We start from the raw sequence: 72,089 nt of genomic DNA, 5'->3' as shown, positions 1-72,089 counted from the left end.
TGAGATAGGCGTGTGTGGCCCAAAAATTGAAACCAAACCCAAACAAATAAAGGTTTCTATTTTGAATCAGAGGGAATACACAGAGCTAAGGGTTTGTCTTGCTTGTAGCTGATTTCCCAACACAGCCAATGGTCCCACAAATATGCTGGAAGTGAACCCTGAGGACAAACACAGAAAAACATCCTGAGTATTTCAGCTCTAGCTCTAAATTTCCCTCCAAAATAAGTATTTCAGCTTTATTTAAAAAAAATAAAATACCTTCATTAAAATAATTTTTAAATTGCTATACTCAATTTTATATACTCTATTAAGCACAGAATCAGATCTATAGAAAACAGAAAAGACCTCATATTATGCAATCTCTTGTTTCGTTTTTGTTATTTTGGCGATGCTACATGTTACTGTGCTTAGGGATCAATCATGGCTCTAAGCTTAAATTTGAAGTCCAGTAATGACCAAGATCCACCTTGCAGGGTAGTTGCCAGTGAGGAAGTTCCATGAATGGATGCACAGGCCTTGGAAACAACTTTCCTAGAGTGACATGGCTCCAGTATATATGGGTCCTACTGAGCTGGAGATAACAGCCAGGGTGTATATTGCACAAGCATTCATTTCAGGCTGCCCCTTGAGAAAGGATCCATATACATATTTTTCTTCTTAAAGCAGGCAAACCTGTGTTTTCATTCCTATTCCTCTGTGGCCTTCATAATTAATTTTCATTTGGCCTCATGATTAATTCTCTTTGATTAATAATAGAATTATAATGTAGATTAGGCCAGTAGAATATAAAAGTCCAAAGCTAGCCTCCTTAATAAAACTGCTATTGACCATCAGTCAATAATCAGTCTCAGTCTTTGTACACTAGGTATCCTGTATATCTATGGACAGCATATTCAGGGACTACTCATGATAGTGGTTGGGGACATATGTACTGCCAAGAATCAAACCAAGGTCCTTCACAGGGAAGGCAAGTGTCTTTCCCTTGTACTATCATTCTAGCCTCCAGTCTATCTTTTTCCATCAAAAAATTATGCTATTTTGACAAAAGTATTTTTATTCATATATTTAAATTTTATATGTGTAAGAAAAATTTCCACTGCTATTAGAAGAAACCAATGTTGTATTTAATTATTAATTTGTTATAATTCTTATTCTCTTTTTAAAGTAATTTATTCTTTCTATAACATAATTTATTATATTTAATAAGAATAACCTTACTTACATATTTAAATTAAATTATGTCTCACCATAATTGTTTTGACTGCATCAGTTGCATCAATATGGTAATTCTGACCCAGATCCTTACATAAACAAATACTTTGATGACATTGTTTCTATAATAATTTGTATTGAGATGATTTGCCAGTCTTACCTAATTATTACCTAATTTTATATTATGTCTTTAATTATATATGTTGATTGATGTATTTAATGGGTTAATTTCCATTTACTAAAGCACTCTTGCACCCCTAATATAAAATTCCACTTAACTTACGATATGATCATTTTAATATATTTTTAATTGATTCACTGGTATTTTCCTGAGTATCTTTTCATCAATAATTATCAGGAATATGCCTGTGATTGTTTTTTTAGTAATATCTATTCTTTTAGTAATAGTGTGATGATGGCTTCATAAAGCTGTGACAAATTATTCCTTTCCCTTCAATATTTCCGAAGAGCTTGACGAGTGTAGGTGGTAAGTTTTCTTTGCTCATGATTGACTTCTTGGAGTTATTCCTACTTCTTTCTGATATTAATTCTAAACTGCATCTATTTCACCTGGTGTAGTGGCATAATATTCTTTCTAGCAAACTCTTACTAGCTAATCTATTATAATTTCTCCTCTTCCATTTTTGATTAGGTTTGGGCTTTCTTTTTTCATCATGAGTCTGCTAAATAATTTTCAATCTTGTTTATTTTTTTAAATGGAAAATAATGAAGTCAAATCCTGGCTTCATTACACTTTGAATCACTTTTTTTTTTCTTTTGTTTGGAGTCCACACATGACAAAACTAATTCTGATTGGTGCTTGGGGAACTACATGTGGTCAAGAAATAAGAACTGAAATCAGTGACAAGTAAAACAAGTTCCCTGGCTCCTTTACTATTTATCTGGTCTCCTGCTAACTTACTTATATAGTATTGATTTTTTTATTAATAATTTTTATTTTGACCAAAATGGATTACAAATCTTTCACAGTAGTATTTTAGGTACATAGTGACATTGAATCAAGGGCACTCCCACCACCAATGTTGTCCTCCCTCCACCCCTGTTCCCAGCATGCATCCATATCTCCCCTCTTTGCCCCTCGGGCTGTCTCTTCTGAATCTAGTTTATTGTAGATTGGGAATCGATTCTGTTGTAGTTGGCTTTGGATTTGGTGTTTAAGTCTGATCATTTTTTATTGCTACTCAATGTTCATACGCCTGTTTGGTCTTGGTGCCCTCCATTATTTCCCTCTCAATTTACTCTTATTTTAATTACTTCTTAGTATTCACTTTGAGATTAATTTTTTGTTCTTTTACTAATCTCTCAAATTGTAAAAATTGGTCATAGGTTTTAATTTTTTTCTTTCCTTGCATAAGCCTGTATTGATGTGAGCTTCCCCTTTAATTCTGCCTTTGTCGCATAGATTTTGATAGTGCTGTTTTCATACTCATCATAATGAGGAATCTTTTTATTTTATTTTTGATCTGTTGGTGTTTAACAGTTATTTCCTCATTTTCCAAATATTAGAGTTTTCCATTTTTCTTTGTGAGTGGGATTGGACCACACTCACACATAACTGCACACATGAGCTACTTTCCAACGACTCAGGAAACAGTATGGGATGCAGGGTACTGTACTTGGGTCACCTGCATGCATGACAAGTGTCTTACTTGCTGTGTTATCTCTCTGACACCCCCCATAAATTTCTTTATATAGTAAATATCTACCTGTATAACAAACATAGTGATAGTTTATAGTAAATATATACCTTCATAATATTGTAAATATCTACTTTCATGACATTTCATGTGGAGATATAAAAGTTACTCATTTTTATTAGCACATACTTCATAAATTTTGACTGTTTGGTGCATGTATCGAAAAGAATTGGATATCTTGTTCTAGCAATCATTTAACAAGATGTTATATTAATTACTTTCATTATTTTAATAGAACTAGTACTATTTAGTTTAATACAGGGGTCTTCAAACTACGGCCCGTGGGCCACATGCTGCCCGCAGAAGAGTCTGATCCGGCCGGCCAGCAGTGAGCGCTGTTTGCTTGCCAAGATACCTGCCAGCATATACACTCAGTGTATATCCAAATATCAGGAACCATGCACTCAAAATGGTAACCATCTTTGGTAGCACTTATGCCTGTGAACAGACTTTTTCAAGAATGAAACATCTGAAATCTCCAACCAGATCAAGATTAACTGATGCCCATTTGCATCACTTATTACGGCTGGCAGTGACAAATATGGAACCGGACATTGACCATCTCATTAGCCAAAAGCAGGCCCACAGTTCCCATTGAAATACTGGTGCGTGATCTGTTTATTTATAAATGGTTTTCATTTTATTTATATAAGATATGTGCAGTGTGAGTAGGAATTAGTAGCTCATATAGTCCGGCCTTCTAGCTCTCTAAGGGATCGTAATCCGGCCCCCACTTTAAAAAGTTTGAAGACCCCTGGTTTAATATGTTAGCCTTTCTTTGCTTTATCATTTTTTTTCTTTTTAAAAAATATATTATGTTTGTATGGCTGTTTTCCAAACTTTTAATCTGAATCTGTGTTTATTTTGGAAGTTTGAGCATATAAGCAGCATAGGTAAATTTTTTCCTAATAAATCCTTTGTTTTTCTGTATCAATGTAACACTATTCCTTTTGGTTGGAGAGTTTATTAACTGGAAATATAACTCTTATGAAAAAATTCTTTGCACTTTTCTAGAGGAATTATCTTGGTTTAGCATCTGACCATAATGTTTTATATTGTCATTCTTTTCATCCAGAAGTAAAAATAGATGTACCCAGTGGTGCTCAGTGGTCATTGAAGTTACAGTCTCACACATGCTAGATATATGTGTGGTCGCTTGGCCTTGTTCAAGTTCTTGGAGTCCCATTTGTTTACAGAATCTGATAAAAGCAAAATACAACGTGCTTTTCAGGAATTGGTAGGTAGAATATATGGCACAACATTTCAGTGTTATCACATAAATGATGAACATTTAGCATACAGCATTGTGATTAAAACTAATAGCATATATTTTATATTTTTAGTTCCTAGAAATAGAGTTTATTTTATTGGTTTGATTGTTTTGGGCCACATCAAGAATGATCAGAATGCTGTCTCTGCATTCAAGAATCACTTTTGTTGGGGCTGAAGTGATTGCACAAGTGGTAAGGTGTCTGCCTTGCTTGCACTAGCCTAGGAAGGATCACAGTTTGATCCCCCGGCGTCCCATATGATCCCCCATGCCAGAAGCGATTTCTGAGTGCATAGCCAGGTGTAACCCCTGAACGTCACTGGGTATGGCCCAAAAGCCAAAAAGCAAAAATCACTATTGTTTTAACTTAGTATATTGGGAATCAAACCATGATTGGCCACATCTAAGGTAAGCACCTTACCTGCTGTATTATCTCTTCAGTCATAAATTAGAGTTACTAAAAGTCTGTAGCATACTTGTGAAAGAAGACCAATTATTAAGTTGACTGTGATGATCATTTTAAATGAACACATAGTTGGACAAAGTTACTAATATTATGAGGAAAAGAGAGAGTCTTTATAGCAATTCTTATTAAATTAAAATTGGTTTGCAATACAAAATTAATTGTACATAATAAAAATATATAATACATGTACATACTAAAAAAAGCTATAACTCTGCTTAAGGAATTATTAGTCTACAAATTAGAGTGAAGTTCCAATGTCTATAATGTCTCATTTTTTCTATCCAGTAAAATATATTCCATTTGTTTACTTTTATAATTTAATTATAATTGTAATGTGCATAAATTGTATATAACATATTTTTGTACTTGTAAGGAAGACTATATTATAACTTTTAATAACCAATGTTTAATGAAAATGAAGTTCATAAATGTATATAAATATATTTGTTCCACAGTGTATAATTAACACTGTTATCATAGAATACCCTTTGCTACACTGAGTTTTTTTATAGTCAAATAATTTAATAGTAGCAAAATAATTAGTTTATTATAACTATTCAGAATATTAGTAAAATTCCTAGTAGAATTTATACTCTCAAATGTCATCTATGAATCTGTTTTAATAAAATAAATATATTTTTCGAGATTGCAAATTTTTGTCAGATTCATTCATATTCAAAACAAACCAATATTTTTCAAATTCCAAAGTAGTTCTTCCAGTAATTTTATATTTTCATATTTTAATAAAATTATATCATATAAATGATATCATGATAATAAATAAATAAATCATGATAATATAGCATGGTAGTATTCAATTTTCTTTGATGTGAATATGTTTGAAGAGTTCATGCTGAATTAATATAGTCAACAAGAATAAAAGACCCAGAATAATTTTTCATATGTGCAACGTAAAAAAAATTGCAAGGAAATGACAAATGTTCAAAAGCAAAGGAAACTTAGAATTTATCTTTAATAGGAATCAGAGTGCATAGCCAGGGCAGCCATTAAAGTATGGAGAGGGTTTATGCTGGGACAATTGGTTCAGGATGGAGTATTCCTGGTTGAAGGTATGCTGTTTAAATGTATTTTTGCATGAAACCTAACAATAATAATATTGTATACAACAGTGTTTAAAGTAAAGTAAAAATTTAGTTTTCTTTCTTTCTTTAAAGTTCTTAGATCATTTTTAGAAAATTAATTGTTCCTATATATAAAATTAATTTTTATTTATACATTTTTCTATAATTTTTAAAATATTTTTTATGTAAGCACTACAGTTACAAACATGTTTATAGTTGGGTTTCAGTCATAAACAATACACCCCTCTTCAATTTCTAGGTTCTTGGTTCTATCTATTCCATGTGTTGAAAAATCTGATTTTATTCTGATACTGTTTTGATTACTATATATAATATATATAATATACTATATATAGTTAGTTAAAATCAAAGTGTTAAACATTCATAGCTATAACAAAAGATGGGATTCTAATGTCTCCCCATCTTTTTTTTCAGTAGTTTTGTGAGCATTTGACATGTTTTTGTAATTTTATACAAAATTAAGAGGCATCTGTTCTGTGTCCTTCAATAATACTACTGGAAATATTTTTTTTATTTTTTATTTAAACACCATCTTTACAAGGTTGTTCCTAATAAGTTTCTTTTACAGTCATACAAATGTACAATAACCTTCACCAGTGCATTCCTGCCACCAATATTTCTAGTCTGCCTCATCCTCCCTGATGATCTCCTCCACCCATTCATGCTTTCCTGCCTGCTCTAGATCTGGGGCAGGCACTTTACTTCGCGTTCTCTCTCTCTCTCTCTCTCTCTCTCTCTCTCTCTCTCTCTCTCTCTCTCTCTCTCCCTCTCTCTCTCACTCCCTCTCTTTCTCTCTCTCACTCCCTCTCTCTCTTCTCTCTCTCTCTCTCTCTCTCTCTCTCTCTCTCTCTCTCTCTCTCTCTCTGACACTGTGTTGTGCACTTCTGTTAATGAAGGGGCACATATGTCACTTTAGCCCCTTTCAACACCCAGTTCTTTTTAGAGTGGTCAGTTCCAAATATTGTTTTCATTGTACTAAAAATAAACCTTCATTTTATTTACTTATAGGTAAAATATATTTATTTTAATAGATATATATTGATCCTGTAAAATTATTTGAGTAAGATGGTCAGGTTATTAAATAATCTTAATTTTTTCTGAACAATGGAATGGAAGTTTCTTTCATTTCCCTTTATCGTTTATTTATTTTATTAGTCACTTATTAGTTTTGCGAATATATTTTTCATCGCCTTTCTTAAGTTTACACACAATTTTTATTTTCAATTGTAAATAGGATTATTTTATGGATTTTTTTCTAGTTGTTTCCATATAGAGATGAAGCAGCATTTTGTACATCTACTTGTAGTTTTTTATTGTATTTGTTTATAATTTACAAGAAGTTTTCTAGAGCCTCTCGTACATTGTTATGCCTTCTTGAAATAGTGACAGATTTAATTCTTCATTTACAATTTGTGTCCCTTTTATTTCCTTGATTTGCCTAATTGCTTTGACTAGGACTTCCTATAATATGATGAATTATAGCGGTGAGTAATCTCAGAACAAAAAAAATATTTTCTCTTGTCAATAAATACGAAGTTAACTGTTAGTTTACTGTATGCAGGATTTTCAGTGTGGAGTTCTGTCCTCTGTCCCCCATTTTTACCTTAAATAAATTAGAATTTGGGGGGAGTTATGGCCACATCTGGTGACGCTCAGGGCTTACTCCTGGCTATGTGCTCAGAAATCACTCCTAGCTTGGGGAACCACATGGGACACGGAAACCAAGATCCATCCTGGGTCAGCAGAGTGCAAGGCAAACGAGCTACCGCTGCACTATTGCTATGGCCCCAAATTTGAATTTTATCAAAAATTTTCTCTGCATCTCATAAATCTTATATTTAATTTTATTTATATGATGTACAGAATTCAGAGGTACATCTACTCACCATGCTTGTGCCTCTGAAATAAATCTCATTTTACTGACGTATAGTCTTCTTTTGATAAGATCTTTCATCAAAACAAATTAGCAACTTGATATGTCTTACTCTGGAAGAAACTATTTTAAATACCAGAAAAATTTATATCAACAATATAAGCAAGACTTAAATTTTAAAGTAGATCATTAATGTTAAAATGAACAAAAAACTAAACAGTAATTTAAAAGAAAAGATTATCAAATTATTCATCTACATATAAAAGAAATTTATATTCTATGAGATCTGAGTAATAGTGAATTAGAAACTTCCTCTAATTTTCCTGAGTTTTGTCAAAGATCCAATATGGCTTAGTTGTTTTTTAAAACAAAAATAACAAGAATTAAAGATAATATAGAACATTATTGTACTTAAATGGTGCTGATAGAAATGTACATTGATATAATCGCATATACACTATGCCTAAGAATTCTACTTTTGTGTTTTAGCCCCCCAGATAAATGAATTAAACATTAATCAAAATCTTATGTATATGTATTTAAGTTAGCAGTATATTTCCAATAAGAAGTTCAAACTAGAAACTACTCAATTGAATTTAAATATATTCATGATAATATATTTGTCTAGTGCTTTTTAAATTTTTTCCATTCATGACATCTAAGATATTTTCAAAGTATGCAAATTGAACATTTTCTTATAATAAATCACAAACTTATTTTAAAGCACAGAAATTCAGCCCCACATTCAGTTTTACAACTTTACAGTTCAAGAAGATAGTATTTATTATACCAAAAATTATCATTACCCACAATTTAAAAAGTTTGGATTTATTACAGGAAAATTAAACTAGAACAAAAATATAAACATGCTAGAGCAGTCTGAGAAATAGAATATTTATCAAAAGAAGGTGGGTGAAAGTAAGAATAAATGCCTTGAATAAATTCCTTATTCAAAATCCTTACATACTTTACCACCTCTTCAGCTGCCAAATGAAACAATTTAAATTGTAATGTTCAATAACATATTGTAAAATAATTTTGTTATTGTTACAAGTCATTTTTTAACTTCCCCATAATATCTTCACCACCCCCATGCCTCAAGTATCTTAGACTCCTTGAGGAGTCCTTAAGACCCCCTTCAACTTTTCCTCTACCAACAACCATGTTTACTTACTCCATGGATTTATCAAGACTGTGGTTATCTAATATATAAATCGATGTTTGGCTTTTTCAGTACCATCAAGTTTTCTGAGCTCATTCATAGCGAAACATATTTGATTCCACCATTATGACTAAAGAACATATGTGTTATAATGTGTTGACCCATTGTTTGATATTTTACTATGGTGCTATATTAATATTATTTCTACAACATGTTTCTAGAAAATTTTGATTCTGTACATTTTTAATGACTATTGTACCGGAGTACAGATAACATTGATGAGCTATATAATTATTTTGTTTGCTTTTGTTTTGTTTTGTTTTGGGGTCATACCCGGCAGTACTCAGGGGTTACTCCTGGCTCTACACATAGAAATCACCCTGGGAAGACTCGGGGGACCAAATGGAATGCCAGGATTCAAGCCACTGTCCTTCTGCATGCAAAGCAAATGCCCTACCTCCATGCTATCTCTCCAGCCTCCTTATCTTTTTTTTTTTTTTATAAAAATAACTAAATTGTTTTTTATGCTGATCTACCTTTTCTATTAGTTTTGTTTGTTTGATTGCTTGGTTGGTTTGGGGCCTGACCTGGTACTACTCAATGATTATTCCTGGCACTCAGGAATCACTCCTGGAAGGTTTGGAGAATCTTATGGGGTGTTGGGAATTAAAGACATATCTTGTGCAAGGTATGTGCCCTATCCACTGTACTGTTTATATGGATTTCTACCTTTTGCTTTACATCAGCAATGTTAAAGGATTTACATTTTTCCATCATCACCAATTCTTATTAATTTATTTTGTAACTATAGTCATACTAGTATATAGGATATAATATATATTATTGTTTTGATTTGCAGGCAATGGGCATCTTTTTTGTGTATTTGTCAACTATATTTTTTTAATTTTTAATATTTTTGTTGAGGTCATACACACTCTTGATTTATGTGCTTGTAATAGAAAACTTATCATTTAAAACAATAATATTCTTGATTTGGGGCCACCAAAATACAGAAATGAAAAATTACTTCAAATACTTTATGAAAGATAACTGTATATTAATTATATTTTTTTCCTTTGGAAATAAATTTCTGAAGTCTTGAAAACCTAGCCAATGTTTTTTAAACTTTAATTTTTACTAATGGAATCAATCAATATTCTTTTGTTAAAATTTTTCTTAGATGTCATAACTAAGTTCACAGTAACATGTGAAAGCTGTTAAATGAAATAAAAATAGAGTGGATAATTATATGCTGGTTCTTTTTTTTTTCTTTTTTTCTTTTTTTTTTTTGGCTTTTTGGGCCACACCCGTTTGATGCTCAGGGGTTACTACTGGCTACGCGCTCAGAAATCGGCCCTGGCTTGGGGGACCATATGGGATGCCAGGGGATCAAACCACGGTCCTTCCTTGGCTAGTGCTTGCAAGGCAGACACCTTACTTCTAGAGCCACCTATCCGGCCCCATATGCTGTTTCTTGTTAAATTTTTTTGTTTTAGACACTGGCCTACAGATTTAATAATAATACACTCTTTCTGGCTTTCAATTATCCAACACTGCTGGTTATTTTTGACATACGTTTTTCCCAATGCATTTCTATTAATCCCTATTTCAAATATATACAAACCACTACTTCTAAGGAAGGATACTACTTTTAATTTTAAATTTTTCACATTCAGGTATATTTTCATGAATTTGAAACCTACAAAAACCTATAGAGCTATATTCTCATGATTATAATATGTTTTACTGTTGCCAACATGAAGTTCTTCATAATATTCTAACAAGAGGTGACATATTTTTATGAAGTAGATCCAGCAGTTTACTTATCCAGAATACTGATAATATACAAAGATTATATTTCAAATTCAAGTAGAAATATTTAAAATAAAACAGTATTATATTCTTTATAAAAATAGATAAAAATGATTTTTCCACAAACTAATATAATATACTTTTGACATTAATATCTAAAGTTTTCCTCCAATTAAGTTCAGTGTTTGATACTCAGATGAGATTTTGTTTTAATATCCATTTTTACATTTAATTTTATAACACTTTCATTTAAAAACAATAATTTAAGATTAAAGAAATAAGTTTTCCTCTAAGATAAAATAGTATACTTTTTTCCTAAGTAATTTTGGTAATATTAAATAATGAAAGCAGTTTTCATTGAGTGTATTACAGCATTTTTCTATTTTAGAATCACTGTAATAAAAATGTCATAAAATTATAATTTGAGAGACTACTCATACAAAATTCATATTGAATTATTAAAGACTTAAAATATTACTTGATAGGTTTATATATAAATACTTTCTAGACATTGATACATTTTATTAGTCTGATTTAGATTATGATCTTTCAAAATACAATATGCCAATATTATATGCAATGAAATTATGGGTTAAAATTTACACATTTTTGCTATTCCTTATGTGACTTACCTTATTACAGTTTCTATATATTTTAAAATTATTGATATTCTTTAGATAGTGGAATTGATTTTCTTCAGGCAATCTTTTTTTCTTACATTATTTATTAGCTCACAAATTTATTTGAGATGAGAGTAAGTTTTTTCACTTGATTTGCACATAAACTAACCTCATTTCATGACACTGTACAGTACAATTTTGCTATTTATTCAGATGACTAAATATTGAGTGTGAAGATTACTTATAATGAAAAGGATGAATAAATGAAAACCTTATTTGATAGTACATAATATTGGAATTCTTGTTGCATCTAATTAGCAAGAATGAAATATATCAATAGTCCACACATAAATTTTGGTCTGTTTTCTGAATAAAATATGAATATAATTACTGCCAGCACAAAATTTGTGAATAAATGTCTCAAAAACCTTTTATAATAAAAAAGTTTTTCTTTCAACAACAAACTTAGAAATAATGGATGAAAACGAAGTTTAATAATAAGAATAAAAGAATTTCACTTTTTTCCCAACTAAATATTTTTGTAATATTTCCCAGAAATTAATGGTAATTTTTAGTTTCACATGTACTTTGATGTCCATCTGATATTTTATATGGAAAACGTGCATTTGTTTCCCTTTCTGTCGGAGTTGCATAAGATTGTGTAGTATTTCGGGGCCAAAGCAGTGGCACAAGCCATAGGGCATTTGGCTAGCATGTGCTGACCAAGGACGGACTACAGGTTCCATCCCCCAGCATCCCAGATGGTCCCCCAAGCAAGAAACGATTTCTGAACACATAGCCAGGAGTAACCCCTGAGCATCACTGGATGTGTCCCATCCCCCAGTCGATTGTGTAGTATTTTGACTAATCAATATATTAGTAGTTTTAGTTTTAATAGTTTTTTTGTTTTGTTTTGTTTTGGGGCCACGCCCAGTGACGCTCAGGGCTTACTTCTGGCTATGCGCTCAGAAATTGCTCCTGGCTTGAGAGGCCATATGAGATGCTGGGGGATAGAAACGTGGTCTGTTCTAGGTCAGTGCGTGTGAAGGAAAACACCCTACCACTTGCGTCACCATTTCAGCCACTAATAGTTATATTTTATAAACTTTCCATTATTGTTTTATTGCTGTTGTGAAATAATTATTTATACTTTTTGTGTGGGTAGTATTAAACCTAGTAAAAAAATTACTTATATGTTACTCCAATCTTATTGCTGGAGATTTACTCCCTAAAATTACCAGTTCTGGTAATCTAATCAGGGATTCCACATATAGAACAGATACTCCATCCATTTCATATAGAATGCCCCAACCTTATTCACTCTACATAGATTTTGCATGTAAATTATCTACTATTTCCAACACTCATGTATTAAAAATATTTTATTTTCATTTTATGTTCTTGACCCCACTCTCATAACTTAGCTGTCATAGATGAGAATTTATCTCTGGAACCTCTGTTCCATTGAATTTTTTATGCTTTGATTCAAATGCCATGCTATTTTATGAGTTTATAATATAGTTTAGAACTGAAAAAGGATAATAGCTCTATTACACTTGCTTCTAAATTAGATTGAATATTTAAGAGTTTGTTGTTCTATACAAAATCAGCAATGTTGTCCCATCTATTTAAATATTTTTATTTGCATTTTCATAGGATTTGCATAGAATCTATAAAATATTTAGATAAGAGGAATGTTGATTTATTTAAGCTTTTTCAATTTATATGATCTTATATCTTCCAGTGAATTCTTTATCTTGTAACAATGACATAAATTGAATGTACAAGTATGTGAACTTAGTTTATTCTTAGATGCTGTTTATAATGTTATTGAAAATGGGATTTTTATGTTTTTTATGTTTTTATTTTTATTTTAGTGTGTTGTCTATAAATTCAACAGCTTTTTATATCTATTTTATAGGCTACCACTACCCTATGTTTGTTCATTGTTGCTAATAGATTTGCAGTAGAGTCTAGACTTTCTGTGACAACAATCATATATCCAGAACATAGTGTTAATTATACTCATTATACTCCTTTCCAAATCTGGATATTTTTTCTTATCTAATTACTCTCAAATTTCCAGTACTTTGTTGAATAAAGGGGGAATACTTTTCTTGCTTAATTCAGTTTTTTACCACTGACTGTCAACAGTGAGCTTTACTTTTCCAATAGACTTTTACAAGCGTGAGGTATGTTTCTGTTATATGTTGAGAGGTTTATTTTAAAATTATATATGGGTGCTGAATCCCAGTGAAATATTTCTTCTTAGTTATACTTATGATCCTGTATTGCTTCTTTTTCCATATGTTGATGTAGTTTACAACAACAATTACTTTGCCATTAGTTAACTATCCTTACATCCCTGAAATAAATCCCAATTATTATAATGTATTGTTTTATTGGTTTGTTCATATTGTGACCTTGTATATATGTTCATCAGGGACATTAGTTAAAAGTTTTCTTTTTTTGTGAAATCTGCTTTGCTAGTGGTCCCAGATTAATATATGTTAGGAATAATACTTTCTTATCAATATTTTGCAAGATCTTTAGAAGAAAATGTAGATCAGCGATAAGTTATAACTTAAAGTTTTGAACAAATATGTGGAATCAGAGATAAACAAAAGGGACTATATTAAGCTCAGAAGCTTCTGCACCTCAAAAGAAATAATGACTAGGTTACATAGGCCACCCACAATGGGAGAAACTATTTATACAATATCTATCAGACAAGGGGCTATATCTAAGTTATACAAGGTAAAGATAGAATTTAACAAGTAAAAATCATCTAACCCCATCCAAAAATGGGGAGAAAAAATGAACAGATACTTCCTCAAAGAAGAAATACAGATGAACAAAAGGCACATAAAATGCTCCATATCACTAATCATCAGGGAGAATCAAAACAACAATGAAGTATCATCATATGACAGAGATGAGTCTGGAACACATCACAAAAAATACAGTAGCTATCAGTGCAGGCTGGGATGTGGGGAGAAAGGAAGTCTCATTAACTTCTGTGGGAATGCCATCTAGTCCAGCCTTTATAGAAAACAATATGGAGATTTCTCAAAAAAAAAAAAAAAAAAAGAAACTGGAAATGGAGCCCCCATATAATCCAGCTATACCACTCCTAAGGATATACCCTTGGAACACAAAAACACAAAACAAAAATGTCTTTTGCACACCTATATTCATTACAACACTATTTACAATAACTAGAATCTGGAAACAACTCAGATGCCCAACAACAGATGATTGGCTAAAGAAACTGGAACATATACACAATGAATTATTAAACAGGTGTCAGAAAAAAGATAAAGATATGAAATTTTTCTATGCAGGATGGACATGAATACTACTATTCTGAGTTAAATAAGTCTAAGGAAGAGAGATAGAATAATCTCACTCATCTGTGGATTTAAGGAAACTAAAATATATTATCACAATAATACACAGAGACAATAGAGATGAGGGTTAGAAGGACCAGCCCTTGATATGAAGTGTACCACACAGTGGCAAGTGTAGACAGAGAAATAACTACACTAACCACTATCATGACAATAGTAGTGAGTGAGAGAAATAGAATGCCTGTCTCGAATACAGGCAGGGGGATGGGGAAGAGGGACATGGGGGCACTGGTGGTAGGTAGGTTGCACTGGTGACGGGGTGTTCTTTTTTAAAACTAAAACCTACCTACGAACATGTTTGTAGTCATAGTGCTTAAATAGATATATTATTAAAAATAAAGTTTGGTAGAATTCACTGTGTAGTTAATTCATTCCTAAGTATATATTTTGGAAGTAATTTGAATACTGTTTTAATTTTCTTCTATTCAGGTTTTCTATTTCCTCATGATTCAGTCTTAAAAGGTTAAAATATTCCAAAAATGTGCCCGCTTATTTAAGGTTTTCCAACTAATTGGCATAAAGTTGCTCATTTCAGTCTCAACATTCTTTGAGGTGATGTGTGGATTTCATTTATAATCCTGTTAATATGGCTTTCTCTATTTTCTTAATAAACCTAGCAAGTGGTATCATAATTTTGCTTATTCTTCTGAGAAGTCATATCTTGATTTTACTGAATTTTTAGTATTCTATGTATTTCTATTCTAATTTTGATTATTTCTTTGCTTCTAATAATTGGTTTCATTTTATTTTAATTTCTAGCTCTTTTAAGAGTATGTTTAGATATTTTATTTAATTTCTTATATTAAATGATGAAATCAGGGAGAGAGGTGAGAAACAGAATAAAGCTATAGAGACAGATTGGGGTAGAGGAATAGACTGGGAAATTGGTGGTGGGAAATGAACACTGATGAAGAGATGGGTGTTGGAACATTGTATGATTGAAACTCAACTATCAATAACTTTAATTCTGTATCTCATGTTGATTTGATAAAAACATAAAATGGTCCTTCACAAATACATTAACATTGTTTCATGTGTTTTGACATATATTTATCTTCACGTACTTTCTATGTGTAGTAGAGACTTGCTCAATTTTGTTTTTCCTGGTAGAGTGAAGATGTAAATAAATACCTATTAAAGTCTCTTTGATTTTTTTCATTTTTGTTCTGGATGGAGAATAAGGGTGAGATTATAAATTTGAATATTAAATTCCTTAATATAAGTACTAGGTATTTAGAAACATTATGTGCTGTTAATGCTAATGCATTTATATTTCTTATATATCCTAGGAAAAACTACTTATAATATATATTTTGTTTGTTTGTTGTTTTAATTTTTGGGCCCACACATGGCCACACTCAGGGTTTACTCATGGCTCTGAACTCAGAAATCACTCCTGGCAAACTGAGGAGACCATCTGCAATGCCAGGTGTCAACGACTTCCAAGGCAAATGCCATACCTGCTGTGCAATATAGCTTCTATCCTTAAAACACACTTTTTTTTCACCTTTTTTAGCCCTATTTAAATTTTCCTGTATTTTTTTCTTAATAATCCTCCCCTAATTTTTTCTCAGTTGTATACTTAGTATATTTGTTTTTAAATTTATATAACAATCACAGAGAAACATAAAACCTTATTTGAAAGAATATTCATCAACTTATCAGGGATTTAAAATTTTGTAAAATTTTAACAGCTTAATTTATTTATATGTGTGTAGGTGTTCCCACTTCCTCAATGAATATATTTTAAGAAAATTAATTTAGGGCCACTTGCTTTGCACTCAGTTTACTCAACTTTAACATTCAACAATATAAGTGAACTCAAAGCTCTACCAGGATTCATCACTGTGTATTAATCTATAAGTATGCCCTGAACACTATTGCTATGTTACAAAAAAAAGTACAATGAATTGACCTTATTTAGCACTTGCTTTTTCTTAAGAAACAAAGAAAGACAAAGAAACAAAGTAAAAAGTGTTGACATTAAAATAAATGACTTGCAGGACAAGGGAAATAATTCAAAGTGTTAGTGCACATGATTAACATGCCAAAAGCCCTGGTTTTAGCCCCAGCACCACATGGTACCCCAAGCTTCACTGAGAATAATTTCCTAGCACTAACCCTCCAAATATATATATATATAAATTATTATATATATATATATGTGTGTGTGTGTCTACGTATACATATTCACAGGCAAATACAAATTAACTGGTTTTCAGAATACAGACTATTGTCTTTTTTTACCCAATTGCACCATGTGGTAATTAGGGACTACTTGTGATCAGAAGTTACTGCTGGTGATGCTCAGGAGACCATGCAGTTCTGTGGATTAAAAAAGCCTTTTTCATACAAAATATGCGCTCCAGCCTAGGAATTTATCTCTCTGGCCCAGAATAGTGTCACATATACAGATGTATATGAAAAATATTTGTAAAAGTGGACATACTCATACATAAGTACACATGTGTTAAGGATGCATTCACTACTCTTAGGCCAGCATGTAGGGCACTTGTCTTGCAAGTGACACCCCATATTGTCCTTTGAGCCTGGTAGGAGTGATCCCTGAGCCCAGAGCCAGGAGTAAGCCCTGAGTATCTTTAGGTCTGGCCTCAAAAGAAAATAGACAAATAAATAAACAAAAATAATAAATATGTTCTATTCACTTTTTTCTGACAATATTTAAGAAATAAATGGTAATGATGGTGTCTCTGTGTATTTTGCAATGCATTACTTTCCCCAAAATACTTGGAATTTTTTTCTCTATTAAACTAAGAGGATAAACATAAGATCAGCATCATCAACATTCAAATGTAAATCCCATTCATAGTATGGAAAAAAAAAGACAATTCCTTTTATAATTTAAAAGTATACTGCTTAAAAGGAATTCTGGAGTAAAGGGTTGAATAATTAACACCACAAATGATCAAAAATTTTTTTAGCAGAGCTTATTTCACAGTTTTGCTTCAGTGTTCACCAGCTGTGGAGGAGGCAATTCAAACTCCCTAAATTAATCCCAGCTGTAGCGCCTGCAACACAATTAACACGTTTAAAAGTGATAAATATATGTTAAAAAAACAACAACAATTTGGGGTCAATTTAGAATGAACTGTCAGAAAGTTGAATATCACCTAAATCTTTCATTCTTAGATTCTTAATTGTAAGTTCCCAGAATCAATGTGGATTATAGGATAAGCTATAAAATACTAAGATATTAAAATTAGTTAAATATATTTTTATTTTATTTAAGGCGAATAACATGACTAGAACGAGTTTTATAATTTCAGAAAATTTGAAAGATATTAATCATGTTTGACATTTCACAGAGAAAGAAGAATAAATATGGTGCAATCAGGATGCCTCTAGCATATCTTTAAGAAAAGTTATATGCATGGCTGCCATGTTAAATACTGTTTGAATTATCCACAAGCCAAATAATTTGAATGCTTCACAAGCTTTATAGTATAAAATAAACAAATTACCAAGATATTAGTAATGGGATCTGATGAACTATGTGCATGAAATTTATAGTAATATTCTGTTACTCTATATTATCTCAATACCACATCCCTGAAACTTGTGTGAGATAAAAAAATTATTTGGTAAAACCCCTACAATACTTTTTGTTAATATTTGTCTGTTTTGTAGTCACACTTTGTAGAGTTTAGGGCTCACTTCTGGATCTGTGCACCTATCCTCAGGGAACAGAGCTTGAGGAACCATATGTGATGTTAGAGATTAAACTCGTCAACTGGGCACAGATCAAGTGCCTAGCCTTTTGTACTATCTATCCAATCCAAAATAATATTTTTTGTTATAGTTCCAGGAGCACTCAGAATTCTTACTGCAAATTATATTGTATTTTCCCTTCTGTATATAAATTGCAAAGTATGTTGTGGATTTGTCATTCTTCGATTTTAATTCCATTTTATCATTTTATCTTCAAGTTAGTAATAGTACAACTGTTACTGTTTATATTTTTCTAGTTGAACAGCTATCTTTATAATAAATGTTTGCCTAGGATTAATGATAAAATAAGCATGTGCCAATAAAACAACACTACAGTTGTTTTTTAAGTTTAGTAGTTCTCCTTGTTCCAAATATTTTACAACTGTATCATATGGTGCAAGCTGTCCTATAAAACATGTGAAAGATACAGTTAAAATTATGGTATCAGAGGCCAGAGAGATAGCAAGAAGGTATGGGGTTTGCCTTTCATGCAGAAGGTCATTGGTTTGAATCCCAGCATTCCATATGTTCCCCTGAGCCTGCCAGGAGCGATTTCTGAGAATGGAACAAGGAGTAACCTCTGAGCGCTGCCGGGTGTGATGCAAACCCCCCAAAAAAATGTTTATAGGGGGCCCGGAGATATAGCACAGCGGTGTTTGCCTTGCAAGCAGCCGATCCAGGTCCTAAGGTGGTTGGTTCGAATCCCGGTGTCCCATATGGTCCCCCATGCCTGCCAGGAGCTATTTCTGAGTAGACAGCCAGGAGTAACCCCTGAGCAATGCCGTGTCTGGCCCAAAAACCAAAAAAAAAGAAATGTTTATAGGAAAAGAAAATTATATTAGCAATAACAAAACCTTAGAAACCTGCTAAAATATTATGAAACTAAAAGTTATGTTAACACAATATAAGGTAGTTTTTAGGATCTAAATTAAGAAAAAGTTATAGGAATCATGCATAGTTTTCAAGTATAAGAAACAGCTAATTGATTAATTATATAAATTTGCTTGAACCCATGGAGAAGTTACTTTAAAAGGAATACATTTTAACAGAAAAATATGTATATTTAGCTTTAAATCATATAAAAATAAACCTTGTGTAATAAAAGACATTTTAACCTATAGATAAAAAGAATACAATGTATGTATGTAAAACTTATATATACAGGGGATTTTACATTATAAATCTTTACATGTATATGTGTCAGACTTAAAAATTTCTTTATGCTTTTAATATTTAATACTTTAGTCTTATGAAGAACATGTAATTATTTAAATATCACATATCTTCAGTAATAGTAAGGGCCTTTATATGGTCATATATCATATGAACTGTAGAACTAAGACTCAAACTCATCATTTTAAAGATTATTCTACTTTTATATGATCTGCTATAATATTGTCTCATTTAGAAATAAAGATAACACTAAACAATGTGCCCATTTGGTCTAAATAAAATCGAAACCTATTTATAAACTTTAAAAAAGAGAATGTATCTGTAAAAGTATTTTCTCCTAGTTTGCACAGTATTATTTATTTATAATTATTTCTAAAGCTTTCTACAAACATTTTCAATCTCTTTAATTATTTTCTTCTCATTTTTGAAATGCTGCATTGTTTTAGTATCTGCAATACTTTTTGTGTTTTGTTCTGTTTTGTTTTTGGGGTCACATCCAGTGGCGGTCAGTGTTACTCCTGATTCCGTGCTCAGAATTTGATCCTGGCAAGCTCGGGATCACGTGGGATGCTAGGATTCGAACCACCATCTGTAGTGGGTAGGCTGCATGCAAGGCAAATGCCCTACCACTATGCTACCTCTCCTGTCCTACATCTGTACTACTTTTAAATTTACACTCAGGATTTTTACCAACTACAATTTCCCATTTATTTACAATTAAAAGACATCTTAAAATACATGTTATTAAAGGATGTCTTGGTTTCTTTCGATTTGTGCCAATTCTAATTAAAATGCTTTTCCCATCTGTGTGTAGGATATTGTTTTACATATATTTCAAATTCCTTTGAGTAAATATATGATATGGTTATTATATGGTAAGATAATGGTTTACTTTTTAAGAAACTCCAACTTCCTTGTAAATTAAATATAGTACTTTGCAACTCACAAGCAATGAATAAGAATTCCTCTTGCTTTGTGCTTTCATCATCAGTTTTCCCATTGTTTTGGCTACTTCATCTTTCTAAGAAGTATAGTAGTAAATCATTGTTTTAATTTGCATTATTATGCTTTGTGATGTTAGGTATCCATTTGTATGCTTATTTTCTACTATATCTTCTTTTCAAATATGTCTGACTACCTCAGACTACATTTCATCTTGTTTTAAAAGTTCTTTATATTTTTAACTAATATTTTTATTAGTTATGTCTTTGAAAACATTTTCTCCCAGGGTAAATTTTCTTGTTCTCTTCCCAGTGACATTCTTAGAATAATACTTTTTATTCTAACAAAGATCAACTTAATTTTTTCTTTTCTTTTCTATATAACATTTTTGGCATTGTATAAATACAGTCATTGTCACACCTGCTGTTTTGTAAGTTTTATCCTGTGCTACTTATAAGAATTTTGTACTTTTCTGTTTCAGTTTGCTCTATAATTTTAAAATGTTAATTTGGGGGATGGTATAATTCCCTGACTAGATTATTTTTTACTTATTTTGCTTGTGGGTTATAGTTATTCTAAGTTTAAAAGACCTACTTTTTACCCTTGTGTATCTTTTTTTCTTTTGTGAATTGCTAATTGCCAATTAGATGTAGGCTTATTTCTAAGTCTATTGTCTTTCTATTCTTTTCAATAGCATTCTATTCTGTTGACTTTAGCATTTAGTAAATGTATGTCAGTGGTTTCAATCATACAGAATTATTTATTTGTATTATCTATTTCTATTATTATAATGGAAAATCTTTTTTTTTTACCTTTTATAATATACCTTGATATCCAAATTAAAACTTGTTGGAAGTTTGGAACTATGTGGATTCTTTAATCAAGTTAAGAAAAACTGATATCTTAATATTAGGGTGGACTATTCATCCAATTTTTTAGTTCTTTGATATCTAACATTCAAGTTTTGTAGCTTTTTTAATAGATGTAGCTGGTCTACATGGAAATTATTGACATTTGTATTGACTTTGTTATTATCACTTCTTATTTGCAAAGAATTGTTTTGTGGGGTTTTTGATTATTTACTTTGTGCATAGAAAATCTATAGAGTATTTTTCATATTAGTATTACAAAGTTTATATTTTTTCTTTTTTTTTTGGTTTTTAGGGCCACACCCATTTGATGCTCAGGGGTTACTCCTGGCTAAGTGCTCAGAAATTGTCCCTGGCTTGGGGGGAACCATATGGGACGCCAGGAAATCAAACCGTGTTCCTTCCTTGGCTAGCGCTTGCAAGGCAGACACCTTACCTCTAGCGCCACGTCACTGGCCCCAGTTTATTTTCTTTATTAAGTTACATTTAACTTCCACTACAACCATGTTCTTACTTATTAGCATATTTAAAGATTACTATTCAAAGGAAGATTCTATACTTCATCATATTTCATCATATCTTGACACAAAAAGACATAAAATTAGAAACTGCTATATATTAAAAAAAATACTGCTATATGGTAAAGTATTTGCTTCTGTTAAAATACAAGTCAACAAAATGAAAGATTCAATTTATCGTTTTTGTTTGTTTTGTTTTGCTTTGGGGACACACTTTGTGGTGCTCATTCCTGGGCTGCGTTCAAAATTTACTCCTGGTATGTTCTGGGGTAACATATGAAAAGCTGAGGATGCAACTGGGTCGCTGCCTGTAAGGCATATATCCTAACCATTGTGCAATCACTCCATTACCAAATTTAAGATATCTTTAAATGTTAATTTTTTAATGTTGGGTTTATAGTTCCGTAGCAGCACAAATGCCCTGTATGTGTAAGACACTAAGATGATAACCAAGGAGGAGAAGGAAGAAAGACAAGAGGAAGAGGAGAAGCATTCAGTGAAACTAATAAGTAGAAATCATTTAAACATTCTTGTTAAAAAAAAAAGAGGACTTTTTCTTTTTTTTAGATGCACAATTCTCTGCAAAATAAAATTGTTTTTATAATAAATTTGGAAAGATGCAATATAATGTTTTAAATTTTCTAGGGAATTGGTACAGTTTAAAATGCAATTCAAGATATTTCATATTTTAACATTATATCATATTGTCCTTTAAATAAATTATTTTCTTTAGATCTGAACTTGTGATCAGATATTATAAGTCTAAAACTCAACTATAAACAACCTTGATATGGTTCATTAACTAAATGATTCTTTAGTTAAAGAAGTGTTCTTTAACTAAAAAAAAAAAAAACATCAGCAAAGCTGAACTTTTGAGAGATAGCTGTAAGAATATGAAATTATTAAGAAACATCAGTGTAAGATTAAAAAAGTGATGAGAAATAATCTGACTTAAAATTGATAAATTATTTTTCCACTTACATATACTATCTTAGTAATTGTAATTACTTAAATTGAAATGTTTTTTTTATTTATTTATTTATTTTTTTTTTTGGTTTTTGGGCCAGTGATGCTCAGAGGCCACTCCTGAAATCGCTCCTGGCTTGGGGATACCATATGGGTCCCTGGGGGATTGAATTGAAGTCTTTTTTGGGGGGTCACACCCTGTGGCGCTCAGGGATTACTCCTGGCTCTACACTCAGAAATCACTCCAGATTCAGGGGACCCTGTAGGATGCAGGGATAGAACTCACATCCATCCAGGGTCAGCCAAGTGTAAGGCAAAGGTCATACTACTGTGCTACCACTCTGGCCCTAATATTTTTATTTTATGATTGTTATTTTGTTTGGTAGCATAATTAGTAAAATATTCAGATATACATTCTTGCTGTTTTTGTGTTTTGTTTTGTTTCTGGGTCACACTTAGCAGGGATCAGAGGTTATTCCTTGCTCTGTATTTAGAAATCGCTCCTGGCAGGCTCAGGAGACCATATGCTATGCCAAGGATTGAACTTGGGTTAGCCTTGTGCAAAACAAAAACTCTACCTGCTGTGCTATCTCTCTGGCCCCAATATATACATTTTTATTGGGTTATTTTTACCTATCTACTTAAATGAAACTTTAAACATTGATATCTACCTATTTTTCTATCTACCTCTTACATAGGAGCTTTGGGACATTATTGTGACATATTTGACATGTGAGAAAGTTCTGGAATATCCACTCCAGGCTTTATATTGGTAATGTAAAATTTTCTTTTGTAAAATCTATTACAAGTTTGAAAAGTATTCAGAATTTCAATATGTTTTATTTTCATTTTACTCCATATAAGCCATTTCAATAAAAAAAATACTGAATGAGTGTAACTTATTTATAAAATTGTGAGAAAGAGAATCAAATGTTCATCACCAATAATGATATTTGTTTTTCAAGGCCACCACCTAAGAGATATTCAGGTTGGCATTATAAAAGTTACTCTTCTAAGGATCAGACTTTTTATGTTTTTTTTTTCTTTCACCCAAGAACTTTATCTTAAAAAGAGATTTCAATTGCATTCTGTTAGACCTCAATAAATCTGGGCCAACAATGAAACTGCCAGAGGGAACCATAAAGTTGAATGTGATCTAAAAAGATTTACTATTGGTCAATGTGTGCAGAGAAATTTATTCAACCATTAAAGATTATCTTTTCCAACCAAAAGAGAAAAAATAGCATGAAACTTGATCTATACTGCTGATGAAATCTGGAGTTGTTAATTTGGTAGATTTCTACAGCATCACCTATATCGTTGTCTGCATTTCACAGTATCAAGAGTCTTCAGAGACAGAATTAAAGCAGCACACATTCTGTAGAATGCGTCATCCTTAAAAGTTCACATGGAGGAAAGCAATTCTCACTAGGTTTAACCTGTGAATTATGTCTGAAAATACAGTTATTACAAATTTCCATTTCTGAGCTGATGGCTGGCTGTGCTCATCTTTCTGTGAAGTTGAAGAATTGCTTATATGTGAAGCAGAAAGCAAAACTGATGTAAAATACAACATGAATTCATCATAAGAAAACTTGGAAAATTTGGTTAGATAATCTTAAAACTTGCAGCACTTTTTGGAAAACCATCTAAATTCTCTTTTGTTCTTTTTAATGTTTTTAATTGTGCTATAAAATTTAGTCAATTCACCAAAATTTACTTTTCATACCTAGAGGTAAGTCAAAACAATTCTATTTAAAGTTTTCTCTGTCAACTTATCATTCAAATTATTTTAGTATCTTGTGGAGCCAGAGTGATGGCACAGCAGGTGGGACATTTGCCTTGCATTTGACCAACCTGGGTTTGATCCCTGGCATCCCATTTGGTCCCATAGACTGCCAGTAGTAATTTCTGAGTGCAGAGCCAGGAGTAGCCCAAGTGCTGCTGATGTGGCCCCAAAACAAAAAAACAACTAAAAATATTTTAGTCTCTTAAAAACTAAGTCTCGTTATATATCATACATATATATTTCATTATATATCTCATATATCTCGTTATATATCTTAGCCAGTTTACATATACAGTAATATTAATTTCTAAATATTATTTTCTTTCATTAAATATTTAAAGTAACAGTATGTTGTTAGAATAGAAGTAGTTTAAATGAGTTGTTGTGTCCAGAATAAAAGATAGAGCAAGTGAGCAGGAACATTTAGATCTCAGGCAAAATTACAATTTAATTTTAATTCTACTTTAAAAAATAGGCACAAGTGGTAGAGAGTTTGCCTTGGCTTATTAACCTAGAATGAACCGAAGTTAGATTCCCCGGCATCCCAAGCCAGGAATCATTTCTGAGCGCATAGCCTTAGCACATCTGAGCATCCCTAGGTGTGACCCAAAAAGAATAAAAAATAGGGAGAGAGAGAGAGAGAGAGAGAGAGAGAGAGAGAGAGAGAGAGAGAGAGAGAGAGAGAGAGAGAGAGCAGGGTTTAAGCAGGGGTTAAAGTGCTTGCTTTGCATGTTTGCACATAGTTAACCTTGGTTCAGTCTCAAGCACCTAGAGTCCTTTGAAGTTCTTTAACTATATATGCAGTTTGTCTCATAAAAAGGCATGAAAATGTTTCAATTCTTATAGGGATATAGAGAAACAAAACAAGGAATAGTAAAAAACAAATCAAAACATGAGCTGAAGAGACTGCAAATAGAGTGCTTGTGCTGCATACAGCTGCAGTAGGCTTTATTAACAGAACCCATGTAAGTCCCCAAGAACCAGCAGAAGTGATTCCCTAATACAAAACCAGAAGCAATGCCACTGTGGCCCCAAAGCGAAAACCAAACACCATTTGTGTTTGTTTTTGTTGTTTTGTTTTGTTTTATGGGCCACACCCGGTGACGCTCAGGGGTTACTCCTGATTATGAGCTCAGAAATTGCTCCTGGCTTGGGGGACCAGATGGGATGCCGGGGGATGGTACCCGGGTCTGTCCTAGGTTAGCGCGGGCAAGGCAGATGCCTTACAGCTAGTGCCACTGCTCTGGCCCCAGCCATTTGTGTATTTAAGCACAAAATGAGGCTGCTGGAAAGGAGAGTAGAGTGGGAAAGTGATTAGGTGACAGTGGTGAAAGATCACTTTAGTGAGGGTACAATGTAGTAACAAACATTGAAAAAAGCTGTGATTTTTATACCCTTACATTTACTGCTTGAACTGGGGAAACTGTTCAAAGAATTGAATACACACATTGCTCAGGTTTGATTCCTGGCACTTTATTATCCCCCAAAAAACTGTATAATTTTGGCTAACCACCCTTTGTACTAAGCTGTGAATAGCCCTTGAACTGGCCAACATATTTGACCCCAAAATAAATAAATAGGTAGTCATGTAAACTAATGTCAACAAAATAATATATTTCCAAAAAGCATATTTTAAAAGATTGAGAATATTCTACATTTAATATATGCTGTTATCTAATAACTTGAAGTGTGTGTAAAGCTAAAAATAAGCAAAATAAAAATTGTATTAATAATGACTTTAGTTTTAGTTTTGAAAAAAAAGGGTATTTTTGGAAATATGTGGTTTTAAAGAAGAAAATAAATAAAGCAATTGAAGAGTTAAAAATATATCCTCTTGTGTTTTTCTGATGATTCCATTCTTCTAATTGTCAAATCTTTTCTTACTGAATCACATTTCATAAAGGGTCCCCAATGTTTACTACACCTATGATAAAAAATCCCTGCCATATCTGCCCCCATTTTTGTTTTGTTTTGTTTTGTTTGTTCTTTTAATTTTATTTATATCTTCTAGATAGGGGCTTCTGCCTTTTCCATAGAACCTTAGAACTTGAATCATTGTGTTCTTTCTCATATTTCTATGTCTTTCTACAAATTGAGATGATAAAAAAATGGATGGAACCCAAGGGCCAAGTAGTCTCAGGAGCACTGAGTGGGGAAAAAGTTCAGTTTTAAACACCCAAGTCAAAGTCAACAACAGTAGAATCAAGAGACCCAAACTATAACAAGCTATATACAAAAGGGACCTGTTACTCTAGCAACCCAGGGGATTATGGGTGGAGGAATGGGATGCATGCTTAGAACTGTGTTGGAGGAAGGTCAACACTGGTAGTGGGAATAGCCTTAATTCACTGTCACTATATGCCTGAAATACAACTGTGAAAGACTTGTGAAAAAAATATAAGGAAGGAGTCTGGATTGTTGAAACTTATAAACTGAAGCAATGGTTTCTCACCCTTGAAAAATATGCAATATGAGGCCGGCAAGGTGGCACTAGAGGTAAGGTGTCTGCCTTGCAAGCGCTAGCCAAGGAAGGACTGCGGTTCGATTCCCCATCATCCCATATGGTCCCCCCAAGCTAGGAGCAATTTCTGAGCACTTAGTCAGGAGTAACCCCTGAGCATCAAATGGATGTGGCCCGAAAAACCAAAAACAAAACAAACAAAAAAAACCCCACAAATATGCAATGTGATGAATGTAACAAAAAAAAAATACATAGTGGAAAATGTGAGATATCCTATGGCAAAGTACATCCAAACAGAAAATCATGTAATTTTAGGTTCATTTTTGATTTAAAAAGAAAAAGTTTGTAAAGACGACACAAGGGATCTATGGAAGATCTGTGGGTCACCAGGGTGATATCTAGTAATCTAGGTTTAGGTGAGGAGTGCACTTGTCCTGGAGTAAACTCAGCCTCTCTTATGCTAGGCAAGTCATTTTAATATTTGAACTATCTACTTTGGTTCATAAATTCATATTGTAAATGTTGTTTTATTATATTAATAAATGTCATATGTTAGGTGACAACTAAGGGGTTATATATATTTTAGTATTGTAAACAGTGCTGTACTATACATATATATATAAATATACATATATACACACATGTATATCCAATATTACAGTGCTCAATAATAACACAGTTTTCCTTAAACATATAGAGATAATATGAGTGTATGAAACTAAATTACAATTTATATATTTTAGTATCCTTACTATGCTTCATTCAGTAAGGCAAGAAAAGGAGGAGAGATGTAGGTAAAGAAGCAATATTCAGTCTTTATTTTTAATTGCTCTAATTACCACCATGGTTACAAAATTGTTAATTGTTGGTTTTCAGTCCTACAATGTACACCATTTTTCATCAATTCACCATTCCCAACACCATTCCCAACACTGATGTCTCCCATTTTCCTCCTCTCTTCTCCCCTCCCCTGCCTTTCTCTAGAGCAGACAATTTGCTTCTCTCTCTCTCTCTCTCTCTCTCTCTCTCTCTCTCTCTCTCTCTCTCTCTCTCTCTTTCTCTCTCTCTCACTCTCTCTCTCTTCCCACTCTCCCTCTCTCGGCACTGTGATTTACTCTATTAATGGAGGGGTGTCCTCCCATATCTTCTCTTTCCTTTCAGTATGGAGTTCTTTCTTGTCCAGTTCCAAATATCATAGTTCTAGTAGACCCTTCCTATGCTAACTGCACTCACTGCTCTTTGAAGTGAGCTTTCTACCCATAGCTGGAAATCCTAACCCTTATCTCTTTTGTCTCAGGATATTATTATCATCCAATCTCTTGTTTCTCTTATATCCCACAAATAAGTGATATTCTGTCTATCCCATTTCCTCTGGCTTACTTCACTCAGTATAATATTCTCCAGGTAGATCCATCCATATAAGCAAATTTCATGACCACTTTTTGTAAAAGCTGTGTAGTATTCCATTGTGTAGATATACCAAGTTTCTTTAGCCACTCATCTATGATCAGGCATCTGGGTTGTTTTCAGATTCTGGATATTTTAAGCAGCGCTTAATAGGAGGGCATTATTGTATTGTGTTTTTGTGTTCCTGGGTATATATCTAGAAGTGGTATTGCTTGATCATAAGAAGCAATGTTCTGTATTTTATTATTTTTATTTATAATTTTTTTTATTTAAACACCTTGATTACATACATGATTGTGTTTGGGTTTCAGTCATAAAAGGAACACCACCCATCACCAGTGCAACATTCCCATCACCCAAGTCCCAAATCTCCCTCCTCCCCACCCAACCCCCGCCTGTACCCTAAACAGGCTCTACATTTCCCTCATACATTCTCAATATTAGGACAGTTCAAAATGTAGTTATTTCTCTAACTAAACTCATCACTCTTTGTGGTGAGCTTCCTGAGGTGAGCTGGAACTTCCAGCTCTTTTCTCTTTTGTGTCTGAAAATTATTATTACCAGGGTGTCTTTCATTTTTCTTAAAACCCATAGATGAGTGAGACCATTCTGCATTTTTCTCTCTCTCTCTCTCTGACTTATTTCACTCAGCATAATAGATTCCATGTACATCCATGTATAGGAAAATTTCATGACTTCATCTCTCCTGACAGCTGCATAATATTCCATTGTGTATATGTACCACAGTTTCTTTAGCCATTCGTCTGTTGAAGGGCATCTTGGTTGTTTCCAGAGTCTTGCTATGGTAAATAGAGCTGCAATGAATATAGGTGTAAGGAAGGGGTTTTTGTATTGTATTTTTGTGTTCCTAGGGTATATTCCTAGGAGTGGTATAGCTGGATCGTATGGGAGCTCGATTTCCAGTTTTTGGAGGAATCTCCATATCGCTTTCCATAAAGGTTGAACTAGACAGCATTCCCACCAGCAGTGGATAAGAGTTCCTTTCTCTCCACATCCCCGCCAACACTGTTTATTCTCATTCTTTGTGATGTGTGCCATTCTCTGGGGTGTGAGGTGGTATCTCATCGTTGTTTTGATTTGCATCTCCCTGATGATTAGTGATGTGGAACATTTTTTCATGTGTCTTTTGGCCATGTGTATTTCTTCTTTGTCAAAGTGTCTGTTCATTTCTTCTCCCCATTTTTTGATGGGGTTAGATGTTTTTTTCTTGTAAAGTTCTGTCAGTGCCTTGTATATTTTGGAGATTAGCCCCTTATCTGATGGGTAATGGGTGAATAGTTTCTCCCACTCAGTGGGTGGCTCTTGTATCCTGGGCACTATTTCCTTTGAGGTGCAGAAGCTTTTCAGCTTAATATATTCCCATCTGTTAATCTCTGCTTTCACTTGCTTGGAGAGTGCAGTTTCCTCCTTGAAGATGCCTGTAATGTCCTGGAGTGTTTTGCCTATGTGCTGTTCTATATATCTTATGGTTTTGGGGCTGATATCGAGGTCTTTAATCCATTTGGATTTTACCTTTGTACATGATGTTAGCTGGGGGTCTAAGTTTAATTTTTTGCAAGTGGCTATCCAATTGTGCCAACACCACTTGTTGAAGAGGCTTTCCCTGCTCCATTTAGGATTTCCTGCTCCTTTATCAAAAATTAGATGGTTGTATCTCTGGGGAACATTTTCTGAGTATTCAAGCCTATTCCACTGATCTGAGGACCTATCCTTATTCCAATACCATGCTGTTTTGATAACTGTTGCTTTGTAGTACAGTTTAAAGTTGGGAAAAGTAATTCCTCCCATATTCTTTTTCCCAATGATTGCTTTAGCTATTCGAGGGTGTTTATTGTTCCAAATGAATTTCAAAAGTGTCTGATCCACTTCTTTGAAGAATGTCATGGGTATCTTTAGAGGGATGGCATTAAATCTGTATAATGCCTTGGGGAGTATTGACATTTTGATGATGTTAATCCTGCCAATCCATGAGCAGGGTATGCGTTTCCATTTCCGTGTGTCCTCTCTTATTTCTTGGAGCAGAGTTTTATAGTTTTCTTTGTATAGGTCCTTCACATATTTAGTCAAGTTGATTCCAAGATATTTGAGTTTGTGTGGCACTATTGTGAATGGGGTTGTTTTCTTAATGTCCATTTCATCCTTATTACTATTGGTATATAGAAAGGCCATTGATTTTTGTGTGTTAATTTTGTAGCCTGCCACCTTGCTATATGAGTCTATTGTTTCTAGAAGCTTTTTGATAGAGTCTTTAGGGTTTTCTAAGTAGAGTATCATGTCATCTGCAAACAGTGAGAGCTTGACTTCTTCCTTTCCTATCTGGATTCCCTTGATATCCTTTTCTTGCCTAATCGCTATAGCAAGTACTTCCAGTGCTATGTTGAATAGGAGTGGTGAGAGAGGACAGCCTTGTCTTGTGCCAGAATTTAGAGGGAAGGCTTTCAGTTTTTCTCCATTGAGGATAATATTTGCCACTGGCTTGTGGTAGATGGCCTTCACTATATTGAGAAAGGTTCCCTCCATTCCCATCTTGCTGAGAGTTTTGATCAAGAATGGGTGTTGGACCTTATCAAATGCTTTCTCTGCATCTATTGATATGATCATGTGGTTTTTATTTTTCTTGTTATTGATGTTGTGTATTATGTTGATAGATTTACGGATGTTAAACCAGCCTTGCATTCCTGGGATGAAACCTACTTGATCGTAGTGGATGATCTTCTTAACGAGGCATTGAATCCTATTTGCCAGGATTTTGTTGAGGATCTTTGCATCTGCATTCATCAGTGATATTGGTCTGTAATTTTCTTTTTTGGTAGCGTCTCTGTCTGGTTTAGGTATCAAGGTGATGTTGGCTTCATAAAAGCTATTTGGAAGTGTTTCTGTTTGTTCAATTTCATGAAAGAGTCTTGCCAAGATTGGCAGTAGTTCCTCTTGGAAAGTTTGATAGAATTCATTAGTGAATCCATCTGGACCTGGGCTTTTGTTTTTCGGCAGACATTTGATTACTGTTTTAATTTCATCAATGGTGATGGGGGTGTTTAGATATGCTACATCCTCTTCCTTCAACCGTGGAAGATTATAAGAGTCCAAGAATTTATCCATTTCTTCCAGGTTCTCATTTTTAGTGGCGTAGAGTTTTTCAAAGTAGTTTCTGATTACCCTTTGAATCTCTGTCATATCAGTAGTGATCTCTCCTTTTTCATTCCTGATACGAGTTATCAAGTTTCTCTCTCTCTCTTTCTTTGTTAGGTTTGCCAGTGGTCTATCAATCTTGTTTATTTTTTCAAAGAACCAACTTCTGCTTTCGTTGATCTTTCGGATTGTTTTTTGAGTTTCCACTTCGTTGATTTCTGCTCTCAGCTTTGTTATTTCCTTCTGTCTTCCTATTCTTGGGTCCTTTTGTTGAGCATTTTCTAGTTCTATTAGCTGTGTCATTAAGCTACTCAGGTAAGCTCCTTCTTCCTTCCTGATGTGTGCTTGCAAAGCTATAAATTTTCCTCTCAGTACTGCTTTTGCAGTGTCCCATAAGTTCTGAGAGTTTGTGTCTTTATTGTCATTTGTTTCCAGGAACCTTTTTATTTCCTCCTTGATTTCATCTCGGACCCACTGGTTATTGAGCATGAGGCTGTTTAACTTCCAGGTGTTAAAATGTTTCTTCTGAGTCCCTTTGGAGTTCACAAATAATTTCAGAGCCTTGTGGTCAGCGAAGGTAGTCAGCAATATTTCTATCCTCTTGATCTTATGGAGGTATGTTTTATGTGCCAGCATGTAGTCTATCCTGGAGAATGTCCTATGTACATTGGAGAAGAATGTGTATCCTGGTTTCTGGGGATGGAGTGTCCTATATATATCCACTAGGCCTCTTTCTTCCATTTCTCTCCTCAGGTCTAGTATATTCTTGTTGGGTTTCAGTCTGGTTGACCTGTCCAGTGTTGACAAAGCCGTGTTAAGGTCCCCCACAATTATTGTGTTGTTGTTGATATTATTTTTCAGATTTGTCAACAGTTGTATTAAATATTTTGCTGGCCCCTCATTCGGTGCATATATGTTTAGGAGAGTGAATTCTTCCTGCTCTACGTACCCCTTGATTAATATAAAATGTCCGTCTTTGTCCCTTACAACCTTCCTGAGTATAAAGTTTGCATTATCTGATATTAGTATGGCCACTCCAGCTTTTTTATGGGTGTTGTTTGCTGGATAACTTTTCTCCAGCCTTTTATTTTGAGTCTATGTTTGTTCTGACTATTCAGGTGCGTTTCTTGTAGGCAGCAGAAGGTTGGATTGAGTTTTTTGATCCATTTAGCCACTCTGTGTCTCTTAACTGGTGCATTTAGTCCATTGACGTTGAGAGAAAGAAATGTCCTGGGATTTAACGCCATCTTTATTTCAAAATTTGGTGTGTCTTTTGGGTAGTCTTGTCTTAGATTAGGTCTTTCAGTTTTTCTCTTAAGACTGGTTTTGTGTCTGTGAAGTTCTGAGCTGTTTTTTGTCTGTGAAACCATGTATTCTTCCATCAAACCGGAAAGTGAGTTTTGCTGGGTATAGTATTCTGGGTGAAGCATTCATTTCATTCAGTCTTGTCACAATATCCCACCACTGCTTTCTGGCATTGAGTTTTTCTGGTGACAGGTCTGCTGTAAATCTCAGGGAAGCTTGCTTGAACATGATTTCCCCTTTTGATCTTGCTGTTTTCAGAATTCTGTCTCTATCTGTGGGATTTGTCATTGTGACTAGGATGTGTCTTGGGGTGGTTTTTCTGGGGTCTCTTTTGGTTGGTACTCTTCGGGCATGCAGGATTTGATCACATATATTCTTTAGCTCTGGAAGTTTCTCTTTAATGATGTTCTTGACCATAGATTCTTCCTGGAAATTTTCTTCCTGGGTCTCTGGGACTCCAATGATTCTTAAGTTGTTTCTGTTGATCTTATCATAGACTTCTATTTTCGTCTGTTCCCATTCTTTGACTAATTTTTCTATTGTCTGCTCATTTGCTTTAAGTTTTTTGTCCAATCTCTCCTGCTGTATGGAATTGTTATGTATCTCATCTTCCACAGCACCAAGTCTATTCTCAGCTTCTGATACCCTGTCCCAGAGCTTATCCATTTTGTCATTCACTTCGTTTACTGACTTTTTCAGTCCTGTTAGTTGACATGTTATTTCAGTTTGGAGTTTTGTCATTTCTGCCTTCATATTTTCTTGGTTCTTATTAGTGTTCTGTTCAACTCGATCCATGGTTTCTTGGAGTCTGTTGAGCACCTTCCATATTGCTAGTCTAAAGTCCTTATCTGAGAGGTTGATTAGTTGTTCAGTCATTATCTGGTCCTCAGAATTGTCATCTTCATTCTCTATGTCTGATGCTGGCCTGCGTTGTTTCCCCATTGTCACACTTGTATTGTGGGTTTTTCTACGTGTTGTGGTGGTATTCATTGTCTATATGATGTAGGCAGCACACTCCTCTGGCTCCTCCCTTTCTGGATGGGCTGACTTGCCTCTAAGGGAGGGGAGTCCTCCGTGGATGAAGCCTCACACTGGGTCAAATCTTAGGCCCGAGCATGCAACAGAGAAGACAGTCCAGAGAGAAATGTTTGCTTCTGTGATATAGCACCGTTCTTAGTGTGATGTTTCCTTCTTGTTGCAATGGAGTTCTTTCCTTAGAAAGAGTGCACGGCCGCGTAGCGAAGCGGAGCGGCCGTGCTCCTCTGAGCCTCTTTTTGCCCCACTCGCAAGAGTTTCACGCAAGAGGACAGTAGACAGACATAGACAGGTCACACTCACAGTCTTTCACAGTTGAGCCCCACTGGGCCGGTGTACTTTCGGGGATTTTCCCTGCCTGGTGTCACACACAGGGAGCCAGCTCCTGCAAAGCTTAGCCGGTTTTTATGCTCTGAAGTCCCTCCCTGAAAATGGCGTCTGGGCAAGCGAGGTTTCTGGAGGCTCTTTTTGCCCCACTCGCAAGAGTTTCACGCAAGAAGACTGTAGACAGACATAGACAGGTCACACTCACAGTCTTTCACAGTTGAGCCCCACTGGGCCGGTGTACTTTCGGGGATTTTCCCTGCCTGGTGTCACACACAGGGAGCCAGCTCCTGCAAAGCTTAGCCGGTTTTTATGCTCTGAAGTCCCTCCCTGAAAATGGCGTCTGGGCAAGCGAGGTTTCTGGAGGCTCTTTTTGCCCCACTCGCAAGAGTTTCACGCAAGAGGACTGTAGACAGACATAGACAGGTCACACTCACAGTCTTTCACAGTTGAGCCCCACTGGGCCGGTGTACTTTCGGGGATTTTCCCTGCCTGGTGTCACACACAGGGAGCCAGCTCCTGCAAAGCTTAGCCGGTTTTTATGCTCTGAAGTCCCTCCCTGAAAATGGCGTCTGGGCGAGCGAGGTTTCTGGAGGCTCTTTTTGCCCCACTCGCAAGAGTTTCACGCAAGAGGACAGTAGACAGACATAGACAGGTCACACTCACAGTCTTTCACAGCTGAGCCCCACTGGGCCGGTGTACTTTCGCGGATTTTCCCCGCCTGGTGTCACACACAGGGAGCCAGCTCTTGCAAAGCTTAGCCGGTTTTTATGCTCTGAAGTCCCTCCCTGAAAATGGCGTCTGGGCGAGCGAGGTTTCTGGAGGCTCTTTTTGCCCCACTCGCAAGAGTTTCACGCAAGAGGACAGTAGACAGACATAGACAGGTCACACTCACAGTCTTTCACAGTTGAGCCCCACTGGGCCGGTGTACTTTCGCGGATTTTCCCCACCTGGTGTCACACACAGGGAGCCAGCTCTTGCAAAGCTTAGCTGGTTTTTATGCTCTGAAGTCCCTCCCTCAATGTTCTGTATTTTAATGGTAGACTTTCTGGAAAGAAATAGCAGATGAAAATGAATGGTTAAAAATAAAATAATATACATCATATGCTACAAATATTCAAAAGAGAGGAAATAGATGGAATATTACAAAATTCTTTAAATAAATGGACCTTGAAGGGTTTGTAGAAAGAGGAAAAAATATAAAACAGGGAGGGAAAATCCTAAAGTGAAGCCATAAATTGGAGTTAATCTTTTAGAAAGATGAAGGACACCAATATAGGAGAATGGAGGAAATGTTTTTGAAAACTTTGTAATTTAGCTTAGTACAACATATAATTCATATACAAATTATCTTTCGTAGTTAGCATTCTATAATGCCCTAATGTCTGTATATTAAAATAGTATTTCATTCTGTGTTTGCAAATATTCCAATTGTTATAGGAGCTGTTAATTTGCTGTGTTTCTTTTCCTAATTCCTCTCTTCTTTACCATTTGGTTATTAGCATCTCCCATTTCCATCTATCTAACACATCCTGGCTTCCTGCCATTAACTTATTATCACCTCCCTGGAAAAAAGCAAATAATTGATTAATATATTAATTAAGAAGAGGAAAACACCCCTTATTTATTCTAAGTTTTACTATTTTTCTAATACTTTGGTTAAGGAAAGAGGTTTAAAAATGTAAGTTCTAGTACTAGAGAAATACTACAAAGATTAGGTGCCTGTCTTGCATATTGTCAACCTAGGTTCTAATCCAATGTCCACATGTGGTTCCCTGAGTATCTATAACATTGACCTTTGGCCACAGAATCATGAGTAATTACTGAGCAACTTACACACACACACACACACACACACACACATACACACACCGCTTATGTTCTAATATAGCTTTACAGATATCACCATTTAAAGTTATCCTTCTTTGAGTTTATTGGGAACAATGAAGACTTCGTTAGCCATAAATTTTGTACTGACATTGTTTAAAATCTAAGCGTATAAGAAAAATATAATATTCATATGTAAGACATCTCAAATTTCCTATAAATATAATTTTAAAATCTGTATGCTATTTTAATAAATTGGACTTTGCATGTGACTTGGTAGTTTAAAATGTAAATGTTAGTATACAATACATACAATATGATTGCATATATATGCATATATATTATCAATGCATAGTATTTTAAATAAATCTAAAATTACAAGTAAGAGAATGATTATACAGTAAATGTTTTGGACTGTTGGAAGAAAATTCCTGAGAAAATAATAAGTATATGGTGCAATGTATTGAAAGAAATACAAGCTCATCCTACCTATATAATATTTAAATATTTGTTATTGGTTTATAAAAGACACAAATTTCTTTCTATATTTGAAGACAGAATATTTCAGGTATTCTCAAATAGGTTAAGAGTGTGTGTATGTGTGTGTGTGTGTGTGTTTGTGTGTGAGAGAGAGAGGAGGGGGGGAGAGAGAGAGAGGGGGGAGAGAGAGAGAGAGAGAGAGAGAGAGAGAGAGAGAGAGAGAGAGAGAGAGAGAGAGAGAGAGAGAAGAGAGAATTCCAAATTCAGATCTCTTTTTGCTTATTTTAAGAGACAGGTCATGAAAGGCAACCCTAACTATGTTGTAGGCAATTATTTGTAATTATTTATGGAAATGGAAGTACAATTAATGAACATAGATAGCATATTTTTCATTTTTAAAATATATTCTCAAACATTTTTATTTGATAAAAACATTTTGCATAGCTTATATTGCATATAGCCCCCCAAGTGAACACAAGTGCTATATATATATTTATATATATATGCTATATTAATTAAAGCAAAGGCTACAATACCACATACTATGTTGAACACTAGTCAATATAGATTTATAATGATATACACTCATTTACACAACCTCAAGCAAGAGTGAAAACAGTAAAACTTCACACCATGCTTTTTTAATGATCTTTCCTAACAGAAAAGTAATCTAAGTTTTAGAGAACATTAACAACTTGCTCACAATTTCACAGTTGTGTAGATGTTGCTAGATTTACAATATGGCAATTACTACAAATTGACCACTATTCTTATCCTTGGGGCGGGGGTCCACACCTGGCAGTGCTCAGGAGTTACTCCTGGCTCTGAGCTCAGAAGTCGCTCTTGGCAGGCGGTATGAAATGCGAGGATTCTAACCGGGGTCCGTCTTGTGCTGGCCACGTGCAAGGCAAAAAGCCTTACCACTTGGCTATCTATCCAGCCCCCTAGTCTTATCCTTTTATAAACTATGGTGACATGCAAAACTCAGAGTTTCCAGGATGAAGTATGAAATAGTGAAGACAAATTTTGTGTACGTGCTGACATTCTTTTGTGCAAATATTGTACGTGTTCTAACATAAAAATTCTTGAAAAATGTATCAAGGATAAAGCTGGCCTTAAAAGAAAATTCATAACATCCATTTGTGATTTTTAAAAACGGATGCCTACCAGATGTTTAAGGTTGTTATGTTAATGGTTAAGTTTACTATATAATTAAAAAGTATATGATTTTTCCAATAATGCATTTTTCTCATTTATATCAGTATTTCAAATAGATATTTATTGAGGATTATGCTGTCATCAACTGATGTTTTGGTCAAATAAATGCACTTAAACATTGTATATACCTATATGTCATCAGTGTATTTTAAATTTATATATTATATTTATTATGTAAATAATATATCTTTCCTCTCCACTCCAATAACATATTACTTTTATGTACAAAAGTGCATATATAAATAGATATTTTCTAGTAGATATTCATAAATTAAACACCATCACCAATTTCCTACACATATTAGTTATGCTATTAAAATATTATTGGTAAATTTTAAGATAAATATAAATAAAATTATCATTTTATACTTAAATACCTTGATGTATATAAATTGAATTACAGCTATATGAATATACTAACTTGAATTTATAGAAAAATAAAATTTGCTACTAATTGGATTCAATTTTATAGTCAATATTTGCTTTTATTTTTAAAATACATTTTCTATACAGTTTAAATGCAAGAGGGTATACTTTTTTCCAAATCCAAAAGTTTGATTTTAGACATAGATTACAAAGTAAGGTAATTCTCTGACATTGTGATTTCTTTAATCTGGAAAGCTAACATTTCTTTTTTTTTTTCTTTTTCAATTTTGTAATGAATACTTTATTTGGTTCAGTAAGAGCTCCATCTGGTGGCATTTACGATTTTCAAAACAATCTAGATATTGTTGCAAAAGATTTTTTGGGTTATCAATTTATGAGAATACAGATTTACATATTTTGATTTGTTTTATTTTAACTGCAATAAAACAATTATTTATTATTTAAGTGATTAATCTATACATAAAATTATATTCCATAAATGTAGTAAACAAAAGTTCCTACAGGAGAAAAAAATTATCTTTTTTGATTACTGAATATTAAGCACAAGTTTATAGCAGCAATGGAAATCAACTAAAATATGTACATTCTTGTTAAAGCTATTTTGGGGAACAGAGAAGCTGATGAATATATCACAAGCTTTACCATCATGTTTTTTGTTTATTATAATCTTTTGTATTTGCATAATATGTATTAATTATATGAACGTTCTAATAAAAATATTACTAAGGGTTTCTCCGTCCTTGGAGTATATTGTCATGGGATCAGCTCTTTGCTCAGGATCATTACTCTCCCGGTGGTGTTTTTTTTTTTTTTTTTTTTTTGGTGTGTGGAAGACTTCTGCTCTGTCCAGGGTGATACAATCAGAGCTCTGTGTTTAGAGGTCTCAGTATCTGTACAGATCCTGAGGTGGGACTTATGGTGAAGTCAGTCTTTGTGAATCTAGAGGTTCTGTTACCTCAGTGCCATTTTAATCCATCTTCTATGGTTGGTGGTCTTGGTCTTTGCACTGAACCTAGGATGGCATCTAGAATAGCGTCTTTCTTTGTGCTTCCAGAATCCCCTTTCCGTTACAATTGTCTCTGCCGGACCTTTGGAACTGGGGATCATGCTAATTGTGCAGGTCTTAGCTCAAGCCCTAGACTAGGGCTTTTTTATTGGTCCCAAGATGTATACAGTCTGGTCGTGGTTCTAGCAGCCAGTCATCTGTAAATCACGATCTTGGCTTTTTTTTTTTTTTTTTTTTTTTTTGGTTTTTGGGCCACACCCAGTAACGCTCAGGGGTTACTCCTGGCTATGTGCTCAGAAGTTGCTCCTGGCTTGGGGGACCATATGGGACACCGGGGGATCGAACCGCGGTCTGTCCAAGGTTAGTGCAGGCAAGGCAGGCACCTTACCTTTAGCGCCACTGCCCGGCCCCACGATCTTGGCTTTTTGGACCTACCAAAGGGTGCCACGTCTTCTGGTTTTGTCTTGTTGTTAGCTGGAGTAATGATCCTGAGCAAAGAGCTGATCCCATGACAATATACTCCAAGGACGGAGAAACCCCATATCGCATAGGGCAAGTGAATTCCTTTTCGAATAACCCCAATATTTACTGTGCCAGGGCAGGAGGGAAAAAAACAAAAATACAAAAAAAACACAAAACCTTGGACATTTATATATATATATATATATATATATATATATATATATATATATATATATATATATATATATATCTTACCTTCATTTATTATCGTTATTATTATGTTTATTTACCTAGCTATTTTGGTTGATTTCTCTGTTTGGATGTGATTATTGAAATTGTTGTCCCCAATTATTCTTATTTTTTTTTCTCTCTTCCTTTCTCTTCTTTCGTTTTGTGCTACGCCATGTTTCTTATTTCAAGACCACGGCGTGTTTTTTTTTGTTTGTTTGTTTCTTATTTTTTTTATTATTATTTTTAATCTGTTTTTTTGTGGTGCCTATCGATATAACTGGAGTCCTCACTGGATATTTGACACTTCTTTTGGTACTGGTGGAGTGTTTCACCTTCTTGTTCTCATTCACTTCCCAAATTGATGATGAGAACCTCTAGAAGGATTCTACCCATTTTCGGGGTATTAGACCCTTACCCCAGTTTATTTACTTTCTCTTTTTCAGGCAAAACCAAGTAACTTAAACTAGCTAGCCCTGCCCCCACTTACAGGGGGAAATAAGGGAGGCAGCAAGACCAAACTGATGCAAGACTACTAAGTAGTAGGTTAGATACAGAGGGGACCATATATTCTAGCCGCCCTGAGGGGGAGGGAAGAGGAAATGGGAGGTAGGACAAAAACGGAGGGTTAGGGAGGACAATTTGGGGATGGGAAGTCCCCCTGATTTTATGTAAATATGTACCTAAAATATTGTCAACAATATGTAAGCCACTATGATCAAAATAAAAATTATATTAAAAAAATATTACTAAGTGTCTAAAATCAACCTAATGAAATTTTTAAGCATTTGCTATAGTTTCATTTTTCAAAGGACCTCTCCTTAAAAAGTATTTTATGTAAAAAAATAAATATTTAGCATGCCAGGAAGATAGGAGTCAAGATTCTTGCTTTGGTTTGATTCCCTAAGTACTATACATGAGCACCATGAGGAGTGTCATCAGGGGTGATCCCTGAGCAGAGAGCCAGGATTAAAGCTAGAGCAGTGACATGTACAGCCAAAGACAAAACAAAACCGTTAGGATAGGGAAAAGCCAATTGTATGTATGTATGTATGTATGTATGTATGTATGTATGTATGTATGTATGTATGTGGCAGTTCCAATAGTTACCATCAAATTTGATAAGAAATATTAGAATACTGACATTTCTTATAAAAATAAAGTGCTCTAGAAAATATATTTTGTAGTAGCTACAAAAATATAATAATTCTTAGTAATTTTGGTTTGTTGGGACACATTTGGCTGTGCTCAAACCTTACACCTGACTGCACTTAGAGATCACTCCTGAAATCCTGGAATGAGGGCTTAGGTAACCATGAGTGCCAGATTGAATTCAGGTCAGCTGTATATATGTCAAATCCCTGTACACTTTCTCTCTCTGGTGTTGTAATTAGTAATTGTGCACGTTAGCAACTGTATATCTATATATCATGATGATAAAACACTGTATTCATAATTCAGATGTTCTCAAAGCCTATTATTAATTAGATTTAAATATATGTATATAGCACACACATCTATGTATATATATACCTATATACACAAAAGATGTACGTTAATATTTAGGTCAGAATCTATTTCCCCAAGATTATCAATTGCTTGCTATAACTTTGACATTTTTAATTGATTATTTTATATGCAATTATTTAAAATCAAGTAGATAAAAAGTGTATTTTTGGGGTTTTAATCTTATTTTCCATTCTAGAAATATGCTCTTGAAAAATTCTAGTTTTATTACCGATAAAATAGAAATAACAGATAAGATTATAATAGAATGGGATGATTTAATTTAAGTAAATAAATCATTATAGTGCCTACTTTTATGAAGCATTAAGTAAAGATTAGCTATTACCAACTCAAAAGCATTCATAAGTGGCTATTATTTGAAACTCTATTTTTAAAATTTCTACTTTAATATTTTATTCAAGTTCTATGATGCAATGTAAAATTTACTTTATGTAATAGTGGAACTTTACTGGAAAGTTTCTAGCTAGTGCTTCTAACTAAGGTCATGTGTAATGTCTTCTGGGGATCAAAGTCTCAGGAACTTATTTCCATTTTTGTGATTGTTTCTCCATCACTAAAGCTTACTGAATAAGTGTTTATATCATATCTATGATATTAAATGTAACATTTTAGGGAAAGCTCTCAAATGATAGTAAGAAGCAATTTCTATCACTAAATCCTTAAGTTTTATTTAAGAAGCTCATACATGTTAGTACAATTTGTCATGTTGCTAGAAATACTTAGGGGTTTGTAATACATAGAAACAAACAGGAAAAATTAAAAATTAGTCAAATAATTTATATGAATTGGTTTTAGATATGTGTTTGTAATTCTAATAGATATCTGGTAGTTTCAAAAGATTAAAAATATGAATTTCCTTTACTGATGATTGTTCTTTCTATAATACTAAATGGCTTAAGTTCAAGATATGTCTCAGTATAAATGTGTTGTTTTTCATACACAGCAATACCTTTTATTCATTTGCTTGTGTCCACTTTCATTCTGGATTTTATAACATCTTTAAGATATACAGCATATTATTATTTTTGTTTATTTTAGATTACCTCATTTAAGTTTACTTCTAAGTTTTATTTTGGATGTTGTTAACAAATTGAAATAATACTATCCTCAGCAAAAATTAAAATTTTATTTATGGCTCTATTTAGAACAATAAGAATGGAAAGAACAAATTGGATCTAGTAAAGCAGTTGTTTTTGTTATGGATTTAAGTTAGAACTCAAAGGTGATTTTTGTATAATGATTTAAAAAATAATAATTTTTAAATAATAATGCTGTGTCAAAATGATTGTACGTATCAGTTCTTTGATAAAACCAGATATTTGGTAGAAAATCTCATATTCTTCTATCTTATTTTTGCATGTATGTATTTTATACTAGGATAATATGTTTAAAAAATTTATAGAGAAATATTATAGAAATGAGTTGTGTATAAAGCACAAATAAACTAAGTTATCTAAAAGTATAATGAACTGTTGATTAATAATACATTAGCAGTTAAAACAAAAATCAAATTAGTCATTTCAAGATGTTTATAAATATAAATATATATATATATGTTTCTCTTGTCATTGATGGGATTCTAATAGTTTTTAAAGCAAGTATGCATGTATGATGAGTTCATTTGTTATTCAGTGTAATAGCACAGATAATAATAAAATCATTTGGCTTCCATTATATAAACATTAGATAATGAATACCTATATTAAAATGCAACTCTTATGTTCACGCTTATTTTTCTTTCATTTGTACACAGTACTGAATCTTGAAAGTTGAGTTTTTATGCAAATTATTGGCATTTCTCTCTGAATCTTTAGTGACTTTTATGGACAGAACCATTCCATTATATTGTTTTCTATTCCTTGACAAACTGCAGTTGGAGTTGTTAAAATAAGTACTATTAGTTGTTACCCATTAGACTATTCTAATTTTTCTTTTTCACTTGTATTTTTAATGTAAGTGGGCATTTTTAAGAATATCTTGAGGAACTATTATTATGCAGTGATTTTTAAATGTTTTTTTTTACTGTGCTTTTATTTGGTTGAATATTTTTATTCACATGGCATTAAACAAATAAAAATTGCATATTCAAATTATAACAGTTTATTTTTTCAGATAGTAGCTGGAGGAAATTTTTATAAAAAATGACAAGAACTTTAAGCTTATTTTTAATATATAAATATAATTATTTCTGATATCAGCTAGCATGAACTATTTGTTTGGAAGAAGGAAAATATTTCCTTGAGTAAATACAACATTAGAAAATATACTGTAGAAGCACTGCATATTTGTAATGCTCTTTATTTTTTTCCAGAGAATTTCAAATAAATTAGCTTATATTTTTAATATGAAGAGAAAGACAGCTTTATAAAATGCTTCTCTGTGGCCAACACAGAGATATCTCAAGATAGAGATAGAATAGGGTTTAAGATACTTATTTAATATGTGACTGACCCCAGTTGCACAGCAGATATCATGTGGTCCATTGAGTATCACTGGGAGTAATACCCATGCAGAAAAATAGAAGTTGTTACCATCAGCACTACTGTGAATAGCCCTCAAACCAGAAAAAATTATAAAATTTAAAATTTCTAATAATAGGTAACATTAACATTATATCATCTTTCTAGTATAATGCATTAAAATAGTATCAGGATGAATTTGATACTGTGAACTATCTCTTCACTCCATGATATTCATATAAAAATTCTTACCACAATCAAATCATGAACAAATTTGGGAGAACTCAAGTAGAAAAACTCTGTAAATGAGAAGATCTGTATTCTTTGGTAGGCAAAGAATAAACAAAAGATTGAGGATTGAATTTAATGGAAAAGAGAATGTACAGCATGGAGAAAACCTAAAAGCAAATTTTATTATGGATAGGAATCTAGATTGAAAAATGTTTTCCCTCATCTATCTTAGGCAGAATAAAGAAAAATGCAAAAGATAATTTTTGTTTGTAAATGTTGATACTTGTAATTATTTTATAATAATTTATGTGAAACATAAGTACTAATTAGAAGCCATTGAAAATCATAATGAATTTTAAAAGGCAAGAGAAGAACAGTAACAACAATAGAATATCTAGTATCTTAAAATAGTATACTTATTTGTGATGTAACATGATCATTTATTTTTTAACCTTCAGTATTTCTTAAAAAAAAGTCAAACGTCATATTTGTCTGGTGATATACAGGAAAGAAAAGCAATCATAAGGGCCACAACAGAAGAGTTTGGAAAATGTCTGAATTACTCACATAGATACCCTATCCAATCTCATTATCTTGGTTCCTACTTTGTTTCCTACTACTTTACCCTTAGATACTATGATCCTTGTTTTTCCTGATAAATGGTATTTCTTTTCCAATTTTGCTAGAGCCTTTTATTTTCCTTGCCTATAGCTACAGTAACAAAGGAAGGCTTTCAGGTACAATTGACTCTCCAAACCAAAATTAATAACCACAATAACAAAGTGAAATCTCTACAAGAAATTCCTTTACCAAAATAAAAAAGTGCTAGTCTTTTTACAGTTTATTTTATAAGTATAACATAAAATTTAAGTTTTAATTTGATTTGGGAGTTTATATATATTATATTTGTATACACTTTTTACAGTGCAAAATTTTATTTTTAAATGCTTAGGCAGTTATAATACTATAGATATTTATGGATATCTATACACAAATGTGTGCATATATAGGTAGATATATAATCTACTGTGATCCTATGTGATTATAATCCTATAATCATAATGTAATTGTGATCCTTTTGTACAAGCCCTCCCCTCTAGGTTTTACTGTTAATAGCTATTTCTCTTTCTCATTTCTCACAACTATTATCTTTCCTCTTCATCTATCTGTACTGCTGGCAGCAACTGGCTATTGCTGTGGTAATGGGAGACTTCTAACGGAACATTTATTTCTATTACTGTTAAGGCATTTTTAAGTGAGATTACCAGTGTTTCACCTGCCAGCATTTCAAACATTCCCAAAGTGGTCCAAGATTGTTTACCTAAATTTGGAAAATGACTCACTCCACAAATTAAAATCACTGGTAATGAGGTGAGCCCTGAAGCAATATTGTTTACTTCCTGAATCTTCACTTATCTGGATAGGATACTTTAGATACTGAAACTTTATTCCAAATCCAACTAAAACAATTATTCATTGAAATGAAAAATAATTCAATTGAGCCCCATTTCTTCAATTCTTCCATCAACATTCTCAGTCCAAAACTAAACAAAAGCACACAACATGTCTTAATCAAATTGAAATGAGTTTTGCCACAGATTAATCTCTTTGGCACAAAACGATTTTCACTTACAAAATATAACATCTATACCTTTAATATTAGAGTTAAAATATGAGTAATCTATTAATCACTATATTCTCTAAATGTAATGAATTCTCCTTTTTTATGATATAAAAATAAAAGACATATGATTTAAAATTAGGTAACATAGGAGACCATGTTGAAAAGGCTAAAAAGGAACTCACTATTTTATTAATTGAAAATAAAAGAAAAATTAATACAAAAATAGAATACATCCCAAGTTTTTAAGGAATACCTAACAAGGAAAACAACAAAACTCAACTGAGGGCTTGTTCTTCAAGTCTTGTTTTTTCATTGAAAATAAATCCCACTTGCTTGTCTCTATATCTATTTTTTTCTCACTGGAGAAATCTATTTTTCTCTAGAACACATATATTCTCTCTCCTTTTATCTTCCTAAGTTTAAATAAAACAACCTTGATGCTTTAAGAAACACAAAATAAAAATCTCAACTGAGACAATACTTAGTACACTGGAAAATGGAAGACAGATTGCCTAAGGGAAAGGCATTAGACAAATAAGAGCTCAAATCTCTCTTCTTCACATATATCAAAAAGTAATTTTATTAACAAGATTTTACTTTGTTTTTACTTGAAGTTTTTTAAATCTTTCCTTCATAGGGGTGTTGGAAGAAATATAATGAGAATTACATATAAAAACCTGCCGGACACAGAGTTATAGCAAGTGACTTGTTAATATCATTAACGGAGCACTATCACAAGGTCAGAAAAAAAGAAGTCAAAACACCCTCTTTAGCTCTAAAGTCATCTTTTTTTACAATGCTTTCACTTGATAGGCCCAGTGCAAGATGGTCATATCCAGAGGCTTTTAAATTTTAATCACTGCTGATGAATTATATAGTGTAGGAACTGCTCTGAAGGCAGCTTTTGGAATGGAGACTAAACTTTCACTAGCGGTTGGAAGTGGATAAATTAATTTATCTTTTCATCTCGGGTGAGCCCTTGGAGGAAATCATTATCATAAAACATTGTAAATCTATAGACTTGGCAGCTTTTGCCCTGCAGAGTCTCGGGACTTGAGTAAATATGGAGATTTAGAGATTTACTGTCTTTTCCTTTGAAGAGGTGATTTCCCTTGGTAGGCAAAGATGGACATAGAGATAGTGAAAAAGGAAAAAAAAACACCTTAACTTTGAACCTAAACCAGCTTTGAAATATATACAAACATATATATATATAAGTATATATATATAAACATATATATATCTATATATATCAGTAGAATAGATTTCACAGCTGCAAAGTCATTTTTATTAAATTACAGTATCATACTTTAGAGCAAAGATGAACTGGGGGAAAGATCTCACTCAATATATGCACCTATCATGAATCAACATTAAAGCTGTGAGTCATTATCAACATTACCTCAGAGGCCTTGGGAGACAGAGAAACATCATTAGAATACATTATAAGTCAAGAAATTGAAAATAGAAAATAAACTTAATAATTAACTTAAAAGCCAAAGTTGCATTTGTTTGTAACAAATTAAAAGTTGAAGTTGGTTTGATTTTGGTGGAGGAAATAATCCTGATTGATTGGGCATGTAGGGCTTGCAATGCTAGTGATCAAATTCAGGGTTCACATATGCAAGTCATGTGATCCATCAGTAAATTATATTCCTAGCTTCACATAAAAAAAAAAAAACTAATAAGGGCCAAAGAGATAGCATGGTTGTTGGGCATTTGCCTAGCATGCAGAAGGTGGTGGTTCGAATTCCAGCATCTCATATGTCTCCTGAGCCTGCCAGGAGCAATTTCTGAGCATAGAGTTAAGAGTAATCCTTGAGCTCAGCTGGATGTGACCCAAAAACCAAAAAAAAAAAAAAGAAGCTCAAATAAAATGTTTGTTTAGTATTATTTTAGTAATTATGAACCTTTATCTAAATTTATCTTACACAAACAGGTTAAAACTACTGTGCATTCTTTAGATATGAGTATATCACTTAATTCAATAAAACAATTTTATAAAATCACTTAAAATATGTCCAAACACATTCATTCCAAAGAATGTACTCTAGAGATAAGAAAATTTTCACCTGGAATCAACTTTGAAATTAACTTTGAAATGATTGCATATGATAGATCAGTGAATTCAAGCCTAACAATGTATTATACATAAAACAAAAACAAAGAAAAGTAAATTTTAATATGCATGTGTTAATTACTCAGAAATAGAAAATATCATGAAAGCTGTCAGGAAAAATGAAGTCATGAAATTTTCTGATACATGGATGGTCATGGAAACTATTATGCTGAGTGAAATAAGTCAGGGGGAGAGACAGACAAAGAATAGTTCTACTCATTTGTGGAATTTAATAATAATAAAAAACATATTGTAATAATACCCAGAGACAACAGAGATGAGGACTGGAAGGACTGCCCCATGATATGAAGCTTACCACAAAGATTTGTGAGTGCAGTTAGGGAAATAATTACATTAACAACTATCATGTCAATAGTAATGAGTGGGAGAAATAGAATGCCTGTTCGGAAGACAGGCAGGGACTGGAGGAGGTAAAAAGAGGGGAATTGGTCTTGGGAAGGTTACACTGGTGAAGGGGATGTTCTTTTCTAAACTGAAACCCAACTAAAAACTAAAAAAATACTTGTATTCATGGTGCTTAAATAGATATATTATTAAAAATAAAAAATAAAGTATCATGACATAGAATAGGCTAGGTTTCATATATTGTGTGTGTTTGAGAAGCAGGAAAATAAAAAGAAAAGCCAAGAGACAATATGTATGCATTCATTTATGATCTAAATATTATCAACAATATTCCAGTCAGATATTGAGCAGACAGAAGCTTAACTTTCTTCTTGTGTAAGAGAACATTGACATTCTTCAGTCCCATTTACTTTAATACTATATCAGTAACTTAAAACTGTACAGGAATTGGGGCCGGTGAGGTGGCGCTAGAGGTAAGGTGTCTGACTTGCAAGCGCTAGCCAAGGAAAATCGCGACCGCAGTTCGATCCCCCCGGCATTCTATATTGTCCCCCCAAGCCAGGGGCAATATCTGAGTGCTTAGCCAGGAGTAACCCCTGAGCATTAAATGGGTGTGGCCTGAAAAACAAAAAAAAAAGTGTACAGGATTTGTTTTCCTTCTGGCATGTATAGATGATATGAATATTAGTTATTAAAATACAACACTTGAAAAAGAAAGTATATTGGTACATCCAGTAAATGTGCATGTGATACATATCTGATTATAGATAAGATCAATAGGCTTACTTATAGTAACATATTAACACATACAACTAAATATAGAGTTTGTGTTATCTCTATACCTACAAGAAGAAATAGATTAATCTATTTATAGTAAGGATATATTCAAACCTATTAACTATGTGAAAATCTAAAAATAAACCCGTTGGGGCCAGAGCAATAGCGCAGCGATAGAGCATTTGCCTTTCACGTGGCTGTGCCAGGAGCCAGGTAAGACCTCGGTTCGATCTAGATGTCCCATTTGGTCCCCAAGCCAGGAGCGATTTCTGAGTGCTTAGCACCCCTGAGCGTCACTGGGTGTGGCCCCAAAACCAATAAATGAAGAAATATAAAATACACCTGTCAGAAACAAATCCCAATTGTATTGGAACAAAAACAATAAAACCATCATTGGAAATATGAAAAAGTTACATTTTTTTTTTATTTTGGAAGGGCTTGTAGGGACCACACCTACTGTTGAATGTTTATTTCAGCCTCGGTGTGAAGTAAGAAGTTTGCAGTAGGAAGTTTGCCTTGCATGCAGCAAACCCAGGGCCGACTGTGGGTCGAATTCCGGCATCCCATATGGCCCCCTGAGCCTGCCAGGAGCAATTTCTGAGCTCAGAACCAGGAATAATCCATGAGCGCTGCCGGGTGTGACCCCCCAGAAAAAAAATAAAAATAAAAATAAAAACATTCACATAATCCTAAAAAAACACAACAATAACCTTTCCTCACACTATCTTTATCTTTGACTTATTAATTGGCATTTTACTTTTGAAGATAAATGATCAATATTACCTTTTTGGTTACATACAATGTAACTTAAATTTCTGAAGTACATCCAAATTTTTAAGGCATCATATTACATTTTCAATTAATTTAAAAAATTTTAATCATTAAATTGATTTTCTCACATGTCAAAAGGAAAACTTAAACTTAATTATTTATCATATGATTTTCTTAATTTAGAGAACTAAGTACATTTCAAACTGATTAAAAAACCATAGAAATGCTGATACTGTCTTCAATGTTTGGTCTTTCTTTTGTTATTACTGACTTTTTAATCTATATTCATAGATACAATTGAGTAATCAGTTTCAAGTTATGAATAATAAACTAAATATTGATGTTTGTATCTACCCGAAATTAAAATAATATACAAAAAAAATCTATATTTAGATGAGAGGGACATAATGTGCAATTCTTGGAATAACATCATGTACTAAATTGTTTGAAATTGTTTTTTAAATAATATTTTTGTTTAAGCACCATGATTACAAATACTTTTTTAGTTGGGTTTCATTCATAAAAAGAATAGCCCCGGGCCCAGAGAGATAGCACAGCGGGCGTTTGCCTCGCAAGCATCCGATCCAGGACCAAAGGTGGTTGGTTCGAATCCCGGTGTCCCATATGGTCCCCCGTACCTGCCAAGAGTTATTTCTGAGCAGACAGCCAGGAATAACCTCCTGAGCACCGCCAGGTGTGTCCCAAAAACAAACAAACAAAAAAGAACAGCCCCCTTCACCAGTGCAATATTCCCACCACCAATGCCCACCCCCAACACTTATTTCCCAAAGTGGTTTTTAAGCTACTTTACCAATTTTATTTTCCCCTTCCAAGTAGCAATTTGTTGCCATTAATTTTTTGTTGATTATCAAAACAAGACAGTTTTCTAATTCCTGCTAAAAATTTCTGACTCAGAGTTGTGAATTTATTTGACTGCCACCACTTCTATTTCATTTTTTTCTTTCTTTTATCTTGGGGGCTGTCAGGTACACACCTGGTGGTGTTTATGATTTTTGTCTGTCTCTGTATTTAAGAAATCATCCTGTTATGCTTGGGATTTAACCCAGGGAAGAATGTGCAAGTAGAATGCCCTACTTACAGTATTGTCTCTATGACTCCACCTTTTCACTTTAAACATTATTGTCATTAGGAACAAAATGCTTAAATGTCATACTGTAGAGGTACCACCTACTAATGATTTAGAAAAGACCAATAAATCGATTTAATATTGATGTTGAATCCCAATGTTGATTACATTATTTTTACAAGTATTTGATAAGCTTGCTGAGATCCAATGTCTAAAATTAATAATAAATTAAAAAGCAATACTTTTACAAGTGTGTTCAGAAATAAGTAAAATATAATAAAATATTAAAATTATAAATGCGAATATATTTACCTATCTTTTTAAAGAAAATGACTAGAAATAAATGGAAAAATTCTCACAAATATAAATCAAAAACACAAACATGGAAGGCATAACCTATCCAACAGATTCAGAAAAATCTGTGAACAAGAAATATAAAATTGGACTGTGATAAATCAAAAAAAATATTAAAAAGGATTTTCTCAGAGCTGAAGAAATAAATCTTGAATTGAAAGATTCCACTGTTAGCTAAAAAAAAAAATTGACTAAAATGGTCTCTCACTTAGATTCCTATTATATAACTTCAAAATACCCAAAATAAGGAGATCTAAACTTCTAATGAGAAACAAAAAATCATTTAATTTTATATTCTTTGTTTTTATTTACTAGCTATAATGTCATAATTCCATCAAAATTGTGAAAGCAAAACTGTTGGAAATGTAATTTTATCATTCATTCTCAAATAATATATAAATAACTTACTATACTAGCTTCTTACTTACATAATATATTTAAATGTATGTGTAATTCATAATTAATATTTAAATATATAAGCATGTTTATATATTTATATAATAATACACTATGTATTTATATAAAATGTGTTTATTTCATTTATCTAGTAAGTTTTCATTTAACATTAGGTAAATATTCCAAAAAAATAGCAAGAAAAGGCAAGATATATCTTTAAGTCATTCCCCTTTGATAAAAAAGAAGAAAAAAGATTCTTTATGATGAATGTCCTCAGTATCTGAAATTTGAGATTCATATTGAGTCAGAGAAGTGTAATGGCCCATCTTAAATGGCCAACTATGTGCTGTGTGGGTCAGTGTACCAATAATTCTTCACGGTGTGGTTTATCTCATTCCAGAAAAGAGTGAGTATATAGAGGCAGTTCTATTCAAACATGGTGATTCCTTGCTAAGAAACACTTTTGGTTTTAATCCTGCCAGTCCATGACCAGAGTATGTGTCTACATTTCCTTGTGTCCTCTCTTATTTCTTGAAGCAGGCTTTTATAGTTTTCTTTGTATAGGTCCTTCATCTCTTTGACTCCAAGTTATTTGAGTTTGTGTGGCACTAATATGAATAGGATTTTTTATGTCCATTTATTCTCTATCATTATTGATGTATAAGAAGGCCATTGACTTTTGCATTTAATTTTGTAGCCTGCCACATTACTACATAAATGTATTGTTTCTAGAAGCTTTTTGGCAGAGTCTTTTGGGTTTTCTAAACATAGTATCATGTCATCTGCAAACAGTGAGAGCTTGATTTTTTCCATTTCTATCTGAATGCCCTTGAAATCTTACTCTTGTCTAATTGCTAGGGCAAGTACTTCCAGTACTCTATTGAATGAGAGTGGTGGAGAGGACAGCCTTGTCTTGTACCAGATTTTAGAGAAAAGGCTTTAGTTTATCTCCATTAAGAATAACATTTGCCATTGGCTTGTGGTAGATGGCCTTGACTATATTGAGAAAAATTTCTTCCATTCCCATCTTGATGAGAGTTTTTACCAAGAATGGGTTTTGGGCCTTGTCAAATGCTTTTACTCCATCTATTGATACTATAATATAATTTTTATTTTTTTTGTTGATATGGTGTATTATATTGATTGATTTACATATGATAAACCATTCTTGTATTCCTAAGATGAAAGCTATTTGGTCCTATGAATGACCATTTTTTTTAGTTTTAAGCACTGATAATTGTTTAATTTTAACATTATTCATTACTTTATATTTTTTCACAATATTCAATTTATTTTTATTAAACTTTCCTTTGTTTTAATATTATCACTACAATATATAAAATTGTAAATATTATATTCACTCATTTTGTTAATGTTTATTTATGTTACTGTTAGTATTTTAGGAGAAATTTTACAGTTCTTACATTGTAAAATACTACATCACGCTTATTGAAATACTAATATCCATTCACCAAATCCACTGAATCTTTCTGTTGCATATAGTTTTATCTCCCATGTTCATAAACCTAATAATCATAAACATAGTTCTTTGGTTTCAAAATCCTTTTGGTATCTTTTTGATTCTTTAGATCTTGTGTATAATAAAATAATTTGTTATTTGTCTTTCATTTTTATATCTTTACTTAAACACTTGATTACAAATATGATTGTAGTTAGGTTTTATTCATGTAAAGAACACCGCCTTTCACCAGTGCAACATTTCTATCACCAATTTCCCAAATCTCCATTCTCCCCACCCAAATTCCCAGCCTGTACTCGAGACAGGCTTTCTACTTCCCGCATTTATTTGTATTCTTATGATAGTTCTAAATGTAGTTATTTCTCTAACTGCACTCATCACTCCTTGTGGTAAGCTTCATGTTGTGAGCTGAACCTTCCAGCCCTCCTCTCTTTTTTCTCTGAGAATTATTGCAAAAATGTCCTTTATTTTTCTTAAAACCCATAGATGAGTGAGACTATTCTGCATCTCTCTCCCTCTGACTTATATCACTCAGCATACTAGATTCCATTTACATCCATGTATAGAAGAATTCCATGACTTTATCTCTACTGACGGCTGCATAATATTCCATTGTGTATTTGTACCACAGTTTCTTTAGCCATTCATCTGTTGAAGGGCATCTGGGTTGTTTCCAGAGTCTGGAATGAATATAGGTGTGAGGAAGGGATTATTTTATTGCATTTTTGTGTTTCTTGAGTATATCCCTAGCAAGTCAGCCCCTGAAGAGGTTGACAGATGGAGGGATGGAGGATGAGGTATTTCCCCTCCAGCTGAAGCATGTGTCTGCCACCCTGTTCAGCGATGGTTCTGAGGTGGAATGGCTGGTAAACAGCTCGCAGACAGTCAGGCTTGTGGAAATATTAGCTTTATTTGGTGGACAAGACTGAAGTCCAAAGTCTCAGCCTTAGTTCCAGCAAAAAGCCTCTCGTCTTCCACAGACCCTTAATTTTATCCCCCAGAATCAGGTAATCAGGTACCACCCAATGGTGGGATCAGATACCACCCAATGGTGGAAGCAGAATCAGGTGCCACCCTAGGGTGGGGGCAGAATACCAGGTCACACCCTAGGGTAGGGCACAATCACCGATCAGGGTAGGGTCAGTAACATAATAATCCCATAAAATATTTACATACACAACAATCAATATGGCCACTCCAGCTTTTTTAGGGTGTTGTTTTTTTGGATGATTTTCCTCCAGTCTTTCATTTTGAGTCTAAGATTTTTCTGACTATATAGCCAAAAGAAATTTCTGAGCGCATAGCCAGGAGTAATCCCCAAGCATCGCTGGGTGTGACCCAAAAAACAAAAAGAAAAAAAAAGAGAAGAAAATATACCTCAAAGTGTGTCAAGATTCTTACTTATTAATTCAAATTAATTAAGACATGAGCTACAAATACAGAGATTAAAATCAAATCCAAAGTAATGAAAAATATACAAGTTTATTATTTATTGTTTATTAATACAAAAACATCACTCCCAAACATTTGCCATATTTGCTTCAATCTCTAGGCTATGTAGGTATGGATAGTATACATACATAATGACAATATGAAGTGAATAAACGTTAAGTTGTTAAATAATTAATAGTATTTAGGAAGCATTTATAGGGTCCAAAAATATAGGCATAAATAATTAAATGGAAGTTAAAATTTGTTTTGTGTAATATATTGTTTTAGTTTGCAATAGAAAAGAGAAAACATTTGTTCTTAAATATGAAATTATATTCTAACTATATTATGTTTATAATAAAAATAATAATACATGTTTATTAATTTTTATAAGTATAGACAAAAATAATAGTTAGCTGTAAAATTGTTATTTTGGTCAGATATTGAATCAGTATTTTTTAAGCATTATTCTAAAATCCTTTTAAACTTATACCAAGAATATTAACATTATAGAAAAGAGGAAATTAAATTACAGAAAGTTTAAACAACTTTTTCGAGTCCATACAACAAAAAGTTAAGTTGGTGCAACAAAACTTTAAGTTGAGGTTAAAGTAAATCTACAGGAACGCTAGTCTTAACCACTAAATCATTCTACCTTATTATAAAATATCTTCTTCGAGTGTAATTGCTCACTTCTAAGTTAGCATTATAAATTAAAATGTCTGGGACTAGAAGGTTCTGTCTACAATTAAAACATTTAATGAATATATGATATAGTTAGAAATACGATATTTGAGTGAAATCTTTATTCACTATTATGAGATCTGTGATATACTGAGTAATAAAGTTCAGAAAATAGACAATTAAGTAAAATATTATGCAATTAGTAATAATGTGTCTTTCTGTAGTGTTGCAGCCCTTAAGATAGGCTTGGATAGTGGTGGATGGTGATGGAGGAAACTTTCTTTGCCATCCCAGGCCACGTGGCTCTGCAACCCCCTTCAGTCGGTGGGAATCTGGGTCTAGGAGAGCAGCGTGTAGAAATCTCACTCACAAGCAGGTTTCTAGGGAAATATCAGCTTTATTCATGCCCTATCCACCACATGTGTGGTCTATCTTAACCATTTACGCATGCTATCCTTAGCTTGCCCTGCGTCTTAGCCCTTTCCAGCCATGTCTCCTCCTGTTACCTCTCCATGCTGGCGAAGTCCTTCATCCCCTTTTGTTTCTTAGGCAAAACCTTTTATAACCTTCCAAGACCCCTCGCATGAATGGGTCTTGCAGGTAAGATCAAGTTACACAGGAAGGATGGGGGATGGGTTACACCATTTTTCATTAATTGTGTGCCAAATATCAGCATTTTTATTAGTTATCCAACCACTAAATATAATCACTTGCTAGTTCTAATATCCTAGGTCAAATTATAATCAATGTATTATCTACTATATACAAAAATATTCTGTATAATCTATATATAAAAATAAGTAAATGAATAAAGTAACTCAGCTAAAAGATTAGTTCATAAACTAATATATGTCTCCAAAAATATCCTGAGCCCTTGGACAATTTAATTGTTACAGAGTTTAGGAAGAATACTTTAAGAAAGTTGAAACTTAAACCTGACTGCAAACATGTGCACAAATCATTGTGCTTAAATTATATACATATATATATATATATATATAAAGAACACAACAAAATGAATGCTTTGCCTAGACTACTGCACCAGCCAGACTCACATATAGGAAATAATAATAGCATCCTATGAAAAAAAATAACTCCAAGTTGTAGACAAATAGTACTATAAGTGATATCCCCATATAAAAAATTAAATCATATTACAGATTCTGGTAAGAGATAGTATAGTTTTCATAAATTGACATTAAAATTATGAGTTCTTTTTCCCTACAACTATTAAGTAGGAGAACTGTAGGAAGGGCTGGAAGACAGTAAAGCTATTAGAGTATATTGCCACATACCTAAGAATGCCCAAACTGGGTTTAATCTCTAGCACCAGCTGGCCTCCTCACCATTAGTAAGAAAACCTCTAGATACCACGGTTCATTACTGGAGTGGTCCAAGTAATCTCTGTTATCTCAGAACCTGAGCAACTCTGCATCCTCAGGCCCTGGTATTGAACCCAGTAGCCCATTTGACTAACAATGATATATTTGGGCTAAATTATTTATAGTTAATGTATATTTTGGTATTATTAGGGTTAAGTATATTATGCTTTATTTGCTTTTTATTTTGGGGGGAGGTAGGGGGCTTTGAGCCACTCTTGCAGTGCAAGCAGCTACTCCCTGTCCTAATAGGGTACAATGTGTTCTCATTGATTGGACTTGAGACTTGCCTCTGCCCAATAGGCTACCTTTCATCCCTTCTTTATTCTCTCTCCATTGCCTTTCTCTGCCTTCTTTTAATAAATTTTATGAATTATAATTTAATATCTATTGACTAGTTATAACTCAAAATTTAATCATGTTGTTATTTTGCATTTATGTAATGAGTTTTAACTTAACAAGTCTACTTTTATGTGTTTAGAACTTTTCCATTGCTGCCACATTTACTTTTATATATGATTTAAATCCCATAAAACATTAACATTGTTAAAAGAATCACTTATATTATTCCCAAGTGATGCATTTAAAGTCAAATTGTATTTCATTTCTGACTACCTAGATTTTTAATTTTTATAAGAAAATTAGGACTATGTTTTAAAAATAAGACTTAGGAAAGGTAATTTTAGGGTGAATATAAATGACATAATTGAATTTCTATTTCTTCAGGTAGTATAATTTTATTCTCCAATATAACTGTAATAAAACATTTTTAATCACGTTTCTTATTAAGTTCAAAGTAGCAAGGGGAAGAAGTTTCGGCAGAAGTACGTTTCTCTCTTATCATTAAACTTACAACTAAGAATATCAAAAATTCTTTCAAAAATGTCAAAAGAAAGCTTCATGTTTCATTACGAAAAGATACTAGATTCTAGAAATTTTGAGAATATGTTATTTCCATTCCTCTAGAGAGATTTTTCAAAGAATAAACCTTGGAATTGATGTGTTAAAATATACACTTATTAAACCACTTTACTGTTCTGATTAACACACATGTGTACACATACACAAATATTATAGAGAATGATCCAGTCAGAGAAGACAATGGGTGTCTTAGGATGCCATTTGCATCTTTAATTTCTGTGAATTCAGTGAACCTAGGAGTAGTGACGTGATCTTGGCAGTTCTAATATAACACTTAATAAGAGCACACAGTAAATAACTAACAGTGTAAAGGACAATAAAATAAAAACTTGCATCACAATCTAAAAATATTAAAAGCTAAGAAAAACAATCTCTTAAAGTGCCAGGGAACAAACCCATTGTCTTTTAGATGAATGGCCTACTCTTTACCTCTGAGCCATACATCTATTGACATTTTGTTTGTTTGTTCTGTTTTAAAGATGAGACATAGTCATAACTTAAATAAAATCTGGTTACATAGCCTAGAGATTTAAAATCTAGGTACTTCAACATTCGAAGATATACCCTCATAAACAGAATTTCTTGCTTTCCAACCCCCATTGTTCTAGAGAAGTGAACCTTCAGAATAAATGTTCACCATTTTTGATGGCAGAAATCTACTCTGAAAATTGGTTACTTATAGAGAGAAATGATATTTTAGTGCTGTTTATATCTAGAGGGAAGGCTAGAAATTTATGGACATGTTTCTACGCTTCTAAGGAGCTTCTTGACAAAAGGTGATACCTAATTGTGTATCTTCCCCAACAGTGAATCCCAGGGATTTTAGAAGTCAAAGTATGTCAGAGTGTCTGCCTTTTCTGCTCCTTGGATATCAAAGAAAGGTCAGTTTTAAAAGAAAACTGTCCTTAAGTATTTATATTTGCAGTTATATGCCTGGACTAGGACTTTGTGGCCATGAATATGTTGCTGAGATTTGTAGAAAAGAAATAGAATCAAGAAAGATCTGGACATTTATACCCATAATTTTCTCATCTCTCAATGAAACTGCACCTCATGCTGCACCCAAGGTCTTGAAAAAGTCAATTTCAAATTTAAGAGCTATAGTATCTACTATTAGAGCAATAAAGTTAAAGAGCCTCACAGAAAGTTAGAGTCTCTAGTAGAATGAATGAGAAAGCAAAATACTTAAGTTTTGAGTCATTATTGATTTATATTATATAGTTTAAACATAAAACCAAAATACTTATATATTTGTATAACTTCAAAATTATCTCAATGTGTGTTCAGTTAGCATTTGCCATATGTAGGTCCAATATCTTTTCCTCTGGTAGAAATCCTTAGTACCTATCTATTGCATACTAAATATGTAAAATAGACTCTTATACATACTTATACTAATCATAAAGTATTTTTTCTTAAGCAAAAATATTATTCAATGGAAATAGAAAGCCTGTCTAGAGTACAGGCAAGGTTGGGGTGGGGAGGAGGGAAATTTGGGACACTGGTGATGGGAATGTTGCACTGGTGATGGGGGTTGTTCTTTATATGACTGAAACCCAACCACAATCATGTTTGTAATCAGGTGTTTAAATAAAATATTAAAAAAATAAAGTGAATAGCAGGAAACAAACAAAAAAAAAAGAAATAAAGTAGTCTCTGTTGTCAATGCACTAACTATATCACAGTGCAATCAATTTTTATTTGCTTTATTTAATACAGTATACTAAAATTGATATATTAGAACTGTGAGATTGTCATAAATAAATGTATTTTATACTGTAATTAATAGTAACAGATTGCATTAAAAAAAAAAACAATACTTGAGCCAGAGAGACAGCATGGAGATAAGTCATTTGCCTTTCAAGTAGAAGTATGGTGGTTCGAATCAGGGCATCCTATATGGTCCCCTGTGCCTGCCAGGGGCGATTTCTGAGCATAGAGCCAGGAGTAACCCCTGAGCGCTGCTGGGTGTGACCCAAACACCAAAAAAAAAAAGCCCAATACCATAAAAATGTACAATCTCAAATACTGTTTATTTTCCTTTGTTGGGAAGAATTACTAAAATTTTTTGAGAGAAATGTTTCTTTGCTTAATTAACTTAACTTTTGGTTAATAAACTCAAAAACAAGATATTGTCCTTTCATAGGGGGTGTGGTATACTAACATTGTATGCCCCCAAATAATATTAGAGTACTACTTATTTTAATTTTTATTTTGACCAAAGTGGATTACAAATTTTTCAAAGTAATATTTCAGGTACATAGTGACATTGAATCAGGGGCATTCCCACCACCAATGTTGTCCTCCCTCCACCTCTAATCCCAGCATGAATCCCATATTTTCCTCCTTTACTCCCCAGACTGCTAATATAAGTGGTCCTCTATGTGTCTAGCATGTTGTAGATTGGGTATCGATTCTGTTGACATTGTCTTTGGATTTGGTGTTTAAGTATGATCATTTTTTATTTCTACTTAATTTTCACATGACTGTTTGGTTTTGATACCTTCCATTATTTCCCGCTTCATTTGTGAGTTGAAACAAGATAGCTCAAGTCATGTGGTTCTGTTTGAAGGAAAGAAAAAAATAATAATAAAATAAAATGGAGCAAAAATCAAACAAGTAAAAAAATGGGAGGAGTCCTTCTAGAGGCCATAAATATAAATTTAAGAAAAGAAAGGGAAAAAGGTAGAAAACATAACGATACAAAAAATCAAACAAAAGACTCGAAAAGAACCACAGCAATAAAGACAACAATCACACAATAACCATGGCCCTGAATTAAAAACAAAACAAAGCACAAAAAAGCAACAAAAAACAACAATACAAAACTTAAATATTTTAATTTGTGCGTCTCTCTCTTTTTTTTCTTGCATAGGCACAGTAAATATTGGAGAAATTAGAAAGGGAATTCCCTTGGCCTAAGAGATACAGCATTTCTCCATCCTTGAAGTATATTGTCATGGGAATAATAACTACAGGCTCCGTACATGTTCTTTGACTCTCCCCTAGGTCCTTTTGTGGTGTCTGAAAACATTCTGCTGCATCATGGATGATAAAATAATGTCTCTGTAGCTAGAAATCTTGATATTTGCACAGGTCAAGGGATGGAACCTAGGATGGAGTCTTTCTTTACGGTTCTAGGAGTTGTGTTCCATCATGGTTGTTCACAGTCTTCTATAGATAGCAAATTTGGCTTTTGCACAAATATAAAGATGACATTTCTTCTGATTTCATCTTATAGTTAGGAGGTGAGGTAAGACAACTTGCTCTTAGACAAAGTTGTTGTCATTTTCTTTTTGTCAGGATGTCATATCAAAACTGGTGCATGTTGGTGTCAGAGCAGTATTAAGAATGTCCCAGAGGGAAATTGGTTCCTGGAGCTGTTGTGGAGAACTGTGTAGGTTCTATGTCTGGGGATCTAGAGATCTGAGTTGAATGGTCACTGTCTATCACTTGTAGTCTAAGTTGGGTCTACATGACATATGTTCAACATGGGAGGTGCCCCTGTATTGTAAAGTTTATAAGCTCTTATATAAGAGCTTGTTTCTATATGTAAAATTTCTGTTTTTTTAGTATGCCTTTGCAAGACGAAATGGTGCTATATTATATTGCTGTATTATATTGCCAGTGCATTTGGGGGGTGAGAGTATCAGGCTCCATTATCTCTGTGCCCTGGTTTTGACCTGAGCTATTATTCCAGGCACGACTTTTTCTTGTAGGTTTTTGTATCAAGCAGATTCAAAACAGGTGGAGCTAAGGAAGAAAGAAAACAGATACAAGACAAATACAGATATATATACAAACATATATAAATGAAAAAATAAATAAAAATAAGTTTAACTAATATTAAGGGAACAAAGTGATGCAGAAGACTAACTTACATTTGGGGATAAACAGGTTAAGAGGTAGAAATATTACATGGGTATTAAACTTATAAAGGAAATATAGGCTTCCTCATTGCCTTTTGAGATATTTTCCTGGGGAGTGAAATCCAGGGCACATTTTCATCACACACCCTGGTCTTGTTGAGACTGAGAAAAAATTTGCGGCAGAAAGGGTTAGGGTAGAGTTCTTGCACTGGGGATTTTTCTGGAGCTGAGTCCAGTATCAAACAACAATCCACATTTGGAGGGGGCGAGAAGGAGGACCACAGAGCATGAGTCAACAGTGGAGTTGGTTGTAGTTTCTTGCCGGGGGACAAGAATTTGAGATGAGTGGGTGTCCTTTCACTTGGGAGCTAGGTGATGGGATATTGGGGTAGGAGGTCGGACTTGATACCTCATTGGATAAGAACTGAGGGTAAAGAGCATTAATAAGGCAGGATATCAGCTTGGGATTGGGGTGAAGGGATAGTAGAATTTCTGAATGGAGATGAGGGATAGTATATAGGAGGGGTTATGTACACTATAGGCATGGGTTGTTTACCATTTAGTTTTCGCTCTCATAGAGGAGTCCTCTCTATGTAATCATGTCCACATAAAAACATACAATAGTGATCTATTCTTAAGATGTTGTTAGAGTCTGACCTTAATAGGATGACTCTGAGCTCTTAATGACTAATTAAATAAAAATAATTAGCTTTATGTATAGCTTAAGAAAAAGAGAAAAGGAGAGCAAACGATAAGAGAGAAGAAAAGAAATATAGATAAGTATAGTAAAAATAAGGTAAAAATTAATAAATCAACTATGAGAGATTGACTCGGTGTGTTGAAGTTGGGAGGTTTTCCCAGTTTCTAGGCATTTTGTCAGTGATGGAGTTGGGTCTTCCTAAATGAAGGTTTCAGGGTTTCAAGGTTTCATTATATATATCATGATATATAACATCATATATATTTATATATATGGTGTATATTCTAAGTACCTCAGAAAATTGCTATCATTCTGTGTTTATCCTTCATCTTCTGGCTTACATTATTTAGCATAATATTTTGTAGATCCATCCAGGTTGCTGCAAAATTTATGATTGTATCATTTATAACTGCTAGTGTAGTAATTACATTGTGTATAATACCACATCTTCATGATCTACTCATCTGTTGTTGGGCATGTGTCTTTTAATGAGAGAGTTTAGTCCATTGACATTTAAGGAGATTTTTAAGAGAGGGCTGTTGTGCAGTTGTATTGTGTAGGGTGGTTATTGTTACAATCCGGGGTTTGGATTGTGTAATTCATCTCTGAGTATATCATTCAGAATCAGTTTTGTTTGTACAAATAATGCAGGTTCTTTTTGTCTGAGAATGTTTTTAGTCCTCTCTCCCATCTGAGAGTTTTGCTGGGTAGTGGACTCTAGGTTGGAAGTTTCTTTCATTCATTAATTTAAATATGTCATTCCACTGTCTTCTTGCTTGAATTGTTTCAAATGGGAGATCTGGTTTGATTCTTATATCCCTTCCTTTGTAATTGAGGTTTTTTAATCACTTATTGCTTTAAGGCAGGGGTCCTCAAACTTTTTAAACAGGGGGCCAGTTCATTGTCCCTCAGACCATTGGAGGATCGGACTATAGTAAAAACAAAACTTATGAATGAATCTTATGCACACTGCATATCTCTTATTTTGCAGTGGAGAAACAAAACAGATACAAATACAAAATGTGGCCCATGGGCCATAGTTTGAGGACCACTGCAGTTTAAGGAGTTCATCTTCCTCTTTGTTTCATTTATTTATTTATTTATTTATTTATTTATTTATTTATTTATTTATTTATTGCCATTTGGATTACTATATGTCTTGGTGTTGGTTTATTAGGGTCTTTTTTATTAGGGACTCTTTTCACCTCCTGGATTTGCATTGGAACCGCTTTCCAGAGGGTGGGAAAATTTTCCGCTATTATTTTCCTGACTATCTGTTCTTCCCCTTTCTTAATTTCCTCCCCTTCTGATATACCTATGATTCTTAAATATTATTCTTTTGTCTTTGTTCATTAAATACCTAACTTTTTCTTCCAATGCTTTACCTTTTATTTTCTTTTTGGCTTTTTGACATTTTTTGTTTGTAGTGCTCTTCAACTTCTTCTATATGATTCTCCAGCTGTGTAATTCTGCTTGTTAAGACATTTTTTATTTCCTTTAATTCCATTTTTATGAATTATCTTTTGTAAAGTTTTTTTGAGTTGGTTGATTTGTTCATCTATGGATTTCTTGAACTCACTGGCTAGTGATTCCATGATTTCTTTTGCCATGACTTGCAATGCTGCTTTTAGGTCTTAATCTCTTGGGCCCATGCATTTTGGTGAACTTGAAAACTTGCTAAGATTTCTCTCCATATCCCCATAGTGTCTTTCTTAATAGTGTCTTTCTTAATTTAACCACATTTCTTTGCATTTGGTGGTTTGGCTTGGAGTGACTGAACTACACAGGTCCGGTTGGCCTGGGTCAACTGACCTTCACCCTACCTGGCAGACAGCATGGTTCAGCCTCCCACTGCAGAGTCTGAGCTCCACAGGTCAGCCTGGGTTTAGGACCCATCCCGGTCTACTTGGCAGAAAGTGTAGTTCAGCCCAGCTGTAGAGTCTGAGCTCCACAGGTCTGCTCGGTTCAACTGCCCCTCCTCTCTACTTGGTAGATGGCATGGTTCAGCCCCAGCAACAGAGTCTGAGTTCCACAGGTCGGCTTGGATCAATCACCCTTTCCCCTACCTGGGAGACAGCTTGGTTCAGCCCAGGCTACAGGGTCTGAACTTCACAGGCCAGCTTGGGTCAACTGCCTCTCTAGAGCACTACGTTTTATATGGGAGCCTTTAGGCTCAATTCCCAATTCTAAATGATCTCTCAGTGCCAGGAGTTAATCCTCAAAGTATCAATTAAAGAAATTATAAGGTTAACTACCTAAACAAATATATAAAGAAATACAATATGACAATACAATTGACATTTTTGAAAATTACCAAATTCATTTAATTCAAACCACTTTCTCCTTGTTGTAAATTAGTATAAAACATATTATGCTTTAGAAATATTTTATCCTTGTTATAACTAACATGCTTCATTACATTTTCTCAACTTTCATTATACAATATTTTTGCAGAATTTTGCAAACTGCTGAACTAAGCATATGTATTATTATCCTCCATAGCAAATAATTGAGGAGAAATAATAAAAAAAATCAATAGTATACAATTCTTTGTCACATTTACAATACATACTAAATTAAATAGAACATTTATATTTATGTAATATGTAGATAAATATATAAATTTATATATAAATTATATATAATTTTTGTGTGTGTGGAGGAACACACTCAGAGGTTCTCCTGACTCTGCACTCAGAATCACTCCTGGTGGTGCTCAGGAAAACTTAAGGGAACCTGGTTAGCAGACCCAGATCAGGTTTGTGCAAGCTGAGTGCCTTAATTTCTGCTTTACTTATGACTGTCAGTGCTGTAATTTTTCTTTCTGGTGAATAATCCTGAAGTTTGCAGTTATTTGAGACACATGTTTAACTCAAACTATGGCTCAGAAAGCCCACTTATAAATTTGTCCAAAACATTTAGCAATTCTTACTCCTTACTCATTTTATAGCATTATAACAATGTATATACATTCCTCCTCTTATCTTTAAAATTATTTTTCTTCTATATCTTTTCTCATTTCTCCCTCTCAATTAGCAACTGCCATATATGTAGCATATCTCTTGATTTCTTTGTTTCTGTAAAATATGTATGATTTTAATGTATTTTAGTTTCTATGGTAACACATTACAAATTTGTTCTCTTCCTCTCATTACTGTCTTTGAAATCTACTCTATTTATATTAATATTTGTTCTCTTACTATCCTAAACTACTATACTATGCAATAACCAATCAGATTTTACATATTCATTCTTCATAGAAAAATTAATATAATGCCATCTCAATATATACACACAAAACATTTGCAAAATTAATGTCTTTTTATTATAAATATTCCTCAGAAAATACCCTCAGCAAAAACTTCCTCAGTAGAAGAAGCTAATAAGCAATATAATAAAGACCACAAGAAAAAAACATAGTTAATAGAACTTTACCTGTGGAAAACTAAGTTTTACCTCTAAAATCAGTAGAAACACAAGGATGTTCACTATCATCATAATTATTATTTTTAATTTTCTCTTTTATATCACTTTTGTTCAACACAATACTGAAAGTTATATTAGAGTAATTGAATTAATAAAAGGAAACCAAAAGTGTCTAAATTAAGAAAAAAAAGTATAACTGTCAATATAATTAGATGATATAATGATATTCAAAGAAAGTCCCAAAGACACTTGATAAAAATTCCTATACATATATATGCATATATATACATATATATAATAAAAAGTTGGACTACAGAAAACATTATAGAAATATTTATGTCTCTATAGATGCATATGCAAAATGCATTAGCAAAAAAAAAGCTAGAGAAAATATTTCATTACATTTTATTTAATAATGATACCTAGAAATAAATATATCAAGGATGTGAAAGATATGTATGCAAATATTACAAGGAAAAAATGAAGGATATTACATATTCAAATATTAGAATAATTTTTATTAGCAAAATAATCATATTAGCTAAAGTATTATATATGTTTAGTACAATTCCATGAAAATTTTATGACTATTTTTGTAAAATAGAAGTAAAAATAATCCAAATTATTTGAAACTGTCTAAAACATCAATAGTACATCAGATTTCTAAGATAAACAAAAGTAGTATTACTATCCAGAAATGTTTTTTGAGTCAGACTCAGTAATTATTATCCTTCTGGAAATTTTTTAACATAAGCTCTTAAATTTATCAGCATATAATAACTTGTTTTCTGTGAAAATTTGTTTTTATTTATTTAAGTGTGTTATAATGAACTCAATTTTATATTTATACTATAATTTTGAGTTTTTTCTCCTTTTGCTCCTGGTTAGTATAATTTAAAATGGTTATTTTATTACCTCAAAATCTAATTATTCTGGTTGAAATTATTCTATTATTTTCATGGTCTCTTTCATCAGTATATAATTTTTAAATTTTTTGGTGATTTTTTTCTAATCTGTAAAATTATCTTATTGATTTGATAACTTGCATTTTTAAAAGGAAGCATTTAGTGGCATAACTTTCAAATCAGTGTGTTCTAAAAGACTGGGTATACAGCACTTTTGTTTTTACTCATCTTATTTAATATCTTCTATGATTTCTTCTTACCTTTCTTTCTTTCTTTCTTTCCTTCCTTCTTCCTTCCTTCCTTCCTTCCTTCCTTCCTTCCTTCCTTCCTTCCTTCCTTCCTTCCTTCCTTTCTTTCTTCTTTCTTTCTTTCATTCTTTTCTTTCTCTCTTCCTTTCTTCCTTCCTTCCTTCCTTCCTTCTTCCTTCTTCCTTCCTTCCTTCCTTCCTTCCTTCTTCTTTCTTTCTTTCTTTCTTTCTTTCTTTCTTTTCTTTCTTTCTTTCTTTCTTTCTTCTTTCTTTCTTTCTTTCTTTCTTCTTCTTCTTCTTCCTTCCTTCCTTCCTTCCTTCCTTCCTTCCTTTCTTTCTTTCTTTCTTTCTTTCTTCTTTCTTTCTTTCTTTCTTCTTTCTTTCTTTCTTTCTTTCTTTCTTCTTTCTTTCTTTCTTTCTTTCCCTTCCTTCCTTTCTTTCTTTCTTTCTTTTTTCTTTCTTCTCTTCTTCTTTCTTTTCTTTCTTTCTTTCTTTCTTTCTTTCTTTCTTTCTTTCTTTTCTTTCTTTTTTCTTTCTTTCTTTTCTTTCTTTCTTTCTTTCTTTTTCTTCTTTCTTTCTTTCTTTCTTTCTTTTCTTTCTTTCTTTCTTCTTTTCCTTCCTTTCCTTCCTTCCTTCCTTCCTCCTTCCTTCCTTCCTTCCATCCTCCTTCCTTCCTGCTTCTTTCCTTCTTTCTTTCTTTCTTTCTTTCTTCTTCTTCTCTTTCTTTTCTTTCTTTCTTTCTTTCTTTCTTTCTTCTTTCTTTCTTTCTTTCCTTTCTTTCCTTTCTTTCTTTCTTCTTTTTGAGCCACACCAGTGTCACTAAAGGGTTACTCCCCTAGCTATGTGCTCAGAAAACGCTCCTGGTTTGGGGGACCATATGAGACGTCTGGGGATTGCACTATCACTCCAGCCACAATATCATTTCTCTCTTGACCCATTCTTTGTTCCTAGGGTTAGTTTTTTATTTTAATTTTTAATCAATGATAGATACAGTGACAAAGTTTTTCATTATTGGGTTTCAGTAATGCAGTGTTCAACAACGTTCCGTTCATCAGTATACATTTCTGCCACAAATATCCAACAATCTTGCTTTCTCGTCCACTCTACTACCCACCCCAGCCTGCCACTATGGAAAACTACTTCTTCACCTCTTCCTCCTTTTCTTTTTCTCTCCCTCTCCTCCTCCTCCTCTTCCTTCTCCTCCCTCCTCCTGCTCCTCCCTTCTCCCCCTCCACCTTCTTCTTTCCTTTTTTCTTCTTCCTCTTCTTTTCATCCTCTTCCATCTTTTTTTTTTGTTTGTTTGTTTTTTTGGGGGGGGCACACCTGGCAGTGCTAAGGAATTACTCCTGGCTTTATGCTCAGAAATCACTCCTGTCAGGCTCAGGGGATGATAAGGGATGCCAGGATTCAAACACCATCATTCTGCATGCAAGGCAAATGCCTTAACCTCCATGCTAATCTCTCCTGGCCCTCCTCTTCTTTTTCTCTTATTCTTTTTTCTTCTTTTCTTTCTTTACTTTTCTTCTCTTTATTTCTACAACTCTTCCTCCTCTTCTTTTCTTCTCCAGCCCTCCTCCTCTTTTATCCTTTCATTCAACCTCACTCCTTACCCTTTTTCCCCTTGTAAATATTCGCTTTGCAATATGGTTCTAAAGGATTATCATGTATGTAACCCAGTTCTTGTGCAGATTGAGCATTGTCAACCGTTATTTACTCCCTTCTCTGCTCTAACTGAACTCCCTGTTCTTTGTGACAAGAAGCTTCCTTCCATGGTTCAATCTTTCTCCTATCTTATATTCTCAGATGTAATGCCTTTGGGAATTTTTTATTAGCATACACTTTATATCCCCACAAAAAGGTGCAATCATTTCATATTTATCCATAACCCGTGACTTCTTTCACTCATCATAATACTCTCATATCATTGCAATTATAAGCAAGATTCATGACTTATTTTTCCTAGCAGTTGCAGAGGACTCCATTGTTAAGATGTACCACACTTTCTTTATCCACTCAATTATTCCAGATACTTGGGTTGTTTCCAGATTCTGGCTATTGTGAATAGTGTTAAAATGAATATAAAATCAGACTTCTTTTATGCATTGTGTTTTGGGGTCTATAGGGTGTTATCTCAGAAGCAGTATTATTGGGCTATATGGATCTCAATTTCTATCATTTTGAGAAATGTCCATATTGTTTTCCAAAAGGCTGGCCAGGTCTTTATTCCTATCAGCAGCTGATAGTTAATAATGTGGAGCATTATTTTATATGTGTCTTTTGGCCATTTTTTTTCATGAGGAAATGCCTGTTAAACTATTTTCACAATATTTTATAAAGTTTTTCTTGTTAAGCTATACTAGTGCATTATAAATCTTAGATATTAAACACATATTAGGTAGGTACAGGAAAATAGTTCATCGTTTTCTGTGGGCAATCTTTGTATTCTAGCACATGTCTTTTTTTGAAGTGCAGAAGCTTCTTAATTTACTATAGTCCCATTTATTTATCTTTGATTCTACTTGTTTAGTTACAAGTGTTTAATCTTAGAAGAGTACTATCCTCAGTGTAATAGAGAATTTTGTCCCTGTCTTCCTTCTATACCTTAGTTTCATGTCTGATAGAAAATTTTCTCATACATTTTTATTTTACCTTTGTGTATAGTGACAGAAAGAGGTGTGAGTTCTTGCATTGTAGCTGACCAGTTTCACCAGCACTACTTTTTGAAAAGATATTTTTTGCTTCTCATATTTTTGCTCCTTTATCAAAAATTAACTTATCATTTCCCAGAAATACATCTCAAGATTTTACTTCTATTCACTGTTCTAAGATTCTGGTTTTATTCCAATATCATGCTGCTTTAATTACTATTGCTTTATAGCACAGTTTGAAGTTGTTAAAAGTGTTGCTGCCTATCTTCTTATTGTTTTAGCTATTCATAGAAGATTATTTTTGCACATGACTTTCAAAAGAGTTTGATTTATTTCTTTGAAAAACATCATGGGTATCATTATAAGAATTGTATTGAATCTGTACAATACTTTGGGTGAGTATTGTATTTTAGTGATGATAATTCTCCCAATCTGTAAACAAGGGTGTGTTTTCCATTCTTTATGTAATCTCTTATCAAAATGGTGCTTTGTAGGTTTTTTTTGTGTGTGTAGGTTTTCTTTGTATAAGTGTTTATATTTTAGTTAAGTTGATTTTGATGTACATAATTTTTGAGGCATGGTTGTAACTGAATTATTTTTATAATATCTCTTAATTTTTTTCACTATTTGTATATAGATATATCATGGACTTCTGTGTCTTAATTTTGCAGGCACTACTATACTATAGAAATAATGTGTTTCTACAAGCTTTTTTAAATGTAGTCTTTAGAGTTTTCTAAGTTTAGTATTCCATCCTCCGCAAATAGGAAGAGCATGAATTCATCTCTTCCTGCCTGAATGCCCTTGATAGCTTTATCTTATCTGGTGGCTATGGCAAGTAATTCTATTATTATATTAAAAAATGGTGAAAATAGACAACCATGTTTGTATCAAACTTTTTCTCCAATGAGTATAATGTTTTCTGTGAGCTGTGGTAAATGCATTTGACTATATTGAGAAAAATTTCTTCAATTCTCATTTTGTTTAAAGATTTTATCATTTTATTCTTTATAATTTTGTTCTTGAAGATAAATTGTAGGATTCTATTTGATTGTATTTTATTGAGTATCTTTGTATATGTGTTCTTAAAAGATATTGGCCTGTAATGTTCTCTTTCTCTTTCTTTTTGTTTTGCTCTGCCTTTTTCTGTTGTTGTTGTTGTTTCTTTTCTTTTCTTTTCTTTTCTTTTCTTTTCTTTTCTTTTCTTTTCTTTCTTTTTTTTTGTTTTTGGTTTTTGGGTTACACCCAGCAGTGCTCAGGGGTTACTCCTGGCTCTACACTCAGAAATTACTCCTGGCAGGCTCAGGGCAACACATGGGATGCCTGGATTCGAACCACCATCCTTCTGCATGCAAGGCAAATGACTTACCTCCATGCTATCTATTTAGCCCCAACCTTTTTTCTGTTTTAAGTATCAGAGTAATATTAGATTTATAGAAACTGGGAGTATTTCTGTTACTTAAATTTTGAGGATGGACTTGGAAATTCAAAAGGTACTTTTCAAATGATTTTGTTTTGTTTTGTTTTGTTTTGGGGCCACACCCAGTGATGCTCAGGGTTTACTCCTGACTATGTGCTCAGAATTGCTTCTGGCTCTGGGGGCCATATGGGATAACTTGAGATTGAACAGCATTATGTCCTAGGTTAGCACGTGCAAGGCAGATACCCTACCGCTTGCACCACTGCTCCAGCCTCTCTTGAAATATTTTAAAGAATCTCACTAGTAATCCATCTTGATCCCAGGCTTTTGTTTTAGGGAACACTTTTGATTGCCATTTCAATGACTCAATAGTGAGAGATTTGTTTGTAGTTTCCTGATCATCTTGTTCAAATGTGGAGGTTGTAATAGTCCACAAATTTCCTCTATGCTTTCTCATTTTAGGAAATAAAATTTCCCAAAGCAATCTTTAATTATCTCTTTCTGAATTACTGCTAGTGTCAAATGTGTCATCACAGTTTCATGTCTAATTTGGTTTAGTAGGTTCTCTCTCTCAGTCCTAATAATGGATATTGCATTTTCTTTTAAAACAAGAAGAATGCAACTCCTACTTTCATTGATCTTTTGGATTGTTTTTATTGACAACTAGCTCATTAATTTCTGCACCAAATTTTATTTCCTTTATCCTGACTGCTTTTGGCTCAAATTTTTGGTTACTTTCCAATATCTCAAGCTTAACTGTTAAATTATTTATGCAGACCATTTCATGCTTCATCATTAACATTTCCAAAACTATCAATTTTCTTCTTAATACTGCTTTTGCTCTGTTCCATAAATTCTGATAGCTTATATCCTCATTCTTTTGTTTCTAGGATGTTTGATTTTCTCTTTAATGCACTGGCTGTTCAATTGTGACCAGTTAGATTCTAGATGTTAAGGATATTTCTGTGTTTCTGTTTCAATGCATCATAGTCTAAGAAGATAGTTGATAAAATTTATATTTTCTTAATTTTATAGAGGTATTTTTTTGTAGTCTAGCATGTTGACTCTCTTGCAGAATATTTCATGTACACTGAAATAATGTATATTCTGCTTTTGGAAAATGAAAAGTTCTTTATATATCTGCTAAATTCACAACTTTCCCATTTATTATTTTTTTTAATATAATTCTTTATTTTGATCATAGGTGCTTACATATTGTTGACAATAATATCTTTAGGTACATATTTACATAAAAATCAGGGGGGATCTCCCCATCCCCAAATTGGTCTCCCTACACCCCCCGTTTCTGTCTACCTCCCCATTTCCTCTTCCCCTCACCCCCAGGG

Source organism: Suncus etruscus, chromosome 2, assembly GCF_024139225.1.
Source record: "Suncus etruscus isolate mSunEtr1 chromosome 2, mSunEtr1.pri.cur, whole genome shotgun sequence".
Lineage (NCBI taxonomy): Eukaryota > Metazoa > Chordata > Mammalia > Eulipotyphla > Soricidae > Suncus > Suncus etruscus.
Note: the sequence above shows the minus strand (reverse complement) of the source record.